Source organism: Pygocentrus nattereri, chromosome 27 (assembly GCF_015220715.1).
Source record: "Pygocentrus nattereri isolate fPygNat1 chromosome 27, fPygNat1.pri, whole genome shotgun sequence".
Lineage (NCBI taxonomy): Eukaryota > Metazoa > Chordata > Actinopteri > Characiformes > Serrasalmidae > Pygocentrus > Pygocentrus nattereri.
Window position 1 is genome coordinate 18,107,759 of NC_051237.1, and position 72,089 is coordinate 18,179,847.

General features: G+C 40.9%; 1 protein-coding gene across 1 annotated transcript; it reads right to left on the bottom strand.

Annotated features, from left to right (window-relative positions):
- Positions 1-20,458: 20,458 nt before the first annotated feature.
- Positions 20,459-52,310, bottom strand: tmem170b (transmembrane protein 170B). The gene is made up of 3 exons (XM_017693811.2): positions 51,746-52,310; positions 30,322-30,492; positions 20,459-26,051 (listed from the first exon to the last, which is right to left on the bottom strand). Exons 1-3 carry the CDS (start codon positions 51,915-51,917, stop codon positions 25,921-25,923), a joined length of 474 nt encoding a protein of 157 aa, XP_017549300.1. The 5' UTR covers positions 51,918-52,310; the 3' UTR covers positions 20,459-25,920.
- Positions 52,311-72,089: the final 19,779 nt, after the last annotated feature.

Sequence of the window (72,089 nt, forward strand, 5' to 3'; positions counted from 1 at the left end):
TGTTTCCTCTGCGGCTGATAGAAATGGCCAGAATGTGGAGGAGGAGTGTGTTAGGAGGAGTGTGTCAGTGGCTGCTGCTCCCCTGGTGGATTATACATTAGCTGATTTATGGTCTACACACGGTCCTTTATAATCCCCCTCGCTCAGCCACACATCTAGGGGCTCAGGGGACGAGTGCATCAGGGCATGCCTAGAGAGAGAGAGAGAGAGAGAGAGAGAGAGAGAGAGAGAGAGAGAGAGAGAGAGAGAGAGAGAGATGCCTAGCTAACAGCTTTCTCCCTGAGCTATAAGTAATTTTAGGGTTTCAGGTTAGAGTATTACGCAGCAATCATTGCAATAAAGGAAATAGAAAAACTAAATTGTACAGGATTCCAGTTTGTCACTGCTGTCACATCGACAAAAAAACTTGTATCTCAATTTTTTTTTTACCTCTTTACTAATTACCTCTTTACTCTTTACTACGTACTTTTACGTAATTTTTGAAAAACATTTAGCATTTTTTATTCTAGTTATTGTACCATTTTTTTTCTTTTTTAAAAGTTTTTTTTATCTTTTACACCATTTTAAAAACAGGCTTGTATCTTGTTTGTTATTTTAAAAACCATTTTGTATTATTTAAAAAATAATTTCCCACTATTTTAACTGGTTTATTCTTTTCAAAACCATTTTTCCATCATTTTTAAAGATGGTTTGTTACTTTTTTAAAATCATTGTTTTTTTTTACACCATTTATTAAGATGGATTTTTTAAATCATTGTTTATTTTTCACACTGTTGTTTAAGATGTTTTTTTTTTTTTACGCCATTTTTAAGATGGTTTGTTATTTTTTACACATTCACTACCACAATGTAAAGTTTCGGGGTCAATGTTATATCACAACGTTTTTCTTCATGTACACCCTCTGGAGATGCCGGATGATGAAATATCGCTTCATGATGCACATAAATGCTCCAAAATGACTTGAAACTAAATCATTGCATTGAATACATTACATTTCTGAGCTCTTTTCTGGTTGGTGGTCAGCAGGAAAGCAGCATTTCTTAACTCTACTTTGCCATTAAATGCTATGTGACAATACAATAGACTGCAGTTATATGAGGATAAAGCTGTACACAACTCTGCACACAAAGAAACCGTAACAAAATCAACGAGACCACAGGGCTGTAATCAGAGGTACAACATGTCAAAGGTATTAAAAGCCCTTGAAACGAATAATGATATGGAACTGAGCCCCTTAAAATCCCAGGCCTATTACAAACGGATACTTATTATACATGAGCTACAGTGCGAACTGGAAGGTTATAGAAGTGTGCAGTAAAACTTTGGACACATGTACACAGATGTGTGACTTCCCAGACTGCACTGCTGTGCTGCATGAGCTGCACAAATGACCATGAATTGTTTTAGGAAATGATAAATTTGTTAGAACAAAACTGGATGGATGGATAACAATCCGTTATGTTCACATTACGAGTTCATATCAGAAGTGAAACAGGCCTTAAAGTCACACACTGACTTTGGAGAGTTGTGCAGTGGTCTCAATCTTTCCCAAGTGAAAAGAGTAGCACTTTAGCGCCCCCTGTGGGTGACATGGAATAACAACATTGTTATGTGTCGGGCTTTCTGGTATTCATGTTCATAGTTAGGAGGATCCTGGCCTCAGATGTGAAGGGTGCTGGAGAGAGTTATGTAAGTTGCAGGAAAAAGTCTATCAATAATAATAATAATAATAAAAATAATAATAATAATAATAATAGTAACTAATAAATTAATATTTATAATAAGACTTTTTCCAAATGAATCGTTTCATATCAGGAACCAAACCTGCTAACTGTTTTCTTCTTTTTCTGTATTTGTGTTTATTTATTTTTATTCTAATGGTATGCAGTGTTTTAGGAGCAAAAACAATCTGACAGCTCAGACATATTGTCTTGGTTGCCAAGGAGATTTTCTCAAGAAAATTAGTTACTGTTTCTGTTTATTTGCTGGGTTGTGCTAGAAAATCTATAAAACATGCCATTTGACCAGGGGTGGCCGGATATTCTCCGAAAAGGTAACTTAATTCATGACGACATTCTCACCTACCATAAAGGGCAGCTGGTGTTTCCAAATGGTGTAAAGAAACCTGAAAAATATATCAGAGCTGCAGAGATTTGGTATGATATACACAGATATACACAGATACACAGATATACACAGACAAGCAACAAATTAAAGGAAATACCTAAATGAAGTGTTCTAGTAAGATGTTTGGCCACCATGAGCCACCAAAACAGCTCGAGAGCACCTTGGCTAAAAGTCTCAGGAACTGGGCTGGGGGGATGGAACACTGGTCTTCCAAAAGATATTCTCACCACACTGCCTGTTGGTCCAAAATCTCATATAGGTGTTCAAGTCGTGGGCTGGAGGTCAGGGAACTGGCCCTGTGACCGGAAGGTTGCTGGGTCGATCCCCAGCACCGACAGTCCATGACTGAGGTGTCCTTGAGCAAGACACCTAACCCCCAACTGCTCCCTGGGCGCTGCGGATAGGGCTGCCCACCGCTCCGGGCAAGTGTGCTCACTGCCCCCTGGTGTGTGTGTGTTCACTAGTGTGTATGTGGTGTTTCACTTCACGGATGGGATAAATGCGGAGGTGAAATTTCCCTGGTTGTGGGATTAAAAAAGTATCACTTTACCTAGTTAAGATCTGGTAAAGATAGAGGCCATATCATATAATCATATACAATATTTTTACATTCATCAAACTCTTTAGTAGCTCCTTGTGCCCTGGAAGAGACCACTCTCATAACTTATCTTTTGGAGTTTATGGAACGTGGGATGGTTCTATTCTAACTAAACCCAAAATATAGTTGTATAGTTTAGTCTAATTTAGTGTAGTATAATTTCTAGAGTTTTGATTGTTGACATATGCCGTAACACTTCCTTCCTTTTCCTTTTTCCTTCCCCACGTCCTTCCTTCCATCCTTCCTTTTTCTTTTTAATTCCAACCATATTTATCATTAATTGGATACTCATAACTGAATGCAGATCAGACCAAGAATTTTACAGACGCGGAATAGGCAACACAATCGAATCTCCACTCTGAATGTGTAAGATATTATTAGTCCCATCAATGGCGTCATTTGTTTTTTGTGTTTTAATGTTTCTTGTTTTAATATTGACATGCAAATCATGTGACATCTGATTTAATCAATTAGAAATGAAGCGCCACTGCATCTCAGTGCACTTTAAATGCTAACTGCTGATTCTGCTCGACAAACAGTTGCCTGGAGTGGTGGTACTCCGCCAGGCCAGCGAAATATCCCCCACAGTCTAACAGACCAGACCCCATCATTGTAGAGCACAAGCATTCAGTACTCCTGTACTCCTCTTTGATGTACCCAGCACATGCACTCGCCCACTTGTGGAGAACATGGTGAAGGATGACTCATCTCACTACATCACTTTTTTTCCACATCTCTGGTTTCGCACCACTGAACTCTCAAATGTGTATTCATTTTCTGCTTACGCCCTTCAAACCTACTATAATATGCATGAACACAGGCCTGTATCTTCAGCCCCTGGGCATAAATGTTTGGTGGGCCCCTACCTGGATAGATTTTTTGGGCCATTTTTTACAATATCACCACAACACCACAAAAGCAGCACACTATCTGCAGTCTTGGGTACATCTTTGCTATTAAATGTTTTGTTTTGTTTTTTTAATTGAGACAAAACAAACCCAACAAGCAATGCAACTTTTACTATAACCATTTACTGTTAAGGAATGCCATATTTTCTTTAATTCTAGTAGTTCCTGATATTTTATATTTGGCTTTGGAAAAGGGTGTCCTCTGCTCTCTGATCCCCCAGGCTTAAAATTCAAAGTACATTCAAAGTACAGAGGACCTAACAGCTTGGTGGAGGTAATGGCAAGGTGTCAGAATTTTAACACAATGGAAATTTTGAAATTAGTTCTTTTTTTCTTTTTTTTTGCTTTGCTGCTAGTCAATATCCAGATGTGAGTCAAAACAGCTCGTGATTGCTTGTGGGGGCTCTCTACCAGCTTGGGCCCCCTAAGCACACACCTATAAAGCCTTTGGATGATCTGGGTCTTCATTAATGGCAGCAGTGTACGCTGTAAAGGGGTGAAGGGGTATAATGAGGTACATGAGGGACGTGAAGGGGTGACACATTCTTGTTGAGCTCAGTCCCACATTGATGAATTAAACATGCCAACATATCCCACCACCCACGCCTCAGCTTATGTAATAACCCCTGTCTTTAAAAAGAATATGGGCCTTAATATAAGTTTGTGTGTGTGTGTGTGTGTGTTTGAGATGACTCATAGGCTTTGCACTTTGTTTTAACCCCCCCTCCCCCCATACACGCAAGAGCGAGGCTTTGAAGAACTGTTATGGTAGATATTTCCCCACTGAACTGATGTCGTCACACTGCTACTATCTTTAGCTAGGAGTAGTCCCACCACCAAAATGCATGAATAGTGATGTCCGCCTCCTTTAAGTGTTTCTAGCGTTCTCTGATGTACCATTCCTTTATTCTCCAAGGTCTCCGTGTCATGAAAAAGTGCTGTCTAAACAAAAAAGTATTACGAACATTATAATGATGGTCAAAAGGCGACGACTCAGAGACGAAACATGTCATGATAAATACAAAGCACTATTAGGAAAAGAATCCAAATTTCTTCCAATGATAAAGGCACATGTTGAGGCACATAAAGAAGAACTGTGTAGAGTTTAGTCCAGGAAACCTCCAGCATGATCTCACTATTCAGCATCTACTGCTATTATATAGAAATGCACCAGGCCAACAAGGTACGTCGAAATGATTACCAGGACTCTGATAAGACATTCATGCGTCATAGTAGCAAAATACAGAAATATAAATATATAGCAGTGGTGGTCAGTAACCGTGTAATACATTACTGTGTGTACATTGTTTTTATAAGTATCTGAGCTTTATTCATGTTAAAGACCTTTACTTTCACTCCAAAACATTTTACTGTCAATTACCCTACTTTTTAACTTCATTACTCTCTCCAAGGTACTGTGAAGTAAAACGATATTTTCCACAACATATTAATGAATATGACACTTTCACAAATAATTCAAGCCAATCACACTTTTCACTAAAAACCCCTCCCATATATATAAAACCTAATTTTTCTCCAGCCAACAATGCTAGGGGTCATTTTTGTCCATTTCCAGACCTTTCAGCAAAGGTCAGGGCAACAGAAGCAACTACTTGGAATGCCACGGCTGAAGACAGACTGATAGTGAATGCAAAGGCACAGAGGAGTTGCTCAGGCTGCCTGTTAGCGAAGCTCGAATGCCCAAACAAAATGGTGGAGCAGGAAGGCAGGGTCCAGACTGCAAGGCCTGCAGACACCTGATACAGTTGTCCATTGTTCAAGTGAATGGCCTTACAACCGGCAGAACAGTGTCATGGCATAGCCTGACATTTTCGCTTTTCCTCCAAATACCTGTAAAAAGTTGCATAATGAGGCCTATCGGAGGAGAAAGTGGTGCCTGGAAAAGAACTGAAGTTCTTGGCAGCACTTTGAACACAGACGAAGCTTCTGAGTTGTCGTACGTCAGTCTAAGGTCAGTCTCAGGTCAGCGAACAGCCTGTACCTTTCAGAAAGTTAAAGAATATGGAAGGCCTAGATTATTACAGTTGTTCCCAAACCTGATTCTGGACCCGTGCTCTAAACAGTCAAGTGCAGTGGTAGTCACCTATCCTGCTCCTGGACATCCACCTTCCTCCAGACTTTAGCTCCAACCCTAATCGACCCCACCTCATCCAGCTAAATGATGTGTGTTCACACTTGAGTTGGAGGTGATGCCTGGAGAAAGGGGGATCTCCCAAGATGAGGGTTGGTGACCACTGTTGGTTGGAGTTGGCTGGAACATACCAACTTTTACTCAGAGACGAAAATCTCAGTGGTTTTCTTTTTACACCGCACACCCTCTACATAATAATAAAAATGTTTATTTATGAAGTGCATTTTATAGAACCAAGAATGCTTTACATGAACAATGGATTCAAAATGCAACAGTAGTACAATAACATACAGCACACATGAGTGGCTGTAGCAGTGTATGAGCTCAAATAGCAATTAATCACTCATGTCACTCAATATATCAAAATTTGACAAAATTACAATGCCATTTTATGTACATCACGATTAAACGACCTTAGTGTAGCATAATAATAGGGTGGAAAGTAGTGGTGGTGGTAGATGTAGCCAATACCAATGAAATGGTAGTAAAATACTAACGCTAAAGGGTTACTGCAATGTGTAATAGCAGCACTTTACTGAGGTTCTCTTTATTTCTCCTGTCTCACTCTTTTAAAGTGTGAACTAGGCCTCCTGTAGTGCACGGGTAACAACTCAAAACTGCAGACTTAGGCGCCCCCTCGTGGACAGTGATGTCATTTTTCTTATTTTTTTCTGAGAAAAAAAAGAACATGTCTGAAACACTGCAAACTAACACCTTAAAATTCGTTGCACTGTAAATTAATTTTAAGTTGTAACATATAATGCTATTTTATATTATTACTAGTTTTGTAACATATGTACGTTATATGGGGGGGGGGGGGGGTGCTGGAGCCTATCTCAGCGGTCATCAAGGCAGGATACACCCTGGACAGGTCGCCAGTCCATCGCTGGGCAGACAGACAGACACGGTCACTCACACACACCACTCTCAAAGCAGTCTAGACCACTGAACTGTGCAGCTATTCTGAAAGGCTGGTGGGCTTCCCCTTTAGGACATATGTTTCAGGCATGGGTCTTAGTGCTGCCTCTGCTGGACGTCTGTGTGTGTGTGTGTGTGTGTGTGTGTGTGTGTGTGTGTCACAGGCGCCAAGAGGACCGGCGGTGTGGAGCTTCCTCGCACGCGACCGCCCGTGCTCGTGCCGACTGCATTCTCTCCTCCTGGGCGCATCAGACAAAAGGAGGACCCCTCTGCAGGCGCCGGTGGACGGGCGAGGGTCACACATTGTTCTCCTCCTGCAGGCACGGAGACGATAGGCCAGGCCTGCTCCAGACCCTCGCTAAAAATAAGCTGAGCCGAGCGACCAATCAGACATCGCGTTTCGACGCGGTGGGCGGGGCCTGTCTCCTATGCGTCTCTATGGGGTTTCGTCGTCGGTCGACCTTTAACACCCAGGGGACTGGAGAGATGCGGAGCTCTCACTGAGGTCGGTGATTTAAGATCCTTCGAAGGGTCTGAAGAGCTGGTGTGGTTCCAGACATTGTTGTTTTCCATCCCTCTCTCGGTTTTTTCAAGTTCAAGCATGCGAGTGACTCTTTGTCTGATCTCGCACTTCACTCAGGAGTGTTCCCCGGCCGGAAGCTATAAGACAATGGAGACGCCTGGACACAGTAAATAAAACAGGAGTGGGCTGTAACAGGAGCTGTTAATCACAATTAAACGGCAGGGTTGCCATATTAGTAGGTTTTACGAGTCCACATGCATGCGCTACGTGAAGGGGCAGTCTTTAAAGGCTTGTCCTGAAGAAAGAAAGAAGAAAATAAGGCTTTCCAGCTGTACATAATGTAGCAGCATAGCTGGTCACCAGCAAAACCAGCGTGTGTGTTTTGGATGCTGGTATGCTAAACCAGCACCAGAGCAGCTTAGACCAGCCAAATTCTGTGCTTGTCTGTGTTTTTTTCAGCAGAGAAATGGAAATAATTCTTCTCATTGACTTTAGTCTGGCCTTAATACCTCCCCCAAAATGTTTTTCACACTGCGCCTGAACTCTGTGTATACCCCAGTGACACTGCCTACATTCTTAGCAACAAGGGCTCTGTAGGACCAAAGCAGGACTTATGAGGCTTATGAGACTTGGACATCGACTTGACTTCCACTAAATCGTTTATTCAGACTAAATTACCTAAAAGTCCTGTAGTCCTAAGTCCTGTAGTGAAGCTACACCACATTAGCTGTAGCTATACCACATTCCAGGGTTGTCCACCTAGACATAATGAACAGAGTTTGTGTGAGTGCTGTACTCATTAGAAGACACTTTCTGTCTCAGTATGTGCTAATGTCCTAGTTTAGGCTAAAAAATATGAATGAAAATGCAGACTTACCGTGCTCTGCTTTAAGCTTTCGCTCAGCTACAGCCGCTTTTCTTGCATCTCCGGCAGGAAACGTTTCTGCAGAGCTGGATTAGTTTCTTGTAAAATGTCTCTCAGTATTGGATTTTTTGCAAGGCTGCAGTCAGTTTCTCATTCACCAGCTTCTTGTTCGAATTTTCCCATTCCACCTTAAATGGCACCTGAAGCACCAGAGTCTACCTGCTGTGCCATTTAAGGTAGAACAGGAAAATGTGAACATGAAGCAGGCGCATGAGAAGCTGGCGAATGAGAGGCTGGCGAATGAGAGGCTGGCGAATGAGAGGCTGGCGAATGAGAGGCTGGCGAATGAGAGGCTGGCGAATGAGAAGCTGGCGAATGAGAGGCTGGCGAATGAGAAGCTGACTGCTGCTTCGTAACTCTTTAATGTTAGTCCAAACAAGTCCACTCATCTCCAAATTATTGATGTTCACCTTAAATATTTCTCTTTGCCTTTTTGTTAGCCACTACCTTAGCAAGACTATTTTCTGCGTAGCTATGGTGACCAGCAGAGCTTTATTTTACTAAAAAGCAGGATCGTTATATTTTTACCTAAAAAGCTAATTCTGCTTTGGGGCCGCAACAGGCCAGCGAAAGAGCTGCATGTAGCTCTTATGTCCTAGCTGGGTAGCACTATATTAAAATTGGCAATGCAAAGCAATCTGCTCTTGACTCCAGATTTCATCACTGATTTTTGACTAAACTGGTGGTGTAGCTAATCATTTGGCCATCTAATGACAGTCATGCCAGTGATTACCAAATATAGAATCAGAAACTGGATTCAAGATCTAGAGTTGATATTTTCATGTAATGCTGACGTCAATACATTATCATTTATAAAATGTAGAACTTTCATCCAAATCTGGCTGGATTAGCATCACACACACGTACATTTACTTCTACAGGATTGCAGATGAAGCAACATGAATAAAATACAGACACTTTGGGTCAGTTATCAATATGATTTCCGATATCATTGTGCATTCCTACAAAATATTAATAGTTTTACCTAATTATAGTTTTGGCAAATAGCTTTTATTTATCTTACTGAAAATGTCTGTCCCTCCAGCTTTAATGACCCCCCCCCCCACCTTTTCAGGACATGACTTTGATTTGAGAGCCTCAAAACTTGACTTGGACTTGAAGGTAAGTGACTCGACTAGACACAGCGGTATGTTCTGATGTAGGCCTAATTACGTCAGAAGCTCATTATCATGTTGTTTTTTTTATGTTGTTTTTTTTCTGGAAGTTAATGGTGCCAGTTCAGTGCCCCAACTCATTTTAGTCTTTTTCCAATATGTTTGCTTTTAACAAACTAACAAAAAAAGGAACTAAACCCTGACTAAACATCTTGTTGTTTTCTTTTTGATTGATGGTAAAAACAAGTAGACTGCAGAGGAATCCCATCTAAACATATCTTCCATACAGACTGGTAATAAGTTCATGACAGCTGAATGTCCGTCTTCAACCTAGGTCCATAATTTCCATTTTCATGCTTATTTATAGAGAGCCTTACTCAGAAGCATTTAATAACATGTTTTGCCGTAAGAGATCCTAGGGGCATATCATGCTAATGGGAAGATCATATTAAGGTCACTCTCATCATTTCCAGGTCAGAATTCAAGAATGTTCAGATCACAGCTGCTGCCTGTTACGCTAGTGTTCAGTTTCTAATTACAGGAAAAATAACATGACACTGAATGAAAAAATAAACTTATTTTATGCTTGAAATAATGCCGAATTTTGACAAATGAATTTGTAAAGGAGCGATAACATTCTCAAGCATCCTGTGTTCCTGCTGAGGTCTTCTGAAACATTTCCTGCCATGCTCTCTGGATGTTTGATCCTGTTATGTTAACTTCTCATCTGTTTTGCTCCGACAAGTGTGCACTGCAGACAATGGTGGACAAAGTCCACAAACCCTGTACTTATAAAGGAAAGTATTTGCTTTGAAATGTACTTAAGTGTCAGAAGTACTGTAACATATTGGATTTCTTTCTTAAGGAGTCCTGTGTGGATCCAAACCCGAAAAGATGCCATAGAGGTCTGGTCGATTTGAAGTACTTATATACACACACACACACACACACACACACACACACACACACACACACACACACACATATATACACACACTATTTTGCCAAACGTATTCGCTTGTCCCTTCACATGCATATAAAAACTATAAATATAAAATATAAATAAATATACAATATTATATAAAAAAGAGCATGACATTGTCCAAAATCTCTTGGTGCTGAAGCTTTAAGAGTTCCTTTCACTGGAACTAAGGGGCCGAGCCCCACACCATGATGCCCCCTCCACCAAACTTTACACTTGGCACAATGCAGTCAGACAAGTACTGTCTCCTGGCAACTGCCAAACCCAGACTCATTCATCGGATTGCCAGACAGAGAAGCGTGATTCGTCACTCCAGAGAACACGTCTCCACTGCTCTAGAGTCCAGTCGTGGCGCTTTGCACCACTGCATTCCACGCTTTGCATTGCGCTTGGTGATGTAAAGCTTGGATGCAGCTGCTCAGCCATGGAAACCCATTCCATGAAGCTCTCTACACTGTTCTATTTTTTTTTTTTTTTACATGACCGACCACTTTGTGGCTGAGTTGCTGTCGTTCCCAATCGCTTCCACTTTGTTATAATCCCACTGACAGTTGACTGTGGAATATTTAGTAGTGAGGAAATTTCACGACTGGACTTGCTGCACAGGTGGCGTCTGATCATGGTACCACGCTGGAATTCACTGAGCTCCTGAGAGCGACCCATTCTTTCACTAATGCCTGTAGAAGCAGTCTGCAGGCCTAGGGGCTCGGCTTTATACACCTGTGGCCATGGAAGTGAATGGAACACCTGAATGAATGGGTCACTCTCAGGAGCTCAGTGAATTCCAGCATGGTACCGTGATAGGATGCCACCTATGCAAGTCAAGTCCTGAAATCCCCTCACTACTAAATATTCCACAGTCAACTGTCAGTGGTATAACAAAGTTGAAGTGATTGGGAATGACAGCAACTCAGCCACAAAGTAGTTGGCCACATAAAATGACAGAGTGGGGTCAGCGGATGCTGAGGCTCTTAGCGCGCAGAGGTCACCAACTTTCTGCAGAGTCAATCACTGCAGACCTCCAAACTTCATATGGCCTTCAGACTAACTCAAGAACAGTGTAGAGAAATTCACGAAATGAGTTTCCATGGCTGAGCAGCTGCATCCAAGCCTTACATCACCAAGCGCAATGCAAAGCGTTGAATGCAGTGGTGTAAAGCACCGCCACTGGACTCTAGAGCAGTGGAGACGCGTTCTCTGGAGTGACGAATCACGCTTCTCCGTCTGGCCATCCAATGGACGGGTTGGGTTTGGCGGTTAAATGGTGGGTTTGGCGGTTAAATTGGAGGTAAAAGGTACTTGTCTGACTGCATTGTGCCAAGTGTTAAGGGTTTGTTTTTCAGGAGTTGGGCTCAGCCCCTTAGTTCAGTTAAAGGAACTCTTAATGCTTCAGCAGACCAAGAGATTTTAGACAAAGTTGGGAACAGTTTGGGGACGGCCCCTTCCTGTTCAAACAAGACTGCTCACCAGTGCACAAAGCAGGTCCATAAAGACATGGATGAGCGAGTTTGGTGTGGAAGAACCTGACTGGCCTGCACAGAGTCCTGACCTCAACCTGATAGATCACCTTTGGGATGAATTAGAACGGAAACTGTGAGCCAGGCCTTCTCGTCCAACATCAGTGTCTGACCTCACAAATGCACTTCTGGAAGAACGGTCAAAAATTCCCATCAGCATACTCCTAAACCTTGTGGAAAGCCTTCCCAGAAGAGTTGAAGCTGTTATAGCTGCAAAGGCTGGGCTGACATCATATTAAAACCCTGTGGATTAAATGAAGGCAGAAGAGCGAATACTTTTGGCAATATAGTGTATATCATGTACATTGTGCGTGTGCAACTGTCTCTAGCAGGATATAAGAAGGGTCCTTATTTAGGAGGACTATGTGATTTATATATTATATAATCTCATGTGACTAGGTATAATGTAATTAATTAAATGATTAAGACATACAGTACTTTGTAGTCATACAGTTTGATTAGTTTGAAAGATTATTTTCAATATGTGCACAGAGAGGCTCACTCAACATGTTGCTGCTGTCTTAACAAACCTTGCATCTCCAAAATGGTGACTACATCTTTGGAACACTTTTATTGGTCCATTTGTTGTGATATTTTAACACAATGCAAAGATCGTCATCTACAAATTATGTCAAAAATTAAGGTTTTGTCCCAACACCGACGATATAAGCAAAATCTAGAGAAAGTTCAAATTTCACATATGGAAGTTAATCAGCTGAGCTGTGCATCAGTACATTTTTTAGACAATCCTATTTACTCCCACTTACTCCCCAGAATAATGAGTATCCTCACATACTGCTAGAAAATAAGTATATTTTAATTTTAATGGACTGAAGTAAAAAGTAAAAAAATGGAATAATAAAGCACCAACCCCCAAAAATATACTTAAATGCACAGTAACATATTACGTAGTTCCTGTTTACCACTGGTTGTAGATTATAAGACTTTACTGGGGGCAGTCGTGGGCTGGAGGTTAGGGATCTGGCCCTGTGACCGGAAGGTTGCCGGTTCGATCCCCAGGGCCGACAGTCCATGACTGAGGTGTCCTTGAGCAAGACACCTAACCCCCAACTGCTCCCCGGGCGCCTTGGATAGGGCTGCCCACCGCTCCGGACAGGTGTGCTCACTGCCCCCTAGTGTGTGTGTTCACTAGTGTGTATGTGGTGTTTCACTTCACGGTTGGGTTAAATGTGGAGGTGAAATTTGCCCAGTTGTGGGATCAAAAAAGTATCACTTAATCTTACTGAGAGGACCAGCTGACACCACATGCAGGGAGTGTTAACTCATGGAGTGTTTCAGTGTCCCAGCCTCGCTGATTAAATTCCTCCAATGTGTCTCTATTGTCCTGATCCATTAATCTCTGAAGGCTCCTGTTTAGACTAATGAACATTGTGCGCAGTGAAAGTCCTCAGTGTCCACTAAATGCAGCGGAGGCTTCAACACAGGATACTTTGTCCACAGTCTTTTGTTTTTAGGGCTCATTTTAATGAATGCTTTGATCAACCAAAGGGAGCCAAAACAGAGACGGAGTGACTCAGCTGCCTAAGCTGAATGCCCATTCATCTGACCATTCAAAACTGACTTTTGTTTCAAATCACAGCTCCAGGGTGTATCTGGGGACATTCCGACTCTGTCTGCCCCCACGGACCCAACCTGATTGGATGGAATCAGGCCCGGTAGCATGGCCTCACATCCTTTGACCAAGGCCCTGGCCAACACTTGACTATAATAAATGGCTCCTGCAGCATGCAGGCCACGTATTGAACCGGAAGCTGTATAAATAGCTCTCTATCTTTCTTTCTCTTACACAAGCTTTCCCTCCAGAAGGCTCCAGGGCTCCAGGGCTCCTCCCACAGGATTCAGTACAGGGCTGAGGGCGAAGCGGGCACACCGCAGCGCTGTCATTCTGCACGTCCACGCCACTGCAAAACGTGAAAAGTCATGTTTACACAAATGTCTGAAGGAAACTGCTCGCCTTAAGTCCTTAGGGGTGCTATAATTTATTCCTCTCGGATGAAGAAGTACATGTACAGTACTGCCCGTCACAGCTAATTCATTCATAGTAGCTTAAACAGTGTAGGTGTATGTATTGTATAAAAAGATAAACTAAACATGTAAAAGTATTTGTAGTCAGCTTATTCAGTGGTTTAACTGTTTTGTAAATATATACAAAGTTAATGAATATAATGTAATCGTTTTAGTTTCTTGATTGTTATTTGCCTCTAGATTTGTTCACCCTTTTCAGATATGAGTCATTCTGTATGGATCATTCCACTGAATTAGTTCAAAACACTTTTCAGACATTTAGCTGACCTATGTTAAAAATTATCTTTGTTTTATTTCAACAAACGAAACTGCATTTTGCCTCTGCTAATACAACATAACACTACCAAAACTTTAACAAATGTTTCAGTAGTGACTATTTCGTTATTGACAATTGCAGAAACTCAAAAACGCAGTCAGTACATGATTAGCAAACACAGCTTTGAACAGTTGCACACTCATAATATTTCTCATTAAAACACAAATTCCAGTTGTTTCCCAATAGTTCCCTGCAAAGAGGCCTGCAGAAGGTAATCGGGCATTTCAAGGGTGATTCCAAATGTTCCATTGGAAGGAAACTCTAAGCTGCATAGTAGTGTTTTATCACTTTGGAGGAAGCTGTAGAGAGTTTACCCCTCAGTCATTGGTTTTGTTTTTGATTACGACACTGTAGGACGTTCTCAGTGAAGGTATTTATCCACCGGACTTCCCTTAACCGACAAAATGGGTTTTGGCTAAAATAAGGCTCCCCCTATGGACTGATACACTTTGTGGTTTTTAATGGTGACATTAAAATGTGAAACAGCTGTTCAAAGAAATTCAAAAGATATTTGAAAAACATTTAAAAGTACAAGAAATGTAAGGAATCATGTTTGAAACCGAAGCGTCCCAATAGGAAGCACCCTATAAATGATGATTTTGTATATATTTAGCTTATTACTATCTCAGTATCTCAGTGCCTTGCGACTCATAGACCATATCATACTTCTTGTAAGGATCTAAGGTCTGAATACCTTATTGTTGTTTTTGTTTGTTTGTTTTTACTGTTGGACTGCAGTTTGAACTAATTCAGTTGAGTGGTCCATAAATATATACAGATGTTTGCAAAAGTTTGGGCCACCCTGGTCAAATGACATCTTTTGTTGATTTTCTATGTAAAAATAAGTTAATACATCCTGTACAGAGGACACACTTCCACACTTTTTAATGTAGAATTACTGGTTATTTGCTCAGTTTAACATATTGAAAAAAATGGCCAGTGCACTCATTTTCTATTTTATATCATGGCTGTCTGATCAAAAAATAATTTCTCCATTTTTATTGTTTTCCCCTTTTTGACCATTTTTAAAAATTGCCTGTTGCCCTTTACATTGTGTGTAAATTTCATTGTGAAAGAACCAAAAGAAATGACCCCAAATTCCTTGGAAAAAAGTCTGGTTACATTGACTTACATTAAAAGTAGAGCATGTTTTGTTCTTCTCCTGTAAAAGCAATATATTGTTTACCTGGAAAGCATGTGTGTAGATGTACCAATGAAGTTTGACCAGAGGCGTCTTGCGTCAGACTGTATATACAAAGTTATCAGTTGTTTTAGAAATCATCTACAGTGCTGGTCATCATTCTGCAAATCATAAATGACTTGAAATCTTGGAGGTTTCATAGATTTACAGTATGATATTAGAATCATTTTCTACATATATCTGCAACCAAACTGGTTTCACTGTTAAAAGCACTGATTCCAAGCTTTTTTTGAGCATATGCCGTTAAAAAATGGGAGTAAACTGAATTCTGAATTACTGTTCCCTGAAGCATGGCTGTCTGGCGGGGGCGCCGGTGAGGAGACGGTGAGTCTGATGTCTGCTGTTCACGGACTAATCAAGCAGCGGAGCAGTGAGAGAATGTCTGCTGATTTAGACTGATTTAGAATGAGCGGCGAGAGAGTCAGCGCCTGCTCACTTGCAGAGATGTGAATAGAACAGCGTATATTTTATTGTCTGTTAAAATATCATTAGAAATCTTCATTCATGGTTTATTTTCAGCCCAGCAGCAGCCGGGCCCTCCATTTCCTTCGAGTAATGGACTCAATAATGACTAATGGCTAAATGGAGCACTGATGCATAAATGACCACAGGATGGCGATGCTGGTTAAGTTTTAATGCAAAATGGTTTATTGTTTTGTCAATTGACAGCAGGTTATTTACAGAAGAGCTATTATACATAAATAGGCAAGTTATAAATTCCAGCTGTCTGCTGATACAAAATTAAAAAAGGAACGAAAATAAAGAACCATATTATACACTATCTACATGTGCCACTTTTGTACAGCGACGGTTAAGGAGGATTGTCCGGAATCCATTCTGTGTCGGAGAAGGAGATGTGTTCGGCATGCAGTCACTGAGCTTGTGGACATGTACAGCAACACTTGTCTGGTAAAACGTCTTTGACCGGTGTTTTGTCATATATGCATGCAGATAAGAGTGGATTCAACAATCGACTGCGCGTCCACTGGAGAAACACTCGCAGGCATTGAACGGGTTGGATTTTCAAGGGGAACATACACTGTATGACTTCCCTCTCAATATGGCAATATACTTAGTATTAAACCATTCTTATTCCTTAAGGGAATACTCCAGCATTTTGCAACCTGACCTCCATCTGACACATCTGTAGTGTATATCCAAGCGACTGCTGAGTGACTTTTATAAAAGTAAGCTTTTCAGTCTGTTATTTTCGAAGTACTTGGGAGAACGTTGAAATTCTTGTTGGTGGTAATTGACCATATGCTACAGATGCAGCAGATGATGATGAAGTTGGTGAAGATGGTGTTGAAAAATGCTGGAATGCTCCTTTACTGACCAGGCTCAATCAGAGCCCATTATTTCATCCAGTCGCACATCAGCCTCTCAACACAGCACGCCTCCATTCAGGGCACATGAAATCACATACAAATGCAAAAATGGGACTACCACTCTCAAACACATACAGTATGGATACTGTAGCACTAGGAACAGAAGTTATGTAGTTGAATGCATATTTAGATTCACCTCAGTGGAAACCGCTGTTCATACAGGGTCCCATTCACTGTGCAAACCAACACAAGCAAAAAAATTATTAAAAATCAAGAGCCATGATAAGGAATCGCAGCGAACCGACTGGCCCATCTTTGGTAGAGTTTTATACTTTATTCCTAATGCAACACTCCGCAACAAAAATAAAGGTGCCATAAAGGGTTCTTTGGAATAATACCACCATGAGGATGGATTTTGTAATCACTGATAGAAATGACATTCACCCATATCAGTTATTACAAAACCCAGGACCAGAAGCTGAATTCAAAGTCCAGAATCGAAGACTTCTGCAGACTTACACAGAGTTCAGTTCTACCCCGTAGACAACAAGTGTATAAACAATGTAAATGTAACCTCAAAAGGTACAATGGTTTTAACCCCATTTCCAAAAATGTTCAAAATGCAAATACAAATAGAATGCAAGGTCATTCAAACCATATATTTCATTGAAAACACTACAAAGACAACATATGTCAGAACTGAGAAAATGTATTGTTTTTGGAAAACTACATGTCTAGATGCCAACAACACGTTTCAAAAAAGTTGGGACAGGGGCAACAAAAGATTGAAAAAGTTGTGCGATGCAAAAAAAAAAAAAAAAAAAAACCTGTTGGTTCATCTGGCAACAGGTCAGTAACATGATTGGGTATAAAAAAGAGCATCCCACAGAAGCTGGTTTTTCAGAAGTAAACAGGTGGAAGACGATGTGGGCAAATAGTGCAACAATCTTAAGAATAATTCTTCTCCACATAAAACAGCACAGAACTTGGGGAGCTCATCATCTGCAGTACATAATATCATCACAAACTCTGAGAATCCAGAGAAATCTCTGCAAGGGACAAGGCTGAAAACTTATATTGGCTGGCCATGTTCTTTGGACCCTCAAGCAGCAATGCATTCAAAACAGACATGATTCTGCATTGGAAATCACTGCGTGGGCTCAGGAACACTTTTCAAAGCCATTGTGAATAAGTCCGTCCACAAATGCAAGTTAAAACTACTACGCCAAGCAGAAACTGTATATAAACAGGATCCAGAAACACCGCCGCATTCTCTGGGCCTGAGCTAGAGTAAGATGGACTCAGGGGAAGTGGAAAAGTGTCCTGTGGTCCAACAAAGTCAAAATTCGAAATTCTTTTTGGAAATCATGGACTCTGTGTCTGCCGGGCTAAAGACCACGCAGCTTGTTATCATCACAGTGTTCAAAAGCCAACATCTGTGATGGTACGGTGGGGGTGCATTAGTGCACATGGCATGAGTGACCTGCACATATGTGAAGGCACATTAACGCAAAATGATATATACAGGATTTGGCAACATATGCTGCCATCCAGATGACATCTTTTTCAGGGAAGGCATCACTTATTTCAGCAAGGCAATGTCAAACCACATTCTGCTTATATTACAACAACATAGTTCTAGTAAGAGTAAGGGTGCTAAAATGGCCTGTCTGCAGTCCAGACCCGTCACCCATTGAAAATATTTGGCGCATTATAAAATGAAAAATATGACAAAGGAGACTGTTCAGCAGCTGAAATCCTGTATCAAACAAAAACAGGAAAACATTTCACTTTCAAAACTAAAGCAATTGGTTTCCTCAGTTCCCAAACAGTTCCCAAACATACCCCTTTGCCAACTTTTTTGGAACAAGTTGATGGCAAATTCAAAATGGGCACATATTTTTCTATAAACAATAAAATAATAAATAAAAAGTTTCAACGTTTAATATGTTGTCTTTATACTATTTTCAATTAAACATAGGGCTTACATGATTTGCACATCATTGCATTGTTTTAATTTACATTTTGCACAGTTTTCCAACATTTGTGGAAACAGAAGTATATTTTTGAAACTTACATTTTTCATACATTTTACATAAAACATTTCAACTTTTTGAAACAGAACAAGAAAAAGATAAGACTGGGTGTATGAGGTCAACACAACTTAAAAATTAAGAATTAGAAATACAATGAAATGTGGTGCCAAGGTCAAAAGTAAGGATCGTTTTTGTTCAACACTGATCATTTTGAATATTCTCAGAAAAGCCATGTGATTAACGGTTGAAAAGCTTGAGAAGAGGCAGTGTGGCTGTCAGATTAGCCTGAAACATTTCACCACGTCACATTACCCTCCATCACAAAAAACTGAAAAAAACAAATCAGATTAAAACGTTCACTTGGCTTCAATGTCATGGACCGTCTAGGCGGCTCTCAGGCAGGTTTCAAAAGTGGCACCCTAAATAACTCAGCTGAGAGGTGGTGCTTCATTTGCATCCCTCCAAAGAACACTTTCTGGCACCTTTATTTTTAAGTGAACAACAAAAGAGTGCATCAAAAAGTGTTCTGATCATAGAGCAGCCGTTCTCTTTGTGCAAGTGTTCTCTATACAGTGGAACCATCTAAATGTTGCACATAAACTCAACATGGATCAGGGCAGCTTCTTGTCGGTGGCACTAGTTTGGCAATTCCTGATCAGGGGTTTAAAATTTAAAATAAATAATGAATAAATAACAATGAACATGATGTTGTGGGCTCACCCGTAGCTCATTTTAGTATAAAAGGCATTTGAAAACAGCTTTGATCACATTCCAAAATAAAAGAAACACAATTATTAATGGCAATCTTATGCAGACCACATTGAACACTGAACAATGACCTGCATGTACAAACATGGACGTCTGTTTATAACGTGCCAAAGAGAAAAAGCTATGACTGGTGAAGCATCTTCACATCCAACTTCAGACAATTCATCAGTCAGCATGTTATAATGCATTATAATATCCTACATACTTACTCTACCACACATACATACACATGAACACAGAAACCATGTCAAAACCGCCTCTTTCGTCAGCCGGGACACAGCAGGAAGGAAAATGCTAGCAGAATGTAAATACTTGGTCCCCAAACCAGAAACCCACAATATAACTTTTACTGTTATTTACTATTATTATAGATATGCTTAAAATATGCCAGGAATTCATCTCTTTTCCCTCGTTCCAATACACTACGAATTCACCTCATTCTTGTTTAAGCTGAGCCCTGCTTGTAACTACAGAACGTCAAAATGGTGATAGTTTTTCTATGTAGTCAATCATCTGCTAAAAAGATAGCAATGTTAAGCTTTTCTCTGCTCAGTACTCACTTTAGTTCTAGTTTGAGATGACTTTACTGGATAAATATATTAAAATAATTTAAATACGGTATTATAAAATGATTTACATGGAAATTCCACTGATCTTTCAAATTGTCGGCACAATTGACTCATTGATATATGTAACCCAGGGGTCTAGTCTACACAATAGTCAAAAAATATAGTCATTTTTAATATCAAAAACAACCAGTGTGCCTACATGTGTCTTCTGATCTTTTATATGTAATGGTGTGTATATTTAAATAGTAGTAAATCTAAAAAATGTTTTAGCCCAAAACTTTATCGCGAAATAATGTCTTAGGCATCAGGCAGCATAATCATAACCATTAAACATTTAGTTTTTTGTCTGTAAGGGAGCTTTAAGTGGTATTAGTGGCTTCTGATGTCTGGTTTCTATGGCAATGACATATTCAGCATATAGGAATATCCTTTATATTCCACTTATTTGTCTGAATTTGTCTGAATGTTTTTTTTTTTTAATTGGCCATTTCCAAAAATGATGGGACATATATTTCAGCTATATATGCATAGGCACATAAACATATTTTTAGCAACATATGATAGAAAATGTCACGCATATATAGATGGCATATAACACTCATACGTGATAGATTCACGTTACACAAGGTTCTTCCACATATTTCCTAATATAGTGAAAATTAGTAGAACTGCTACATAACTAAGCTCATTATAAACTATGCAATCAACTGTTTTCTGACATTAAATGATGTGACATTTAAAAGCAAACAGAAAAGATAGTAACAATTATAACCGTAGAGGGATGCATTTGGATATATGTATGATCCATATATTATGCTTATATGTCCAAATGTATATATGTACATATATTCTGACCCCTTATGACATAGGAACATATGTTCCATATATCAGATTTCCACATGGGAATGACCTTGTTTACATATTAACCATTTAAGTGTGCAGAAATTTTGAAACATTGGTGGAATTCCCCTTTAAGACATCTTTAGCTAGGTGGTACATGCAGCAGTGGCAAAGGCAAACAGCACCTGTCACCAGTGAAACTGAGGAAGCAAAAACAGCGTCACTGCTCTGTTGTCTTGCCAAATATGTTCACACTCTGTCCCTGACGCTTCTTTAAAACGAAGGCCTGGCTGGACCGAGAACTTTCGGTCACAAAATAAAGCTGATCTTCAGACGCCTGAATTCTGCAGTGACTGCACTTTGCCTTTGTATGGCAGCACTGGGTTACTGCTCAGGCAAAATCAAGACCCTCTTCATTGGAACATCTTCATGGATGAGAGGAAAATCATGTAGGACAATCAGGTCCGTCTGAAACTGCTTCCCAAGCACCGAGTCATGTAGCCATACTGTAACACGTGCTGAATTCAGAAACTACAATCATATCTCACTCTACCACTCAGCAAGCAGCCTGCTACTGCAACCTGGGATAGCTCCCTTCTCCTCTGTTTACAGCACACTGGCGCCCTCTCCTGGGCCCACGTGGTACTGAAGGTGAACAATGACAGTTACATAAGTTGGGAAATAAATAAATGGCAATGGCCTTCTAGTGCCTTCATAATGTACAAGGATCAGCATGAGATGTCTGAAAGTCTTTCACAGTATCCAAACTAATAAAGAGGGATGAAAAGTTGGAAATATTGTGCTAAAAAAAAATCAAACAAGCATCATTTTATATAAATAAGTTAGATCACAGCAACGATGAATCAATAAAACTGGCTAAAGCTGAAATTAGAGAATACTTTGGCTTAAAGAAACACTAATGCATGAACAGAGACTTCACATCTCTGGCTATGAATGTGTGACATGAGTCACTTGTGATTTCAGAAAAGTAAATCTTGTGTCAAGTTGCTTAAATAAAGTTAACAGTTCCATCTGTGTATATTCCGGCCAAAAGCTTGAGGTGCTATGACCATCATTGTGATGGCACAAGATACGACACTGACAGATTCAAGCATTACACAACTGAAGTAGATTTATATTCAAAACATATCTGCACAAAACCTGAATTTGAATACAGTTTTTAGTGCACATATGTATTTGAATACAATCAACAAACAATTGATACTTTAAATTAACTGTTAACTGTATACAATCCATTCAGTGAATCCTAAGCCATAATGTGTGTGTATATATATCTTCACTGCATATCTCAGATGTCCAGTTTAGGTGTTCTAGTGCTAATTTCCTCTGGTTTTGTCTATTGACTGTTCTCAGTAATGGTTTCTTGACAGCTACACATCCTTTCAGACTCATGGTGTTGTCTTCTCACAGTGGAAGGATGGACAGAAACATCTGTGGACTTTATCAGTTCTGAAGCAACAGTGGAGCTTGATTTTCTCCCCTCTCTTTCAAAGATTAAAGTTTTAAGGTGGTCTACCAGGTCTAGTTGTTCGGAGTCCTATTTTTTTTAATCCAGGTCATTAGTAACTTTCCAAAACTCATTTTTCCTCACTTATTTTCCTTTCGCTTTACAAAGGGAAGTGGGTTCCTTGTGCAAGTGGGTTATTGTATATCTAATCTAAGAAATATCTCCTTTAGCCATTTTAGATGCGCGTGAGAAAGAAATTAGCAAGGCAGATAAGGTGTGTTTGTGTAGCAGCTTGTGTGAATGTCTGTCTCTTTGAGGGGAACATAATGTGACTTTTGTTGGGAGAATGAAGCTGTAACTGGTCGGTTTTAAGATCGAACTGATGGAAGAGTTAATGTGGCAGTATGGTGAAAAAAAGTAAAGAGGAGGCAAATTAAATACTCAAAATGTTGATAGTTTACTTAGAGTTGGAGGCTTCTGTGTAATTCGGTTAAATATCTGTAAAATGTTTTACTTCTTTTTTTATGCTGAAAATGAATAAGTTTCACTTAATGGCCTTTGTGATTGAAAATGAAAAAAAATGCACAGTACTGTATATCATAAAAAAAAAAAAAAAAAAAACTTGTACTTCCTTAAATGTTCCAGTCAGGAATTGCTGAAAGTTCCTTCAGGACTAGCCAGTCGGTGGCACTACTGCAGCAATTTCTGGTTTGGGGCATTAAACACAATGTAAAATGTAAAAGCTGTTAACAACTGGCAATACATTTAACTGTCACAGTCATATTGGTAAATGATTAGGAACCTATAGAATATGCTTTATATAACAGTTTACAGTTAAAGTTATTACTGAAAATGACTCAAAACGTCTGAAAAATTTAATGGTTAAGAGGTAAAAAAAGTCATTAAGAGTAGTTTGATGTGAAATGTTCTGTTCTAGAGAAACTTTGTCAGAATTGTTCACAGTGGTAGTGATAGGAACCAGATCTCTGATCTGGGGTGCATACAGAGTGTGGTAAAGAGAAATAGGCAGATTTCAGATTTACCACTACTATTTTACCATCACACGCTGATCATTTTGGATAGTAAAGAAAATGATTATATCTGTGTTATAGACATTGCAACTCATGCTTCCCATCGCCACCACTGTAAGATATTTGAGTCAGTAAGTTTCTCCAGAATGTAGCCTATCACATTAACGAATAATCTGAATAATTTTGTTTACATCTCAGGCAATGAATCACAAAGAAATTCCCCTTTGGGTCTGTGGTTTCTTACTGGATATACGATAAACAGCCGTGGTTTAATGTAAAAAGGTTAATGTTGTCATTGCACATTGTCACATTCAAGTCTGTCCTTCCATTCAAACCAACACAGCAGTGCCAGTGTGCGATACTGCTTTCCTTCGAATCCCCTTTAAGAAAAGATTATAAATACAAAAAAACATAGAAACAACAACATAACAAACCTTCCTGATCCTTTAGGATGGTGCTATTCTTGCACAGTCCCAAACCCACGGGGGCCCAGTAAATGCCGAACACAGGGAAGGCAAAATCAGCAGTGCAATTTACAGGGTCGTACATCTAAACTGTACTGGCAAGGAGGCAGGCGGCCATTTACTTACTGACATTTCCAGAAGCGGGGTGCGAAAAGAATTCGAAAGTCACAACGTTCAGGTAAAGGGAGTGGAATCGCTTCACTGAGTGGAGATAAGGCGCACAATAGTCTACAAGGACCTCTTAAGCAGCAGTGCACCCTTCTGCAAGGAGACAGACCAAATTCACACTGGGTTCCACATAAAACAAAGGCTGTAGTCATGCCTTTAAGGCCTGAGGTAAAAAGGAAAGAGAGTCTGCATATGCAATCCAGCCTCTCAGAATTCATATGGACTATAGGGATATTCAAAACCTATAGCGACATGACTCAACACCAGATTTCATACAAATGTAATGACACTGCTTTTCAGACAGGGGCCACTAATAAACATGAGTTATCACCACATTCACTTGAGCAAATAATGAGCCTGAACTCCAAGCAAGCAATGCAATGCTGGTGATTCAGCAAGAACTGGAGAGAATGGTCTAGGATGTAGCTACATAGCTAATCATTTCTGGGAATTAGAACGGCTAATGGTTACTGTAAAGCTGCAATCAGGAATTGCTGTAGATGGCCCGCTGATTTTTGACCACAAAGCCAGTTACAGCTAAGCCTTAGCCAACACAGAATCCCTGATTCAGGCTTTAAACCTACCCAGCACCTCAGAAATAGCCCCTTCCACTGTTCCCTTATTGGCTAAAAACAATCAACCATTACTTTGAAATGTGTCAATTCTAGAATAAGCTGTCCTAAAGGAGGTGTACGCTGATCTGTTCTCTTACAGGAGTAATTTAGCCAAAATGATAACAGGGTTGACAATAAATGCAAGCTAGCGAGGCACAAAAGCCAGCAGTTAGCCCAGCTCTGCTAACTGTTGGTTTTCTGTCCTGTTAGCTTCCATTGCTTGCTAGCAATGCTACCATTTTTGACCAAACTATCAATTTCAAGGTGTTTTATGGCAGAGATTATTTGCATTTCTGGTTGTAAACCATATTGTCGTTGTTCACTACGGACATCATGACACAGGAACAACAGAAAATAATCTGAACGTTTAACTGCTGGAGAAAACGAAGGGATGTGATCAACCGCCCTTCACTTCTTAGGAAAGTTAATTACTATATATTTCAATATATTTCTATGATGAATCTGTCCTTTTGTTAAGAGCAGGTTCCGGTGTAATCTGGATTAATTGTGAGTGAGTCCTTATGGTAAAGAGTGACGGATTTTGTACAGTATCACAGCAGTACCCCAACATCATCCACAGATTACATGTCTTTTAGGTCCGGTAGAGTTACCAACATTTAGAAAGTGCAAAGCATAAGCCATTCGTTCTTAAGAAGATAAATATGCTGTAATTAGCGCGTATCCACACTGCTATACTGTAAAATGTAATCATACAACAAACAGGAATGATTAAGGATGTCCAGTTCGTTATATGTGGTAAGTGTAATTGGCGTTTGTAACCTCTCAGTAGTCCTCAAGTGCTAGCTCTGGCTCTACAGCTCTGGCTCAACAGTGGCTGAAGTTGAACAAGACCGTCCAATACAGTTTCGACAGAAAATACCTCCCCGAAGTGCAATGGAGAAACAAACGAATATGGACGAACTTCCAAAGACAATAACTTCAGCTTTCCGCTAACGGTTCCCTGTAAGTCGTCAAGGCAGTTGGCACATTGATTGAGTTTCTGTAATTGACCAGCGACCCACCACTGTGCTGCTTTTGATCCAGAGAGGCTTCAATCCTCTGAGAGCTGCCCGTTCGCAGGCCTGCATGGAGGTCCATTTCGCCATCCTGGTAGAGCACAAGACACCTCTCTTGGCATGTGACGTGGCCTGCACTATCTTCTCCATCAAGCCTAAAGCAGCTAAACCCTCACCTCCAGCATCTTAGCTACATCCACACATCTCATAGGCTCCACTTCACGTGTCTCGGCCCACCTCTTCTGCCAGCTGGCTGGCTGTTGGGTAACCCAGTCACTGAACATGTCCATTCAGAGAGTGGCCAGGATGCGGGAGAAGGAGATGATGATGGTGAGAGTGGTCTGGCCCACCCCAAACACCAGAGCTTCCAGAGGAGCCATGTCTTTTCCCGCCACTCGGTACACCCCCGCCACCGCCGCACCTGAGAAAAGCAACACACAATCAGACTGTAACATGAAAAGAAAAAATAAAAATGCCAAAACACACTTAATCTTCCAGAAGACCACTGCTCCGAATTCAGTTCTCAAAAGAGACAATTTGATTCCAATAATGCTTTACCCAGGTTAAAATGTGTCAGGTAAATCTGCTGGTCTGCAGCTACAGGCCTGCAGCCAAAAGAGAATGTGAAGTTGTGCCAATATCAACACTTTGTCTAAACTCTTCTCTGAAGCGCTGACACTTCCTAGACCACAAATCATAACGCAACTCAAGCAGGAACAAGCATTAGGCACTCAAGAACTGCATCCTTATATTCTTAATAATGTGAATAATAAAAACATTCTCTCTCTTATTCGCTTGCTAGACATACAGTTGTATGGTAAAGTTTGGGAGCTCCTGGCCAATTACATAAGAGGTAAATACAACTACATAAAGCTGCGTTCTAAGCCAGTGTAAAATCCACAATATACACACACACACACACACCTATGACTGCACCACAGCGACTGAACTCTGCATTACTGCGCTACAGCACGAAAAATCCTTGAGCTGATAATGGAATAATCTTTGACTCTTATGCTGCTTGTAGGAACCACTTGGTGTACTGATGAATTAAGAACCCATTTGTTGTTTAAACTGAGTGGCTGGTGCCTAATTTTCTTAGCTAGGACTAGGCTGGTCAGCAGGCCAAACAACTTAATCATTAATATCACAGGCTTGAGTTAGAGTACTTACGATATGATTCACTCTAAAAGGGCGATATAAAACTAAAGAATGTCACTTGAATTACTTCAAATGACTTCAGAAGTGGCGTCAAACCCAGGCTGAATCCCAAACGGCTCACCCACACAGTTAAATTAGATTTAAAAAGCGGAGAATATTAGATTTAAATAGTTTAATTGGGCATTATGTTCATATTGCTGGAGATGTAATTTCATAAATCCATGTACTGTTTCGAGGAGAAATCTAGAGTTTTGTCCTACTGCTTTTTGAAATTCTTGTTACGTTTTTGCTGTATTAAAGTGTATTTGTATTTATTCTAATGATTACACACCAAAAACACAACTACTGCCAAGATACATAGAAATGATGTTCTTAGGCTCCTAAAACATTTGCACATTAGTGTATCTAAATATACTGTATATTTATATTAGGGGTGAGTGTGTGTACGTATATTAGATTTGGTGTCTGTGTGGTTACGTTAGGTTCCATTAAATAGAGCTGGGTTAATCTAAGCTGCGACACAGAGACAGACACGCAACAGGGAGCGAGCGAGCGAGAGCGAGAGAGAGAGCGAGAGAGAGAGCGAGAGAGAGAGCGAGAGAGAGAGCGAGAGAGAGAGAGAGAGAGAGAGAGCGAGAGAGAGCGAGAGAGAGAGAGCGAGAGAGAGAGCGTGCGAGAGAGAGCGAGAGAGAGAGAGAGTGAATTGCTCATTGTCCGCCCAATCCATACTACTAATAAAGGAGAGTGAGGGGACGCGTGCTCTAATGCAGGGCCGCTTTTGGGCAGCTTTCATTAGTGATTGACTGAGACCAACAGCAGCTCCAATTCATTCACACCCTGCTGCTACATCCTCGCCACAACTCCAACTGCAGCTTTACTCTTCAATAAACCAAACGTCTCATCACTCAGCTGGACAGCGTTCTGTACGCACAGGCTCTGTAAGCACAACAGATGTTCTGACAGACGGATCTGCACTGGTGTTAGATGTAAGTGTGGGTGATGGATAATGGTTACAAATGTGCCTGCTATAATAAACATCTGAGTAAGAATAGATTAAACAGGTCCCTTTGTACTACAGCCTTTAAACACACACAGAGAGAGAGAGAGGGAGAGAGAGAGAGAGAGAGGGAGAGAGAGAGAGAGAGAGAGAGAGAGAGAGAGAGAGAGAGAGAGAGAGAGAGAGAGAGAGAGAGAGAGAGAGAATATCATTAATGGGCCTTCCATTAACAAAGGTTTGTAAAGAAGAGAGAGGAGGGATGGAGAAAGAATGAAGGAAAAGATTGTGATGCTTTACTTCACTTTGAGAAGGTCAAGAACAGAACAAGTGGAGGATAAAGGGGGAAGAAAAGAAGAATAAGTGGAATTTGCACAGGAGACTCAATCCCACTGGCCAGTGCTGGGCAATATTAAAGCCCTGTGCAAAAGTTCTGGTCAAATGACGTGAGCTAGTGATTTTCTAAGTGAAAACATGTTGTATAGGAAACATATTTCTGCAGTTTAATGCACTGTTACTGTTTATTTCCTGAATATAACACATTGGGGAAAAATAAAGATGTAGCAAAAGTGGCACAATTTATATTTTATCATTACATAAGAACATTGTTGTTAAACTAAACAAATAAACAGAAACTGTGCACCACACTTTCCTGGAAACACATGCCAAATTTACCACTTTCACTTAGAAACTCATCAAAACATGTAATTCAACCAGGGCTTGTCTAAACTTTTGCATGCAACTGCATGGTTAATAATGATATTTTGGTATTGGTGACATAATTGGCGTCATTACTCATGCTCACTTTTGTTTTATTGATAGATAACAGGCATTACATCCCTGATAACAACAATAATTAAGAATAAAAAATAATAATTAATTACACAGAACTAGATAATTACAAGACAATTGCAAGATTTGACAGTTAACTGTAATATACATGAGTTCTGACTTGGATTAAACAGTGCCACAGATATATAACAATTACTAAAAAGTGTTCCATTTTTGCTATCATATGCTTAAAGTAATTATATTTCCTTATTTCAGGTTATATAGTGACAGCACCACTCTGCTGCACCCTCTTCCCTTACATTTAAGGGAAGTGCTATTATAGGTTACTAAGGCCTTGGTTACTAAGGTTAGTATAGGCCTACTACAAACTGAACTAAACAAAACAAAAATAAAATGTATCTAAAACTATAAATGCTAACTGAAAACAAACAAACAAAACTGAAATCAAAACGAAAAACTAAAAATAAAAACTAATGGCTTTAGCTGGTAGGCTGCTTTCAACACACTGTACACTGTGCACCTTCACCAAAATAAACAGATTCATCTTTTTGGCTGCAGACATGAAAACAGAGACAGGCCTTGTTCAGACTGCCAGCCCAAATCCAGATTGTATCCAGATGGATTTGATGCTCTGGGCTTATATGAGTGTCTTTTGTCTCACTCGCAGCGTGACAATGACAGTGATGAGACAAGCACCAAAGATTCATCTTCATGTGAGAGACTTTTGATGAGCTTGGAGGGCGAGATGATGCACCTCTGTCTCTCCTGTATCCTCGTCTGAAATCCAAATCACTAGCGTAGCTACGCAGTTACTGATGCCTATGTGGTTACCATAGCAACCCATGCAGGTAGGCTGGTGATGTCTGGACACACAAATATGATCTGATCATTTGCAAATAACGGTGCGGACAGTCGCCTCAAAAGATCTGATTTGTTTAACAAATCCGATTGGCCTGCGGTCTGAACACAGCCATATTTGTTCATGCCTGCAGCCACACAGGCCTTCAAATGTCCATCACTGTATTTTAAAGGCCTTTGTGTCATTTTGATAGTCAGTTTGATCAATATTGCCCAGCACTGGAGCTGACCCTTCTCACGAGAGACATAAAGAGATAAAGAGGAAGAGGAGAACAGATAGAGAGACAGGTATAATAAAAAAAAAGAAAAAAAAAAGATCAGGAAGACAAAAGGTAGGAATGATCAGAGTTGACCCCTCTAGTGATGGAGAAAATGGACAGACGTAAAAGTGAAGAGAGAGATACGTACGGGCAGATACTCCCAGAGAGCCAGTCCCAGAGAAAAAATCTCTTACAGCTTAGCTGGTGGAAGAGTTTCTTACACATCTCCCAAACTTCAAAAGTTCCAGAGAATATTAGAGACAGTTTTGAAGCCTATCGGTCGCAAAGTTTAAATGAAAATGTAATATGTAAAATGACAACGTATGTGTATGTTTGCATTTAAATAGCCATTGAATATATATGTTCTTCATTCCAGTGTGCTTTTGAACAATACAGGACAGACCATCAGAACAGAGATCATTATCACTCATATATATAATTCTTAAAAGTACAGAAACAAAAACAAAGTGGTTAGAAAATGGTCAAAAAAGAAATACGGTTCTACTTTTTTTCTGAAAAGTCCACTTACAACATCTGTGTGGTTTTATGTACCAAAACCAAAAAGAGAAGGCTGGAAGAGCAGATGAGAGGAGAGTGGACTGAGGGCTGAAGGAGGAGTTACTCACTGGTGATGACCCCTCCAGTGAGCGAGGCAATGAAGCCGGCGCTGATCAGCACCAGCGTGATGAGGCGGCCGCGCTTGTGCCTCTGTAGCATCACACACATCAGCAGCCCCACGGCTCCGTGCACGAAGAGAGAGGAGAACAGACACCACAGGAACACCCAGTACCACATCTCTGCAACACAACACAACACAACACATCAGAGTTATGCTTTAATACTTACCAACTAAAATTATAACAAAAATAATAAAAATGTCACTCTCTGCTTCTCACACATTGCTCATTAAAACAAGAAAATAAATTATGTTAAAACTTTTATTGATTCTACATTTGTGTGTAAGTGGAAGACTATATACTATATGGCCAAAAGTATGTGGACAGCCGACCATCATATCCATATGATCTTGTTGGATGTTCCATTCAGGGCGGCACGGTGGCGTGGTGGGTAGCGCCGTCGCCTCACAGCGAGAAGGGCCTGGGTTCAATTCCCCGGCCGGGTGATCAGGGTTCTCCGGTTTCCTCCCACAGTCCAAAGACATGCAGTCAGGCCAATTGGAGATGCTACATTGCCCCTGGGTGTGAGTGACTGTCTCTGTCTCTCTGTCTGTCTGTCTGCCCTGCGATGGACTGGCGACCTGTCCAGGGTGTATCCTGCCTTCCGCCCGAAGACTGCTGGGATAGGCTCCAGCACCCCCCCGCGACCCTGATGGAGAAGCGGCTTAGAAAATGGATGGATGGATGTTCCATTCCAAAATCAAGGACATTGACATGGACTAACTGGTCCACTCAAATCGTTCAAAGCTCCAGACCATTATCCCTTCTCCACCAAACTTTACTGATGGTAATATTCCAGTTATCCTGGCATCCACCAAACCCAGATTCATCTATCAGATGATGAGATAATCATCTGCCAGATAATGAAGTTCATCGCTCCAGACAACGTTACCACTGATGCATGCCATCGCGCACAGTGATCTTAGGCTTGTGTGCAACTGCTTGTTGAAAACGAGTTCTTGCCCTAATGCTGTTTACATAGGTAGTTCAGAACTCTGTTCTTGGAGGACTCATTCTGCAGAAATTTTACAAACTGACGTGTCATCCTTGACAGTGCCACAGTTAAAGTCACCGAGTTGTTCAGTATGACCCATTCTACTGTCACTGTTGATCTATGAAGATTGCATGGCTGTACGCTGGATTTTACAAACTTGTTAGCAATGTGGTTAAAATACCTAAACTCAATAACAAGTGTCCACATATTGTCCACATAGTCTGTCCACACTATGATTTAGACAAAAAGCTATTGTTGAGTACACATAGACACTTAGGCCCAATCCCATTTCACCCCTTGCCCCTAATACTTAGCCCTACCCCTCCGTTCTGCGTGTTCACGTCTAGGGGTAGGTTGTCCTGACTGTTGCTGAGATGGAGGGGTGGGGTGAAGTGTTGGGGGTACATGGCCCTTCAAACGGAGGTTTTTCAGAGGCGCACTACAAACAGAGTGTTATGAGAAAATTCCCAGAACGCCCTGCGAATCATCGGCAAGACGGCTGCACAAGCGACCAAAGAGACGAATAAACGTCAGTATTTCTCTGTTAAAAATCGCTGTATTGTAAGAACCATTGAAACAGCGTTTTATGGTCATTTCCTTCACAACACGCATAAAAATCACTAGTAATACGCCGACGTCTCGGTCGCTACCTGGTGAACTTTCCCGTTCTACCTTAAATAGTGCAGCAGTTACGCCCTGGTATATGAGGTTGCCTCTCCATTTAAGGTGGTTCAGGAAATCAATCATGAAGTTCAGCTTCATATCACTGAAGAATTCTTGCTGGCGATAATAATTAATTGCCCCCCTCTTTGAAGGCGTATGATGCCCTAAAAGTATTTAAGCAGTGAGGAGCTGAACTTGCCCCTCTGCTGTCACTGCAGGCTGGCAGGGTCGCCTACAGGTCAGCGCCAGTAGCTGTTAATGAAGAGATGTCTTAGTTTGTGCTCTTTTATATTCGGTCACTCGTTTGATTGATTGATTGATTGATTGATTGACGCGTAAAACTGAAGTTGTGAATGAATCATGAGAGCCCGTGCTTTCCGGTCTCCTTTCAGATAAATGGCAAATGTCAGTATGTTCTACCATTACTACTGTAGTCTGGAGACACAGCACGAAAACACGTCCTGGTTATGTTCCACGCCACAGCTGGAGGCGGCATTTTGGAAATGGCCAAAAAACCTTGTTTCGTCTGTTTACGTAAAAGTCGCTGACTGATGACGTATCCGGTTCTTGAAGGGTCGTCCCATTTCGTAGGGGGAAGATTTCAACCACTACCCCTTATAACTCAGTTTCAAGAGGAGGATTACTCGAAAACAAGGGGAAGTGGTAAAAATAAGAAATGGGATTGGGCCTTTCTTTCTAGAAAGAAAAACATGCTTTTCATTTGTTTGTCAATGACACAGACATAAACAAAACAGTCAAAAGTGAAACTTGAACCTGAATGTAACTTGTAAATGAATGCAATTCAATACAAAACTCAACTATGCAATTAAATTGGTAATTTCTAAATTACATTTGAACAAGTATTTTATACTATATAGTACAGTATAATATGTAGTATGTAGTGTAGTACATATAGTGTATCTAAAAGTAGTCTCAAGGGTTAAAGGGGAATTCCGCCAACTGTAAAAACGAAATAAATGATAATTCAGCAGTTGAGATATGAAAGTCATTCAGAGCGGATTCAGATTTGTTTACGGTGGTGGTGACAGGAATGGTCACAATGTCTTTAATGCAAATATATTTTACATGTAATTTCACTAATGATAAAAGATTGTAAAATCTTATTTTAGCTATATTTTGCCTTAGAATGCCCAGTATGTATACTGTCACCATTAATGCATTTAAAAATCAATTTTTAAAAATCAAGCCAAAAGCTTTTTGCAAATCTACCATAAAACAATGTCTCAAGCATCAGACAATACATTTGAGACCATTTAGTGGAAACAGAGTAAAAGCTTAGTGTGATAGCTTTCTATGTGGGAGCTCTTAGAGGCATTAAACACCTTACACATCTGGTTCCCATCACTACCACTGTGAACAATTTTGACCCAGTGAGTTTCTCTATAATGGATCATTTCACACCAAACTACTCTGAATTAATTTTGCTTACATCTTAACCTTATATCATAAGAAAAACATGAGCGGTATTCCCCTTTTAACATTTCACTTGTAGAAGCAAACAATTAGATATTTTTTCTACGATTTGAATTAAATTAAGTGATACTTTTTTAATCCCACAAATGGGGAAATTCCACCTCCGCATTTAACCCATCCGTGAAGTGAAACACCACATACACTCTAGTGAACACACACTAGGGGGCAGTGAGCACACTTGCCCGGAGCGGTGGGCAGCAATATCCATGGCGCCCGGGGAGCAGTTGGGGTTTAGGTGTCTTGCTCAAGGACACCTCAGTCATGGACTGTCGGCACTGAGGATCGAACTGGCAACCTTCCAGTCACAGGGCCAGTTCCCTAACCTCCAGCCCACGACTGCCCCCCTAGATGAAAATTTGCCCAGTGCTGTTTTGCAGAAAAAAAGGTCCTTTAAATTTTTGCGTGAAAAGCAAAAAATAAACTTCCGACTTGAAAGTATTATAAATTATCAATACTATATTATTAGAAATGTAATTATGTAACTGCATTTGAATACTATAGCAAAATGAGGGTAATAACTTGACTTCTAAGGGTTAAAAAAGTCTGCAGCCTCTTATCTGATCAATCCAAGCTTGTTTAATAACAATGTAAAAAGACGATAAGAAATGCTTGAGAGCAGAGTTTTCATTAAGATTAAGTGATACTTTTTTGATCCCACAACTGGGGAAATTCCACCTCCGCATTTAATCCATCCGTGAAGTGAAACACCACATACACTCTAGTGAACACACACACACTAGGGGGCAGTGAGCACACTCGCCCAGAGCGGTGCGCAGCCCTATCCACCGCGCCCGGGGAGCAATTGGGGTTAGGTGTCTTGCTCAAGGACACCTCAGTCATGGACTGTCGGCCCTGGGGATCGAACCGGCAACCTTCCGGTCACAGGGCCAGTTCCCTGACCTCCAGCCCACGACTGCCCACAATTACTACCATTGAGTAGTAAGAACATTTTAAAGATATTGTTTTACTGGCTAAAGCATTCTAGGAAAACTGAAACACACACACACACACACACACACACAACAGCATTGATTTTACGTCTCATGGAGAAAGAGAATGTTGTTATATATGAGACAGTAAGAGTTCTAAGTGAGACTCTCTCGCTCCCTTAACTCTCTCTCTCTCTCTCTCTCTCTCTCTCTCTCTCTCTCTCTCTCTCTCTCTCTCTCTCTCTCTCTCTCTCTCTCTCTCTCTCTCTCTCTCTCTCTCTCTCTCTCTCTCTCTCTCTCTCTCTCTGACAGACATGCTTCAGCAGTCCTGAGCTTAGTGGACTCAGCTCAGCCTCTGGGAGACGAAGAAGAGTCATACCTGCTGTAAGCTAAAGAAACAGTGGTCCAGCTTTGACACTCCTTAATAATACGGGTTCAGAACCTCACAAGGAACATGTTTTTTTTTACACTCTTAAAGAGGATTTTTTGCATAATTAAACTGTTAAGATGTGAAAAAAGTTATTAAGAGTGATTTGATGTGAAATGCTTCATTCTAGACAAGACTTACTAAGTTAGAATTGTTCACAGCGGTGATGATGGAAGAGTTTACTGCATCTAAAAGCTCCCTTACAGAATGCTATGACATAAAATGGTTACGAATACACTGCCTGATGTCTGAGCCATTGTTTTAGAAACGTATTGTCAAATTGTATTCAAGTAAAAAATATAGTCGGGAAAAAAAAAACCCACTTACCTCTATTTTAACATCAGAAGAAAATGCACGTTCACTGGTTATTTAGATAGCAAATAAAATGTCTATATATGTTTTATGGCTATACTGGATGTTGCAACCCCTGGGTCCCATCACCACCACCATTATAAAGAAACAAGCTCCAATGGCCATTTATTTACTATTCAAAAAGGCCAGTGAACCTACATATATTTGATATATTCATTTTGATAATGGTAACAGAGTGCTAAATACACACACATCATCTAAACCACTCATCCTTCTGGGTCACAGGGGGGTGCTGGAGCTAGAGCTGAGCAATATGCCCAAAAATGTTATCACGATAAACAAAATTCATATCATTCGACATCGATACATATCACAATGTCAAATCATTACTCCTTTAAGTTTGAAGGCTGGTTGTTGCTCCTGGTGGTAAATTGAGGTATTAAACTATCCTTTATGATCAGAACATGAAAAACACTTACCAAGCAGATTTGTAATGGTCATAAATTAAGAAATAAAACTTATTTTAATTTTAGCTGTCTGGTGACGAGTGCTCGGCTATCCTGTTTCAAATGCTAAACAACTGGTCAACAGCAGTGCTACACTGTTTAGTTTTTCAACAACGTCAACTTAGTACGAACAGCAAATATTAGCTGGCTCGGTACATCATTGATGGATCACACCGTCTTACTGGCATCAGTCCTGCTATATCACAGTATTCAGACACCGGCTAGCAGATGACTGGATTTCTCTGTTTTACTGTTTAAGGGGTAGTTTAAGGAGTGAACTGCAACAAAGGGAGTCCTCGTTTTAGGTATGTTTAAACTGAAAACAGTGCTTTCGTGTCTTGTTTGATCTACAGTAACATCAATTTGCTGTGTTGTGCGAGTGACTGAGCGGTGCTACAAGTTAGTCAGCTACTAAAAACAGCTAGCCTGGAAAAATAGCGCTCTCCCGCTTTCCAATGCCTCAGAGCTTCCTCTGTTTATTTCAGTTTAAAAGAGGGCTGTAACTTGCATGGCCCCTTCTTTCTTTCACTTTCGTTGCTTGGGATTGCACTGACACTTAAATATGCCTTTCTGAACGCTTTAACAGGGCTTTAGTTGTGAGGAGCAGACATGATTTATTGCTGCTATAGGTTATTAATATGTACAGAGAGATGTGAGTTCACTTTAGGACAGCATAGCTTAACTTCGTTTACATTTCCAGAACTTCTTTTTTAAACATCAGTGGAATTTCTTTCTAACAAAACTAACATATATGGACACAGAAATCTGGATAAACTCAGGGCCTCCTGAGAGGTGCGACCATCTAAATATTCACCCCAACATCAGGAGACTGTAAAGGTCACCCCACACCAGATGGGCAGTGTCGCAGAGAGCCATGTTAGCATTTGTCTGTTTTTCTAAAAGACTGACTGTCTTTCTGTGTGTAAATTTCACACTACATGTGATGTACTGTGGCTTAGGCCTGGGCAATGACTGGACAATAGACTAATTAAGCCAAATGGCAATGTGTAAACGGATTTTGGGAAAGAGCTGAGATTGTTGGATTTATATGTTGGATTTACGTTAAAAGAAGTGTGTGGGCATGCAGAGCGCACAGATGTTTCTGTGAGAGGAAGAGAGACCTTTGTTAAGAAGCTTCACCTTCTATTTATTTTACTTTATGTTATTTTACATAAGTTTAGCTTGGATATCAGCATCATCCCAATATTGGTGCATCCCTGCACATAATTCAGTAACTACAGACTAACACTGCATAGCTGGTGAAGTTACAGGACAGAGTTAAGCCTGGAATCTTTTTCTGATACTGCCAACGCAGGAAAAATGTAGCCGATGAAACAATTACGGCACCATTTATGTGTTTTTCTCCAGTATATTAAACGCAGCAAATAAACACAAACTGTGCACTTAAATTTGCAGGAAAATGCCAAAAAAGGTGCTCCATGTAGAGGATGTGTTAGTTTAAATGTGGGTGTTCAAATGTTTGCCATGAAATGCCACGACTTAATCACTTTTCACACTTAATCACTTCAATTCCTTCATACTTCAATTTCTCTCTCACATAAATAAATAACTTGTATAGGAGTTCCATAGTAATTGCTGAATAATTCAATGTAGTCACTGAATAATGTGAGTGTGTAATAACTAAATAATAATCTCAAATCCTGAGGGCTTAAAAATAATCCGCTTTAGTTGGATGATGAACTTGGCGCACCTTACACTCCATGATCCTGTAGTTCCCTTTATGTCTCAGCAACAGTCCAGCCGCGTCGATTTACTGTCAATGCTTTTACCTACAGTGAGTGCTCCAGACTTGTTACTGTAACTAAACAGGTGCATCAGGCAGCCGACATTACGCTCAGTTTTAGTGTCCAGTCTAGTGTAACACACACACACACACACACACACACACACACACACACACACACAGTATTGATCTGATCCAGGCATCAGCTGCCACTCACACAGTAAGAGAGCTGTAATGAGTGGACACAAAGGCCTTTGTGCAGCAAGGCGTATAAACATTGGAGTACACACAGTCTGGTATAAACAATAGGTGAGAGAGAGAAACAGAAAGAGTCTCATCTAGGACTGATACGATTGCTAGATATGTGCATGGATACATTGGTTAACCAGCAGTTAACCTGCATGTACCAGCAGAGCCAGTTTAAGGCAAGCCAGGCCACTTTCTATTTCTTTATAGAAATAAAATCATGATGTTAAAAAAAAAAAAAGACAACCAAAGAGTCCTCAATAAATACGGAAGAATGGAGCTAGACGTGTCAACACAAAATTTGTTTCTAACCATTTCTGCAGGAATCCCTCTAATTTTGGAAAGTAGACAGATGTATCCCATTAAAAAAAAGAAATAAAACTGTATTTTTCCATTTTTGTACAGCAAACTGATTGTGCGCAGCAAGTGGGCAGCATTACTGCAATTGACCATTGACTGGTTATAACGCCGGAGCGAGGAGGTGGACGCATACTGTAACGAGGAGCGAGGTAGCGGACGTATGTGTGGAGGTAAGCGACTTTCATTGAGGGCAAATCCAAAATCAGGGTCATAACGGTCCAGGTTCATGTAGCCAACACGGAGAGATTCAGATACAGACATGATGAGAAACACTAACAACCAAACAGTTCTGACAACAACAAAGACCAATACAAAGACCAGCACTAGACTAGGGAGAAAACAGGGCTTAAATACAACAGGGATAACGAGGGACAGGCGGAAAACAGGTGGAGACAATCAGGGGTGGAGCCATGAAACAAGAGGGCAGGACTGAAAACCAAAACAGAAGCACATGGACAGGACTGGGAGGGGCCAAGCGTGACACTGGTTGGCGAGCTAGCAGCTCACTGGTTGAGCGAAGTGGTTCACACTCACTGATGTCTGTCTCTTGGCTATTTCTGAATATTAAAACATGTTTTGAAATGTATTCCTTTGTGTGCTGCTGATTGTTTGTGAAACATCAGTGCTGCCCCTTAAAATGTAAGCCTATGGCAGAAGTACATGCTTTGCTGCTGCTTTTGCCTTATACAAGGTTGATTACCCTTTTATTAACCCTCACGGACACTCAAATATCAAAATCGGTCATAGTGCACATCCCTAATGATTCCTCAAACTCAAATTTAAAAAAAAATCTGAAATTACTAAAATGTACCCTCTCAGTGAATCAGCAATGAGTAGTTGGAAGTTTACCTGATAATGCATACTTTAAGTTCTCTTGCTAAGCGGGGTGTTTAGGCACTGGAGATCGCAAGTTCATCCCTTGGTGATACCACAGCCAGTTGTGGCCGGAAATCAGACAGCATAACTGGCTTTGCCATCTCTTGGAGGGTACAATGCCTTCCTTCCTCCACTTTCAGGGAGTACTTCTCAGCCATGGTAACTTATTGTTAATGCACTGGCTAACAACAGGCTTGATGCCTGTCAAACAAAGCTGACACACTCCACCTTTACAAGGCATTGGATCGGCTTTAAATGTTTACATTCACTTTGTTCCCACCCAAATAATTCAGCATTCCCACTCACATTTAGCCGAAAATTTCTCATTTTCCCCCCAAATATTTTCATTACAAGATCATGTTTTGGCCTGCAAGGCTAAGGGCCGTCGTGTGATTTGGACAGAATTACCAACTCCCAGCAGGTGCAAACTGGCTAAGAGAAAACTGGGTAAAAATATATAAAAATACATGGTCTCTCTTACACAATAAAGCATCACAGTGCTTTCATTTTTCAATTCAGTATAGGCTTACAAACTCATCTTTCTCCAATAAAGTATTCTGGAATCTTTGAAAGGCTAAGCATGGCTTGATATTGCTCCGTTAAGCTGATTTTTACTGTTTGGCCTTTTCCAAAAACTCTGATTACTCCGACTGTCAAAGTAATCGGTATATAACTCACTAATATAATTGTCTGTGACAGTTGTAGTTTCATCACAGAGAGAGGTACAGACGTCTCAGCAAACAGGGACATCAGCAGAATGAGACGATACAGTGTGCTCTCTCAGTGCCAGCCTGTTCTAGTACAATTACCATCAACACTGGTACCACGTGCAACTGTCTGCTGTCTGTGATGCCTTGCTCAGACCAGAGAGGACCCCCGCCATGTCCAGTCACTCATACAAGAAGAGAAATGAGAGACCAGAGTACAAAAACACTGTTTCAATATCTGAGTTTATATAGTCAGCATGAATCAAGAAACAGATTTTCCTTTCATACTGTGAAATATTTCTGAGTGAAAATTTAGTGGTTTGATATTTTTGGTGTTCAAAGTTTGTTACATTAGTTTTGCATGGGAGCTGTGAGGCTAATGCAGCCTGAATCTGAATAATGCACCTCAAATGCACCTATAACAAGAATGTCTGGGGGACAACCATGAGAAATGTTGGGCTGAATGTTGGTGGGAAAACAAACTTGTTAGGGTGGGAACAAACTGAGTGCGAAGCTTCTAAACCAGGGGTCCTGGAGGGCCGGTGTCCATCACAGTTTCGTGGTTCCTCAAATACGTCCACTTAACCCGGTGACTGACAGACGAGTTGAATGAGTTGTGTGTGAGCAGTGTGTTGGACACTGCGCATCAAGGACCGGAGTTACACACTCCGGATGATGTCAACTCGTCCTAGAGGAAACTGGGACAGTGGGAATTTTGTCACAGTCCAGCACCAAAAGCTTGATATGTTGACCCCAGATATGTATTCTCATTACAGGATCACACCTGTCAATCTCTGCCACTGTATGACACTGTTATTGTGTCTTCCCTGCTTTAGAGACGGCATGCATGCTTCGTTACTGGAAAGCTAACATTTACACTGATGCTTGTAGTTTCCTTATCACTCAAATCTGGGCAAAATAATCTATATTAAAATTCAAAGATGCACTAACACCCTTCAGGACCTCCTGAAAACCATTCCACCACATTTTGGGGAGAACATAAAATGAAACTTTACAGTGCTATGATATCTATAAGCCCTACAGAGCTTCTGAAGCTTATAGCAGCACTGCTTGAGGGAGCGCGCTGGTGGCTTCTGCTGCACCTCCTGCTAGCCAGCTTGTTAGACAACTCCTCCAGGGAAAAAGAGGAAGGTGAGGTAGCAGTTGGTGTTTGCCCTGTTCCTGACAGTGCAGGTGTGACAGTAGAACAGCTTCAGAATGGAAAAGGGAGGGAGGTTTAGAGGTTCGGTTTGCAGAGAAGCGAAAACATTACTGCTTTCAAAACACCGGTTCGTTCATTCATGTGTGAGGTCATGCTGAAGACTGCTTTTGTAGCTCTGACTGGATTATGCTACTGCTACTGTAGCCCTTTGCACAACGTGATGGGTAGCATCCAGTGCTCACATTTCATGGACTTGCGTGTGATGCTGGTAAGGTGGGATAGACTGTGTTTGCAGATTAAGTAGCATTTTCATTGCATGATTTATCTGGTCACGTTATGCTAAAGTAAATGAAAGGATTGCATTAAAAAAAACTGTAATCTGAGAAAGCAGGTGTGGTGGCTTTATCTTTGTTATGCTCCTGAAAAGTGAAAAATAAAGGAAGTGAAACTAAAGTGCGATGTCATCATTTTCTTCTAACTATTATCTATAGTGATGTTTTATACTGTGATCTGGCAGGAAAAGAAGAGATTTTTGAAGTGACTTTTTCTTCCGTTTTCTTCAGTTCGATTTTATTTGGGTCCAATTTGGCGTAAATGACGTCAGATGTGCCAAAGTGCCAAAGTTAGGTTAGTTTTGCATTTGTTAACACTCCCTATATGAAGCGTTAGGGTCAATTCAGAGGAGTGAAGAGGTACATTTTCCTGCAAGGAAGCTCTTTTGCCCTCAAATTAAAACGTGCAGGTCAGTTCCTACCTGCTACGTGTACCATCTCCAGCATCGTTAACGGTATAGCCCTCCACTGATGTTTACACTGCAAGGCTTATGCTCCTGTCAGTCATTATGTGCTCTGACAAGCGCACATAGTTATGAGCAGGTAGGCATCGGAATATTTGGAGCATTTATCTACTATTAAATTTTATTCATTTATAAATAGGTCTTAGTTTCTTATGGCCATGCTCTGTAATGCTAGCTGTTTCTACCATACAGCTCTGCCCATGTGCTTATTTTACTTTGCCTCCATATTTTGGAACTTCAGTTTGTTACAGTGGTTCTCGCTTACGTAAAACAGCCAGACTAAAGTGTCTGGGTTTACCCTACAGCAGCCAGCTTAGCCCTGGAACTTTTCAGAATGACAAGGTTCCTCTGATCCCCGTCTACAGCCAGGAAACAGGATCAGAAAAAGGTAGCAAATAATTTTAAATAATACACATGCATCATTTTTTATCTACATCTACTATTAATAGACTGGTGTTATTATGGGGCAGTTAGGCTGTAAAGTCCCCACTGTGTACTCATTCCCGGAGTGTTATTTACAGTTTTTGCAGTATTTTGCATACAGCTTAAGTGTCCTGGTGCTTCAAATGTAATTGGTAATTGAGAATTGGTAAAGAAACTACTGACAGTATTCTTATATTTTCAACAGAAAAATATGCTAATTATGATTTGACCCAATATGAACAGTAAAGCACTGTCATACAATAACTTGACTGAATACAATGTATTATGAGAACGTGTAACGCATGCATAGTGCATATTAAACATAAATCTGCATGACAATACAACTCCAGCCTCCTGGTGACTGTGACACATTTACCACTCAGCCTGAAAAACGATCCGTTTTGAAATGAAGCACAGTCTGTTGACATGAACCAAAGTGTGCTGCGCAGCTGAAACCAGCTAAGTTTCATTCTTTGCCTATCGCTTTAAGATGAGTCTGTGAAAATTAAAAATAGAGTTGTTCCTTTTAAAAGTCACAGACAAAGGACGCAAGCTCTCCACACTGTCTTCTTCAGAGCCAAACAGAGACTTAATAATGAGACCTACAGCAGGCAGAACCATTCAGACAAAAAACATTACATACAATAATAAACACTGTAACCAGGTTTCAGATTAGACAGCAAAGATGAACATAAACATCATAAGAGTCCTTATATCTTCACATTACTGTAAACAGTTCACAGACTTTAAAAAGACCATGCAAGAGACTCCTTCACAGATACAGGAGCAAAGAAGAATAACAGCTAGGCCCAGAGGCACAGGCAGGCCAGGGAATAGGACTACAAAGCCCAGAATGAGGACTGTATTTCTGAGGTGGAGTGCTACTGTAGTGCACTGGGGCGCAGGTGCTGCTGGAACCACATGGCCGCGAGCAGGAGTGTTTCAGGGCCAGCGCTAATGCTTGATAATCCGCCAGCACCAACCTGCCACTGGCACACCCTGGAACACAGAGCAAAATCTCCTCACAAACCGCTCTGCACGCAGCTCCTATTCACATGTCAGACACACAAGGCGTATGAGTGGTGAACATTCGGTCTCCTGACGCCTCTACCTCCTCTCACCTCTCAAAGACAAAAACAGTGCGATTCGACAGCAGAGCCAAGCCATCAGACAGAAGGGCTCTCTGAGCATTAAACTTGCTGAATTTTTGGGGATTAGCGCAGCGCGCAGCTGTGGGGCAGAGATATTAAACCAGCAGGTCTCTGACCATCAGCTTCATTTGTTTGGTGAATTCTAAAAGGCATGTACACCTGTTATCACATATGAAGGTTTTTGCCTGTTCTTATGACTTCCATGCTGCTGTGGTTCTTTCAATACATCCTAAATAAACTTCAGGATTTAGGTAGTAAAATCACTAACAGAAATTAATTAATGAGGCCTTTAAGGCAAATTTACACAACTTGTAAAAAATGGACTAAAATACATATAAAGTTAAAAGTACAAGCTAGTATGTTTTTAGAAATGTGCAAAAAATTATGCAACATTCTTGGGTTGCTTCCTAGCAGTAACATTAGCTATTTGCTATCAGCTAATCCAAAAATCCAGTTTTTTAAAAATTCCTCCCGCTTTCAAGCTACATCATCAGAATGAGCTTTTTGCTATAGGCAGCTAGGAGGCTGCTGGAGTGTTCCTTGAACAACAAGCGTATGATGCTAATTGCCAAGGCATAAACGTCCATTACTTTTTAGCTATATTAGGCTTGTAGATTCTGTCCAAACTAAAGAGGCAAACTACAGTGGTTGTTGGTGCCAGACGGGCTGGTCTGAGAGGAGAATGGGCAGACTGGTTCCAGATGATAGAAAGGCACCAGGAACTCAAATAACCAACCAGAATCTCTGAGGAACTTTTCCAACACCTTGTTGAAAGTCTGACACGAAGAATTAAGACAGTTCTGAAGGCAAAAGGGGGTCCAGCCTTTTACTAGCAAGGTGTACCTAATAAAGTGGCCGGTGCGTGTAGATTCCCTGATTGAGTGGAGCAACTGGCGATCTGTTCTCTGTGATCAAGTGTGACTGATAAGATCAGTGGTGTTACTATACTGGCTTAGAGTCAACTCACCTCTTTCTGTACATCCTAACAAGCTTAAATCACAATCCTCACAACCAAAGCGCAGCTACAGCACTCAGAAAGTCATATTTTAGTATTAGTGCATTCCCAAGCAACGAAAGTGAAAGAAAGCAGTGGGTTCATCTCAGTTACAGCCCCGATTTAAAGGAAAGTAAACGGAGGAAGCTGTGAGGCAGGAGAACGATATCTTTCCAGGTTAGCTGTTTTTAACTGGCTAACTAGAAGCAGCTCCGTCACTCACACAACACAGCGACTGATGATACTGTAGATCACGCAAGACACAAAAGCACCGTTTTCAGTGTAAACATACCTGAAAGGAGGAGTCGGTATGTCTGGTGTTGATATATTGTGGTTCACCCCTCAAACTACTAGTATAGAGAAACCCAGGTGTCTGCTAGCTGGCGTCTGAATACAGTGATGTGCTCTGACATGGACGGGACTGATGGCACTAAGACAGTGTGAGCCAGCTATACTTGCTGTTCATACCAAGTTGACGTTGTTGAGAAACTAAACAGTTTTGTAATGGGATAGCCAAGCACTCGTCACCAGACAGCTAAAAATAATCTGTGTTCTTTCTTAAATTATGAGTATTAAAAAAGCTGCAGCCATGCTTTTCCAGCTTTTCCAGCACGTAAAATGTGATTTAACAGCACTTTCTTCTTTGCCACCAGAAACATGAAAACACCTCTGTGACATTTCTTACTTGTGAGTTTTGACTGGAGTTAAAATAAAACCTTTACAGAAATGTTCTGCTTCGTCGGTCATGTGGCATGATCTGCTTTAAAAACAGATCCAGCAGTAACAGCACATTTAAAGGGGAGTGCTTTCGAGTAATATGAAATCATATTATATTCAAAAATCTGGTTATTTCATATATAAAAAGCCCACAAGTACCCAAAGGATATCCGTTAAGAATGGGGGTATGCAACTTTTCTGCAGCACATAAAATTAAACAGTAGCCAAATCGGATCTGTTCATCAAATCAGATGGCAAATCAATATGAGTTACTATTAAATTGCCATTATTAAAATCCAGAGTGCTTTAAGCACATACAAAACATGTCAAGTTTGTATCATTAATTTTCAGATCTGATCTTAATTATGTGCCTGTATTATGTATGAAAACACAATTATCATATCCTTTTTGGCTAATATACACCATTAAAGGACTTGAGTCAGTTCAGGGGCAAAAAAACTAGACCTGGACATCCCTAATAAAACCTTTAGGTCTACGTAGACTGTGCCTGTCGTTCGTTCAGTTGGCAGACTGTCATGCCGCTACAGAAGATACACGCAATTACAGGAAATCACCTCTCTTCTGTCTAGCTAAGTTTCCCTGTTGTTAATCAGCATGGGACCTCTGGGTTGTCTGTCAGGAAAACTTCTGGGCAGGAGCACATTGTACATGTCCATGAATGCCACGTGTAAACAACACGGGCTCTTGTAAAGTCAACAAAGTCTTTTCACAGAAGCCCTGTCATTGTGTGTGGCGTGCGCGTAACACGCTACAGCACTGGCCTACATTCACACTGAATAGTGGCACACATTGTGACCAGTGCCTCAGGGCTGTAACACTAACAACATCTAAACAATGGAAATAAACGATCTAGTCAAAGGAACGCTGTCTCCGCCTCATCTGAATTCAGGATGAAGCGTAGTCGGAATGACAGGTGATAAATAAATAAAGGAACACCTCTACAAACACAGAAAGAAGTGCTGAGCTAGCCCTCTCAATCTCCACGTCACTCTTACACTTGTACCACTTCGCTGATATCAGTAAAGTGTGTCTGACAGCATTTCACAGAGCACCATTTCTCAGTTAGCCAAACAGCTTCACCTCTAGAAAGCACAGCCCTGGCCAGTAATAACAAAAGCATGCTGGAAACTGTGGAGGCGACTGAAGTAGCCTGAAGTCTTACTCAAATTAATCATCATCACTAACTATCTATAAAACGCATCTGATTGGCTGTGCCAGGTTCAAAGTTCTTGTAAAATATTCAACATACTCACATCTAAGATCACCTCACAACAACCGAGTCGTTAGAAATCCTTGTGCTGATGGAATAATCTGACTGTAATTCAGTGTGCATGGATCCCCGAGTGCACTGATGACGTAAGAACCCAGTTTTCTTTAAAATGTGGAGCTGACAACCAGAACAATGATGACCGATGATGAACAGTTTAAAGGATAGCTAACAATCTCCTCCATTAACATCCCAGGCTTTAAAGAACTCCAAGTACTTACTATATGATTCATTGGAAAGCATTGCACAGAGGTGCTAATTAGGACTGCTGTTGGGGTGGTAATTGGATAAGGTTTTTTATCTTAGGATATTTCATTTTATACAATAAAAAGTTAGAAAATACATGAATGAACTGCTCTTTAAGTAGTCCAAGATTAATACTCTAAAGCAGGGGTGTCCGATCTTTTCCACCAAGGGTCAGTGTGGCTACAGGTTTTACAGTTAGCCTCGGTCTTCAAACATTTCATCAGGTGACCTCTTCAGGTGCTTTGTTGGAGTGAAACCCTGCAGCCACACTGGCCCTATGCGATAAGACTGGGAACCCCTGCTCTAAAGGAACCATGTTTCTGGGTGGAATAACTGCTAATCTTGATTATTGGTAATAATAAATTAGTGTAAATTGTGTATTCAATAATGTAAAAAACACAATGACTGAGGTAGAAGTAAAAAGGCTTCTTTGGAGCAGCACAGAAAAGATGCACTTTTGGACTATAAAGTGGACTATAAAGACTATCAGGAGAGTAAGGTTTGGTTGGGGCTATTCTTCTCCTTTTGATTCACTCTTTATCTGAAATAAAACGCTAAACTGCAAAAGCCAGAGTTGTGACCAGCTGCAAAGCAGCACAGATGTTATCAGCAATGTTAACAACAGGAAATTAAACAGAAAAAGGAACGGAGCCACTAAACGCTAATGGCTAAAATGAATCCTACCTCAGAACATGTAACTCAGTAAATGAAAGTAGTTATGACCCATCTCCTGAGTAATTTTATAATTATTTCTAACTCTATTTTTACCTCTACCTAATTGAAAAAGCTGCAGCGCAGATTCTAACCTTCTAACCACTCGATCCCACATTGTGTTCAAAATAGAAGCAAATATTTCTTCATGATTTAAATCTGATGGTTTAATTCAACGTTCACATACTGCACTGCACTAAACTCAAACAAAACATTATGCTCTTTTTGTGGACATGTTCTCCACAACATCCTCAGAAGAGCAGAATGTGATGTCATTTACCATGATAGCCATAAATACCATCATACTGCTCAGTCCAAAACAGTCCGACTTGAACTTGTCAGTATGGAATGTAAATGTAGAAGTAAACGTAGTTCATGATGTAACTAACTATGCAATAATTCTATTATTACGTGATTACAGTTGAATGGTACAGCCAAACAGGAGAAACACTGCGAGCCAGTCCTACTGGACAGTGCTAATTTTTGACAAAAGTTAACTAAACTAAGACTTTCTGCTCTGTGAAGCGCTCCCACAGCAGCAGCATTGTCTCAGAGTGGGCCAACTGCAGCCAAGTGGTGGTTTGCAGGAGGGCTGCTCAACTGACAGCTTCACTATGAGAAAAAAAAGGTCTACTGCAGTTCTCAAAACATCCCAATGGTCAGTACATTACCACAATGTGAAGCTGAACAAGCTGAAAAGCATTAAGAAATCTAGCCACGTTTCTAAGGACAGATTCTGGAAGCAGAAGAAATGGAACTTTGCAGAAACAGAAAAAGACAAAACAGAAGGAAGTCAATTTGCTATGCGAGCTTGTTTCACAGAGCAAAAACAGGAAATGTCATTTGTTTTGAGTCCTCAACAGGGGCCTGTCATTTGGCAGTGCTTTGTACATTATGCAGCTTCACAGCGCAGATACATCCAGAGTCAGGAGTCCTGCAACCACTTCTGTCTGGTGGCGTATGATAATTTGATGCTATAATTATCATCCATATTTTCTGATCGCAGTACCAAGATTAATATTTCTTACATTTAAACCTCGATATGATCGATAGTTGGTTATAATAAACAGCTAAAAGTAATGGTTAGCTTACTGTAATCACAGGGACAGTGTGCATCTATGCACCCAAGACTGCCCAAACATCTGTAGGCTAGGGTTCGTATCAGGCTGGTTCAGGAAGCTGCTGTCACAAAACAACAATTTTAGCCTCACCCACATTTCTACTTCCCTCAACATCTCAGCTCAGAGCCAACTTTCAGGAAACTGCCACTTCCGTATACAGTATCTAGCCTGAAACACCACTGTGGGTTTCATCATTCCCTATGCACGGGCATTTGCATCAAATATGAGTTCGGAACTCCCTCCATCAGGTCTACTCCTATTAGACCATCTTCCTAGTTGTTTGGAGTGTCGTAACAGCAACCTGTTCACGTGCACCACTGCAATGGTTTCATTTGTCCTGAAGTAACATCCACCCACCTGCTTCAGTCTTAACTGTAGATCAACTCGGCTGCTCCTGGGTCTTTAGGTACGAATCACTGCGGCAGTGATTATGTGAGACTGAAACTTGAGAAATGTAACACATATGAACGGTCTAAAAACCAAAACAGGTGGGAGAGTACGTGAAACGCAAATACAAACAGAAAACAGGTTTGTAAACCCTGTTGACCCATCTTTAAACAAACAAATCCCACATAAAAATCTTCTTGAAAACTATGTAAGTGGGTTTGAAGAAGAAATTCCTTCGAGAACTGTTGGTGAATGAGGGACACTGGTCCATAATGATTAAGGATTTTAGGATCAAGGATTTTAGGTACTTTCAACCTCTACGGTGCGTAAAATCATCGAAAGATTCAAATAACCCAGAGAAATCTCTGCGTAATGGGCAAGGAAAACTACGACTGAAATCCTGTGATCTTTAACAACACCATACTAAACACCGGGATTCTTAAATGATGGATATCACAACATGGGCTTGGGAATATCTGGATAAAACCTTGTCAATGAATACCATTCATCACTGCATTCACAGATGTAAGTAAATATGTCGCCAACGTTCAGTAATCATGCTGACTTCTTTGGGCTCGACCTCAAACGGACTGATGCAAAGTCAATCAGAACAATTTATCCAGATTGTTCCCAGCATAAAGTTCAAATGCCAGGGTCTTTCATGGTGGGGGGGGGGTGGGGGGGGGGGGGGGGGGGGGGGGGGTGTTAATGCCCGTGGCACGTCTTTCAAAGTACTAATGCTGAAACAAGACGTGCATGTTTTGGGGAAACATATGCTGCCTTCCAAGCTACGACTATTTCAGGGGCATGCAAGTCACATTCTGCATGTGTTACAATGCCATGGCTACATATTCAGTGTGCAGGTGCCAGCTCAATGAAAACATATGGTGTGCTGTAAAGCACAAAATTCGGAGGGTCAGTACAGTTACGCAGCTGAAGATGTGTATAAGGGAAAAACGCCAAAACATTTGCATACCGTCCCAACTTTTTTTGGAACTGGAGTTAAAATAATGAGCAAGATGTGAATGAAACGTATATACAGCACAGTCCATTATTAATGAGCATCACTGACGACTTTTGCTGTGTCAGCTCGATAATCTTGACACACTGAGCTCGACACAATAACTGTCAGGTTAAATTTCGATGGGGTTTCAGGAATTAGGCTGGATGCTTCTGCAAAGCTCAGAACTGATCCGAATTACACAGAATTCATTTCCACAAGAAATCATCAGAAAAGACAAAGAATGCAGTTCCACCATCGGTCCTACACGCCCATGCCACCATGGTTCATCGACAGAGTGCTTTGCTGTGCATCATGAGTGCTTCCTCTCCTCTGCATACGTTCCTCATTTCTTCACTTTTGTGCTTTTATTTTTAAGTTAATCGTCATCACTCAGCCTTTCCCCTGCTCGAGGACGCTTAATCTTTTATCTCCTCTGTCCAAGACGAAGTTCCAAAAAAGTTTTTTTTTATTTTATTTATTTATTTGACTTTTTAGCACAACTGTAATCTGGCCTCTGTTACTGATACCTCTCTCTGACATATCTATGACCACATCTCCAACACTGTTTTGGTCTGTACAGCAGTCCTGAACGTTGACTGAAAGTACTCATCAGTCATCCACCACTCATGTCTTGACCGTGGTTGTTTACTAGCGCCAAGCTCACAAGTGTGATCTCGCTTCTTTAACAATGTACCCAACAGTACACTTTGACACGTCTCACGTTTCGGCCGTGTCTTAGATCACGTTATTCTGATTCGGCCTCACGATGGAACGCTTTCCTGGCATTGACATTTCTTTGGTCCTCATGCTGAAAGACAAAAGCAGCAGACTCCAAATGCCACGTTTCAGATCCGCTCTAAACATTTTCTAGCTCTGTTGTACGTGAACGAATGATGCAACTACGCTGTTGGGCTGGAAACAACACAATTTGGGGCTTCATAAATAACTGGACAATAGGGCCACATTTAAGTGTCCCATTATCCAACTACTTATAATCCACTGGAATGGGAGCCCTGTTGATTTAGAAGGTTGATCCAGTACAGATACAATCACCCTCTAATTGTAGCTGACGTTTTACGCTTTCACTTCAAAGTCATTCTTCCATTTACAGTCCAATCCATCCAAGTTTTAGGCTTGATGTTTTTTGGGGGTCATTTTCATTGTTGGGGTGACTGGCACTGAAAAACGTCTCAGAAAATGCTGAAAATCTAACCAAATTTCCACCTTACAATCAAAAATAGGATCAAATCTGGAAATGTTTGTCATTGCACGTACACTAAGATACGGCTCACCCAGTAATCCGACGTACACAAGTTTCCACAGTCTGTGTTCTTTTTAGTTGACATGGATTTACACTACATTAGCCTCGAAACTTCAGCGTCAAGCCAAATCTTCCACCTCCCTCATCTCAGCTGATGTATCTGACCTGTGTAACATCATATTCTTGCTTCAGTGGGCTAAACATCCCACCACTCCACTGTAGGCTGAGAACACCGGCATCTCTATTTCAGCACATCAGACCAAACACTAGCCTCATATGCTCGCTTATCCAATAAAGAGTGCCCCTGGTCCCTGAAGCGACCGTGAGGAGATCAGGCGATTCACGGTGAGGAATAACAGTCATTACTACCCCCATGCTCGACCACACGGGCACAGAGCAGCAGCCCATCTGGCCAGAACAGCGGCTAGCACTTTGTAATTGGGATGCTGGTCCGAGCCGAGGTACCTATCCATATAAAAGCCATGAGGATGCAGCTGGCTTCCCGTTCACCAGCTCCCGTTCCACCTTAAATGCCTCAGGCGCCAGAATGTAACTGCTGCACCATTTAAGGTGGAACGGGGAAACTGGAACAAGCCTCGTATGAAGCCACTGAAGCCGCGCAGGCAGGCGGGTGTGCAGCTGCTGCTTGTCCGTTTAAAAATGGAAGCTGGCAGCCGGTTTGTCGCCCATCCCGTCCTGTAGCTCACACTGGACTAGCCGGTGGGCTCTGACAGGCCGGCCCGTGCTCCGACACCCCGGCAGTGACGGTAACAAGCCGGCGCGACTCGTGTACGGATGGATGGACTGGCGAAAGGATGGACAGAGGGAGGCTCCCCGTCAGTTAACGCCACGTACCTGTGAAGTGCTGCAGCGTTGGGACGGTGCCCTGCACCCATAGGCTCAGCACCTGCTGCACGGACAGATTAACGGAGTAATCCTTGCTCATGTTTCCGCCGCCGCCGCCGCCGCCGCCCGGGCTCGCACCCCTCTTTGTCAAATGGATGAACGAGGCTTTGGGCGAAGGCATGGAGGAGACCGGGGTGGCATGAGGAGGCTTCTTCTTTCCCTCCCCCTCCGCCCCTCTTCTTTACCGGTGCCTCTGCTTCGGCTTCACGCTCTCTGGCCGGGGCAGGGAAGCGCCGCCGCTTCGTTTCTCCACAGCTGAGAGCAGCGGCGGCTGCTTGGGGGCCATCATGGCTACAGCAAGGCAGGCGAGCTCGGCGCGCGCGCGCGCACACACACACACACACACACGCAAACACGCGCACGCACGGTCGCCCTACATTGCCTGGTTCTGTCTACATAACGCTTAAAGGCGCCGTCCCCCTTAAAGGCGAGGGCACGCGGTAAACACAGCGGCGGTTTATGAATGAAAACTGAAAATGAGTTTTAACCGAAAAGCCGCTCAGTTCGCAAACCGCGCCTCTCACAACCGCCAGCACGGCCAGAGACGGTCCCGGGCTCTCAGGCGAGTAGCCAGCCGCAGAACATTTGACTTTAGCAGGATGTTTAAGGCCCGTTTCGGTCATTTTGTCTTTCACTGTAAAGAACTGGAGTTCAGACTCCTCACTCTCAGATACAGGGCACTTAGCCGCGCTATCCCTGGGGTGGTACCTTCAGGAGTACCTCTGGCTGGGGAACATAATTGACCAGTTGCAAGGTCATGATTGACGCGCCTCTCGGCCAATCAGAGCCTCTGATCTCTGAATTGCCGTTAATGTGTTCCATAATGACATTGACACTAGAGGGCGCTCCCGAGTCCAAAATGAGTGGGTTAATACGGAGCTTTTGAGCAAAATCATCGTTTTTATATAGAAGAACGCGTTTATTTGCAGAATTTTAACTGAATTCGAGTTACAGGAGTTTTAATGGTGACTCGTGCGTCCCTCATAGCAAGAGAGCAGTGGGCCGCTGGTGGCACGCTGTTGGCAAAGCTGGCGGTCTACTGGCGTTTTGCTCAGCGATTTCTAGGCGGCCCGCTGGTGTTTAAGCAGAATAACAGACACAGTTCCACTTATCGTCACTTATTTTCCTCTCACTTTCCAATTTAGCTATTTTTCCATCCTTCCTTTTTTAGTTATACTTTGTAAGTTAGTTTAGTAAATCATTTTAATGTGGTGCTGTCAGCAACAACATTTTCTATAAAATCATTTTATATTAGGCCTAGTTATTAGTTTTTTCTCTCAGTTTATTTTCTGAAATAAAAGTCTGTGTGCGTTTAAAATCTGTTTGGGGAGATCAAAAACTAGTCAGAGCTTGTATGCAGGACAGTAACCTGGGTGGTCTGGAGGTGGGGCAGTCGTGGGCTGGAGGTTAGGGAAACAGCCCTTTGACCAGAGGGTCGCTGGTTCAATCGCCTTGGCTGAAAGTCCATGACTGAGGTGTCCTTGAGCAAGACACCTAACCCCCAACTGCTCCCCGGGTGCTGTGGATAGGGCTACTCACCGCTCCGGGCAAGTGTGCTCACTGCCCCCTAGTGTGTGTGTGTGTGTGTGTGTGTGTGTGTGTGTGTGTGTGTGTGTGTGTGTTCACTAGCATGTATGTCTGTGGGTGTTTCACTGCACGGATGGGTTAAATGCAGAGGTCTAATTTCACAGTGTGCAAACACACACAGTGAGTAATGGTTGTAAATTCTAATCTTCTGAGTTTGGCTCAGGCAAACTGTCAGTAGGGTGCCAGCCTTATCGAGCCAGTAGACTGATATGCTCGCTGTCTGTAATGTTCATGACATCAGTGAGCAAGAACTGCTTCACTTAGCCAATGAGCTGATCAACTCGCCAGCCAAAAAATAAGCTACCCTTAAAGAGAGGTCCTGGACAAGCGATTAGAAGCTACTTTAACTTTTCATTTTTAGCTATTTAGCTCCATATGCGTTCATTTAGGGCTCGCTTGTTCATGTTTATAACTGGAGGAACAGGGGACCAGGCTCTGTTTAAACTGGCTCTGAGAAAACTCCTTACAACATCTGCTGCATTCAAGTCCTCCTCCAAAGTTCTTACTACCTAGATAGAAAATCCAACATAGACCAGCCTGGCTGGCTGCCAGCAAAACCAGTATATGTTGATGTTGATATGATGACCAACTCCAAGTTTCAATACAAAGTGAGCATAATTAAGCCCGCTCGACTGGATTTAGTGCAAAGCAGTTTGTAAAACATTGAATAAAAATCATTGTAGCTGTAGGTTTATTATTATCATTATTATTATTATTGTTATTATTATTATTATTATTAATAAAGTATTTTTGTGTGCGTCACTTCTGTTTTGTCTGTTCCAACTTATTAAATCACAGACAAATGAAATACTGTGTTGTCTTGTGATTTTTTCGTCGTCTTGCCTACCTCTAATTGTAATTCAGACACACTGTTTATATTTCATTCCTGAAGCTGCAAATGTTTTGGGTAAACCCAAACGTACAGCTCGGTGTCAAACCTGTGAGCAGACAGACTGAGCACTGTATTTGCTCATTTCTAGCAATAATATCATATAATAATGTTGAGTTAGCTAGCTAAGTTAGTTTTCTTTATTTAGCCACTGACCGCTTGATAAACCACTCAGATCCATTATTACTGGGTAATATGATTTTTCTGGTCAAGCATTCTGTGTAAACATAAATATTAACACACTCACCTGTTTACCACTGTGTTGTTTCAAAGACTTCGGGTACAAGACGAGGAGTTCTGCTCAACATGTAAAGCTGTACTGACTAACCCCAGGGTTATCTTAGCATGAGCTAATCTGAAGGTGTAATCCGAAGATGTCATCGTTCAAACCTCATTCCTGCTGGACATGAAAACCTGCTGCTTTAACAACCAGTAGCAGCTCTCAGTCTCTAGTAAAGTTCAGTTTTCAAATAATGATGAATGTACTGCTCTGGATGCTTTAAATGGTGGTTGGTTAGTGTAGTGTAACTACACACCTCTGCCTTCTACACTGTAGACTGGGGTTCAATCCCCCACCAGGGCAGCACCCTACACTATACCAATAGGAGTCCTTGGGCAAGACTCCTAACACCACCTTGGCCTACCTGTATAAAATGACCAAATTGTAAGTCGCTCTGGATAAGAGCATCAGCCAAATGCTGTAAATGTTCGTTTGTGCTGCTGAGGTTTTTAGTTTGTTAGCACAAATGTTACAGGTTCATCCAGGTGGCCTCAGCTGAATATTTGACACTCAGAGCAACAATAGGCATGCAAACTAGGCAGGACTTTCCCAGAGCTTTGAAATGGTCAAGATACTTGGTGTGTAGTATATAGTTTGCTACTAGGCTACAAGTAGCATAGAGATGTGTTATATTAAAGGGTCCGTATCCTACATTTTTCCTGCTGAGGTAAACTTGTAGCGCTTGTGTGGTTTTATGTACCAAAGTAATCATAACTCTTTTTTGCATGTCCATTTTCTGCCTTCTTTTAGAAATATGCATTATATCATTACAGGACAAAGATAAACTGCTGCAGGCTAAATTTGACCAATATACTTAATGGTATAGCTTTTGTGACATCACAAAAGCAATGATTTGAAAAGATTATAATTATTTTAGTTTTTACTTATGGACCGTATCAACTGAAAAGTATGTTTTAGAACTTTAACAATGTGTACATACTACCTCAAACTCTTATTTTGGAAAATTCATTCTTAATGCTATGGGTCCTTAGAGAAAAGACAGCTGCGGTAATTAGTAGAATGCTAGCCTTGATCAACTTTACCACTTTATGTGGGAAAAAAAAACAACCCATGACTTTAAGGGAAGAGTTTTTGGAAGTTTTAATATCTCAAGCCTGGGGGAAATGTAGCAAGTAGTTACTTATAAGCTCATTATTACATCCCATGAAATGTGTAAATGTGTCAGGCCTGTCACATTTGGCAGGCCTCAAGGAAACCCTAACACAGTGAAGAACCACATAATAATTAAGACTGAGCATGAAAATGGTCCTCAGCAGTTCACGCTAGCATTATCACGCTCCAGCAGTTTTCTTGGACACTCTGACACTTATAATAAATGCCAATGTAAGTATTTTGTCAGCTCTTTCTCCATTCTTGCAGTCAGATGACTGTCTCCTGGGCTGCAAGACAGAGCGTTATGTGATTAAACACTCAGACCGTTCCGGAAAGTTCCCGCTGGATGATATATAGCCTAGTCTACCTTCCAGTCTGGCTTGGCTGGAGATGCTGGTGTCTTCTGTTAAATGTCTCGCTAAATGAGACTTAATAGATTTAACAAGAGGAAGTGTAAAGCACAAACATCTTACACATTTTAATGAAAAGACAAAAGTGATGTTTGAGACATTAGTGTCGGTTTTATTATTTGATGATAAGTCTAAAATAACTAAGCTATGTTGTGAATGAACAGGGAGCTAGAACCACATGTGAAGTTACACATATACATTATACGTGTGTGTGTGTGTGTGTGTGTGTATGTATGTATACTTTTTTTTACTTATAAACAATCTCCTATAAACAAACTACTACTTAGAAACAGTCTAAGATGTTATTTTAAATTCCTTTAATTGCATAATTAATTGGCTTATTTTCCATAAATTAGGCAAAATCGTCCATAAAACACAAACTTCTCCATTTTTGATGGGAATGTCTACACATTTATATCAGTTTAATTAAAGTCTGCTTGACAAAAGAATAAATGAATAAATAACAATACACATGGTCCACAGTAAACATTAACTTATTATAAACTTACAAACTGAAAAACGCTGCAGATTTTATGTAACCACAAGGTCGATTTACATAATAATTTAAGAAATGTAAACTGTACAGTTGGTCGACAGGCTTTAAACATTATCTAGCGTACAGAGGATGTAACACTAATCTACTTATAAATAACTAATTCAATAAATATCTTACTCACGCTGAGTAAATACATGATGCCAGGAAACAGAAGAAGCAGGCTTATGGCAACTTAATTTCACAGCGTTAGTGATGCACCTCAATGAACCCTAATGAAGGAGCATTGTGGAGTTTCTCTTCAAACTCTTCTATAACTCTCACACCCACAAAGCAGCATGATGATGCCATATCTTTCCATTCAATCAAGCAGAGCTGGCCTTTGATCAGTGTCATATCAAAACCTCTTTACATCATTTGAAAACAGCAGGCGCTCTTTCTGTTTGCATTCCCTTGATGAATTCACTAATAGACATGGTAATCGAATCTTTTTAGTAATATTGCAGTCTCGTTGGCTACATTAAAGCATATTCAAGCTCCAGAACCCTTTTATCGTCACCTGTAAAGTTACCATTTTAGAGATAGGAGATATACAAAGTCTGTTATCTCAACATAAAACACAATTGCAATTAATATTCCTACTCACTTGCGCTCCAGACCACAGTGGACCTTCCTGCGTGTTCATTCACCCTCCTGCTGTGCAGAAAGCTTCACCTGAATGCCTGTCAAATCTGATTCTTCATTCATATTGCTCTACTATGGTATTGTTTTGCTATCTGGTGTCACTGAGTGGAGAACTGGTTCCATTTTTGAGTCTTTGCCCTGCCATTACCATCCTTGGCCTGCTCACTTCAGGCTTGGACCTGGATTTCTGTAAAGCTGCTTATATACAGAAAATGCCTGTTAAATAACAGCAGTGTGGAAAAACTATGCAAATCTCTCTACAATCTAGCTGCTTTGTGACAATGACCATCATAAAAAGTGCTATACAAATTAATCGGAACTTGATTTAATAATAACTTATTTTAGCTTCTACGTCAAACAGTCGCACTGGTTCATTATTTGAGTGAACCACCCGAGGCTGTGAATCATCAGTGTTCTCCGTTGCGTGCAGTATCACCTCCCAACCCCAGGCCCCACGGTCTCCAGTTTCTCCATTCTATTTGCCCCATTGTCCCTGCTGTGTCAAACACCCACAAAGCCATACTATCACGTGAAAGGCCTGATGGGTATGGACGTGAAAGGGCGTCAGATCAGGTCAGGTCCATGCAGGTACCTGTAGGCTGAACTGAGAGGTGTTGTGGGTCCCGGAGCTGGAGAAGGGTTGCTGATGTACAGCAGACATGCGGGGGAGGGGGGAGGGGGGGGGGGGGCGTTGACCTGAAGGTCCATTCATGCGCAAGGTCGACTCATTCTTTATGTCTGAAGGGTGTGTGTAGGCCAAAGCAGGCAGATAAAAGAGCTTCCCAAAGTCCACGGTGGCTTTGAAGCTCCATGAGTCTGTTTGTGTGCAGGCTGGTGTAGAAGGCCCATTTTAGTCAAAGGACACACAATCTGATTGATCTCTCCTCCATAATACCATATTGTCAAGAGTACAATAGTGCCACTTTCCTTTTGAACACGGTATAGACACTAGAACTAAGAACCAACATCAAGGTAGGTTCATATCAAGAGCAAGCTACATTCAAATGTCCATATCATTTTGATGAAACGGTTCAAATACTTTTATTTTAGGCTGAAAAAGAACCCATTACTGGCATCAAATATTCATCACTGATTTAATTTTGGCCACAGTAATTATATCTAGCTGAAGTTGAGGGGGGGGGGGGGGGGGGGGGAGGTTATGAAGCCCACCAGAGTTATTTGAATATTACACACATCTTCCTCATTCAGATTCTGTGACCTTGGGTTTAATGAAGCAGCCTTAGTTTTAGACAAATAAATAAACATTTTTTTAACAAACAATCTTTTGATACAAACAAACTTTTTGACACATATGACCTGATTGCTTTACAATGCTATTCTATGGCATTATGCATTTCACAAACAGGACACATTTAAATGGAAATTTCCATCCACTAACACTAAACAGCTGAATGGTGGTTCTTTTCTTTAGCCACACGGTGGAGCTGTTGGTCTACATCACAGACCTAGATCCACATACACGAAACATCCCAGAGTACAAGTGTAATTTTGTTTATTAAGATACAAAAGAAAAAAAAAACAAAGCCTTATTATTCTGAATATAATACATAATAATAAGATAATAAGTTTCAGAACTAACATTTCAAAATGCATTCAATAAAAATGACCATGCTTTCTTTGTTGGTGTGGAGTTTATTTTGTGAGGACAACAATATTACGCATCTACTCTTTAGAACAACGAAGAACATGAAGCTGAGTTTTGCAAAACACTCTCTATATTCAAAAGTATCTAGACACATTTTCTAATTACCTCCATTGTTTATTAGGTGAACCCATTGCACGAACATGCAACAGCACACAAAGCTTGTACAATGGAGCAGTTGAGCTGTGTTCTCTGCAGTGGAGCTCATTCCAACTGATTTGAGATTGGAGTTGAAGTGACGTTTGTGATCCAAAACATCCAGCAATAGTACCTGACCTCACTAATGTTCTTGAGGCTGAATGCAATCAAATCCTCACAGCAATGTTGCAACATCTAGTGTCAAGCATTCCCAGAAGAGCAGAAGCTGTTACTGCAGTAAAGGACGGGCTAACACCTTCATTAATACTCTTACACACACGTAACCACGCACAACACCAAATACACAAATACACCTCTCCACGCACAATTTACACCCAAACACACACACACACACACACACACACACACACACACTCTTAGCCGCTTATTTTGCCATTTTCTAGTGTTTTCTCTGTGGTTAGGTATCAGTCACAGGAGTCGTGTATGGTAATAAGGGAAATTCTACCGTAACGTGAGAGCCTTCTGTATGACTAATGGCTCTATCCTCACACTATTATTGTGTGGACAGCCATCTGAATGCTGCTAGAGGGCTATGTGTTGAGTGCGTGTTTACCTGAAGCCATGTGATTCTGTCTTGGCTCTTTTTTGCTCTCTTTTTAATGTGTCACCTTCGTTTCAATGTGCAGCTGAATAGAAGAGGGTGTGATTTCACTGAGAGCACGCCTATACTCTACACTTTGTGCTTTGTCTTTTCCATCACACTCTCTTTCTGGGCTCACACAAATATACACAAACATGCCCTTTTTCTTTGTAATAGGCTTTTGGGAATGTGATCTCGTGATGCAGTGTTGAATTTGCAGCATGTATATATATATCAGTAACCAAAAAGAATGTGTTTGTCAGCTTTGAGCAATGAACCAAGTAGTTTTTGTATAAAGCACTTTACCACATCAAGCCTATTGTTGATCTTACACTGTAGGTTAGCCATGTTTTCCTCTCTTGTTCCAGGACATTTTTTAAGGAAAACAAGTAAAACAAGGAAAACAAACACTCATACAGTAGCACTCGTCCTCATTTGTGACTCATCGTGAGCTTTTCTAGCCACTATCATGTCTACAGCCATGAGCTGTTTTACAGGAATGAACGGACTTCAGCATGAGTCAGATACACGGATCTCCTCCGGAACAATTCAGCCACAAGGTTAAATCCCTTTCTTCATGCTGGTCCAGTTTTCCATGTGTTAATAACACGGCTAAGGGTTTAGTGTCATCATTAGGGCCCATCAAATCAAGAGTAATAGCAGGACACGTGGGGACTTCAAAGAGATGCGGCTGTGCTTGGGACTATCCAGGGTTGGCAATGGGAACAGGTACAAAAGATCACATGAAGCAGTTCAAACAGAGAAAAGCTCTCTCAGTGCAGCCACTGTGCTTCACACAGGCCTACAACAGTTTCCCCAGGCTTCCCATAGAAGAACACCTGCGTGCTACCTGTCCGTACCTGCCCCACCTGCTTTAAAGAAAATCCACCCTGGGGTAACCTTATTCCAACCGTCTGTGTGCTTCAGTATGCTTTGTTTTCTGCTTGATGTTCTACTCAATAAGCAAATAAAACTTTTCAATGCCATAACGTAAATTTGTAATGTGTGGTCTGTCAAGTCTCTGGGTTTGTCTGAGCCCATTTATGTCCACACTGGAATTTTTACATTTTCTTTTCTACAGCAGCTGTTAGAGCTTCATTGAGCAAATCTCAAAAAGAAAAGGACATTAAACTTGGTCAAATTTTCCAAAGGCTCCCACACAAAAACCACAATCGGTGGAATAGATGCAGGACATGGACGAAAAAATGGTACCACATGATTCAGATGAAGTCAAACTACAATAATATTTAATAATCTAATACATAAGTTGCAGATATCTGTGAGATTTTGGAGATCAGTTATTGTCTGAGGTTTGTTTTGTGAGTTTTTTGTTGATTTTCCAAAATTTTGACTTCTATTAATATTAGAGGTGTGAAAAATAATTGTCATTAAAAATTCGAATATTGGTTGAATGGGCAGTGCCATAAAGTGTCTTGACACCAAATTTGAACTATTTTATTAAAAAAATCAGTGACTATTTTCCTTATTCTACCTTTTTAGGTCATTGGGTTTAAATGGATGACAAAGTGACTATTTTTGAGGGCACATGACCAAAGCCACTTCAAACAGTACCTCCTGACCTTGAAACACACTCGACCCTGCTCTGGGCACTTCTGAAATGGGTCCCTGTGATTATTCTTCTTTAGCGTTGCTTAGCTTGAGCACAGCCAGGCTCTGTCTTGTTTCAGGATGACTGTGCCTGACTCACCGGGACTATTACCCTTTGACGGATTTGTGTTCTTTAGAAATGTGCACATTTCTAAGGTCTAGCTAACAAGATGAAGGCTGTACTTATGGACACGATGAACGTGGGTGTACAGTAGTTTGCTTTGTGAAGAAACGCCCGCGTTTCATTTTGAGATAATTACTTCGATTTAAATGAGAAACTAAAAGCAACGGAAACCTCAAGGCAACATCTGACACATACTCCACATGATGGAGTTAAATCTTCTGCATTCCTGAGGATCGGCCTCATTGTTGACAGCCACATTTGCTGCCGTAAATCATACACTGCCTATCTTTGTCTGGCATCAAGTGGAGAGTCAGTGACTTGCCTCTTATCAGGGTTTCTATCATTCTCTGTCCAGTCAACTGCTCCGCCAGTACACAGATACCATCGGTACTGGGATTACACAGCTGACTGAGCTGTATACACACCTTTCTCTTTCAGGAGAGTCGGTTGAGTCTAACAGTGTTCATACAGTTTTAAACAGTGTGGAATTCCAGGACTTTTCCATGACATAGAATGAAACTTAGCATAGCACCAGGCGATATATCATCTATTCCAGCCATGAGGATAATGAGTAAAGGAAAATGGACACAGAAGTTTTGTACAGGTTTATTAATGATGAATAAAAGATAGTAGGGGCCTGTTAGCGTTATTATATCCATATGCACATTTAGTGCACAATTACTGATTATTTGCTTAATTTACCTCATTAATATCCACAGGCTTATTACATTATTACAAAGGCTTATTATTCAGTAAATAAAGGGACTTCAGTGCAAACTGGTTGAGCTATTGTTAGGTTATAGAAGTGTATAATAAAACCTTGGGCCTCTAGGCAGGCCCATTGCATGTTAAGGGGTTAACACACAAAAAAACGCAAAAACAAAAACACAAAATGGGAGCCATACAAAGCTTTATTATTATTTTTTTTCCAAATTTCAAATTCAGCCATACGTATGAGTTTTAGTGCCCCTGGTGAAATGATATATTTTGTTGGTTCTCTAAGTAAAACTAACACATCCTCTACAGGGAACACACTTAAATATGTCATTCTCCTGCTCATTTGAGTGTGAATGATATAAAACCCAAACAGCATCAGTAAAAGTATCCCAGCATGTTCTGAGCTCTGAGTGTGAAAAGGGCACATGTTTTGACCCAGCATGCTTCAATGGGCTCAGCTCAGCTGGGAAGCATCAAGTCTAAAACCCTATTTGAACTGGATTAGTTGCACAAGATGAGGTTCAGTAATATAATTTGTGCATGATTTGACAGGCCAATTTGTACACGGTAAACGATTTGTGTGATATCCTCAGCCCCAAAAATAATTTTGTAAATGTTTACATCAGCATTATGCCACAGGCGCCACACTTGTGGACAATAACAACACATTTTGCGGCTAATTGGCTTCTATACTAGCATTAGGCTATTAAAGTGGGCTCATTCAACTTACTAAATGCTGTCCAATAGGACAGAAAACACACTGCTACACTTCTCCTCGTAATTCAGCCATCGCCAAAAAAGTTGAGGATTTCAGTATTGTTGTCATGAGCTTGAGGATTAACCCTCTTTCAACCCTTTTAACCCTTTTTCAATCTTTTCATTTTCTTCTTAAATTCACCTTTAAAGGCATTTGCATATAACATGATACGCACATCTTTCATTTCAGAATTCTCTGTTATCTTCATCGCTACTTTACAAAACTGGCCACATGCCGTACAATAAGCAAGGCCTAACAGTCTAACAGCTAGCTCTACACTCAGCTCATGTCTCGCTTCCTCTCACAATCTCTCGCTTCCAAGCTGCAAAGGAGCATTTCTTTCTTTTGTAATCCATAAACCCAGTAAAGAAAGGCTAGGCCCGCCTTCACAATAAGAGTCTTTGTCAGAGTAAAGCCAGAGAATAACTGCTAGAGAACAATAACACAGAATTAACATGCAGAACTTTTTTGAACAAGCTACCCTGCTAACCAATAATATCATGTTTCACCTCTCCCTCCCACCACCTTCTCTGATCCAGCACAGAGAATGCAGAGAGTTCAGCTCACTCCCTGACCCAATCAAACATACCGGTTATCAATTTATTTATCATAAATGTTCTTTTCATGAAGCATTGTTTCTCCGTGGCATGGTATCATTTTTAGGTATTTTTAGGTATATATATGCAAAAGTTTGGGCACCCCTTTCCAAATGACATATTTTGTTCATTTTCTAAGTGAAAATAAGTTAACAATTCCAAATAGAGATCACACTTCTGCACATTTAATGCACAATTATTGTTTATTTAATATGCTGTGAATTTATGATGCATTTTATATTTTAAGTTTTTTTTATAGAAACTGTGCACTAAAACTTGCATTAAAAATGCTATATTTAAGCATTAATATTAACATTAATCCATTTTTCATGGATTAAATGCATAAAAAGACAGAAGGAGAATAGCTCCTCCTAACAAGTTCATTCACCTCTTTTGTAAGAAATTCAGTGTAAAACACTTGTGACAGCAGTGCAAAGCCACCAGTTCCAGTTTACGATAAAATTGTTTCAGTTTACAGAATGAAAAACACTCTTGTGGAGATAAATGGCCCAGAAGGTGTGGACAGCAAACACAGCACCAGAACAGGAAGGATATCCTGTGTGAAGACACTCAAGCTCCAATGATGATTGTCAGTATGAATTACTGCCTTGCTGAAGTTCACTAGCTGGGGGTCTGGCATGTGCAGGGTTCACAAGTTTATCTCGAAGATGACTTTAAACCATTGTGCTCTGCCAGCCACTGCAAGGTGATCAAACGTGACAAACTCAGCGATGTCTGATAAATACAAGCACTAGCTTACAAACTCTAATGCTCTACAGTGCTTGAATCGGAAAGAGGCAGCAATGTCAGCTTTCATGAGGTTCACCACATGTGTCACTCAGAGTTCATATGACAGTGGTCAGCGTCCAATATCATGATCATGAGTCAATCACCTCATGAATAAGACCCAGTCCTCAAGTTACTGTACTGATGTAATATAATTTTCTAACTGTGTTGGTGTAATGTTGTAATAGGTTTTTTGTTTCAGGAGGAAATGAGCTACACATTTGAATCATGTTTAATTCATCATTACTGTTTTTTCAGTACAGATGGAACCTGTTGACGCGATGCAACTTTAAAGCAAGGGCATTTGTGGTAACACACGATCATTCTGATATGTGTTAAGACTGAGGTGTATCTCAAAGGCTGCCCAACCAACAAACCCATCAGAGACTACTAGGAGTGTAGAATTAATGCCCACTGACTGTATCACCAGACTTGTGTAAACTGAAACAACAACAGAATTGGCTACAGAAATACTCCATAAAAAATGCATGACAATCACACGTACAGTCATACTGTGCCTGAGTGTACGTGAACCCACAAGCACACCACTCTGGTTAACCACCCAGTTCCACTGTGAGCATACACAGACACAATAGTACTTAATGTAATTCTATGGCTCATTATCAGAGGGGCAATAAAGGCCAAAAATTCTGTTTTCTTTTTAAGAGAAACCCATAAAACCAACCGACAGTTCTTTGGTATTGGCAAATGTGTGTGTGTGGGTGTTATTTGCTCATTGGTGGTCTTTGACTTGTTAAGAAGAACGTTTGTGCCGTCTTTTTTAAGTGTAGGCCTCACCCAAAGCCCATATGAAGTGCCACTCTAGCCAGATTTCCACAAGATAAAGGCCCGATTCCCACTTCACCTTTTGCCACTGCCACTTAGCCCTCAGCACTCTGTTTTGCGCGTTCGTGTCTAGGGGTAGGGTGGGCCGATTTTTGTTGAGATAGAAGGGTAGGGTGAAGTGTTAGGGTTACACGGCCCTCCAAACAGAGTGATATGAGGAAAAAAAGAAAAGCCGGTGAGATGGCTGTGCAAGTGACCAAACAAACCCACAAATGAAATATTTTCTCTATTAAATATACGATGAGAATTGTATAATCTTAATTTAATTATCAAGCATAAAAATTGCTACTAGTGTGCTAATGTCTTGGTAGCTAGCTAGCTAAATTCCCTGTTCCACCTTAAATAAACCAGCAGTGCCAAAACCTGAAGCACCACAGAGTAACTGCTGGTCCATTTAAGGTGGAACAGGAAAATTCGAATGAGAAGCCGGAGAATAACTGGCTTCAGCATCATATCACTGAAGAATTAGAGGTGGGCAATAATGAATAATTATCTTCAATAATTATTGGCCCTGAACAGACTGTCCAACCTCAATTTGCCCCACCTGTACCAGCTAATCAGTCTCTTCCCAAGTCTCTGATTGGCTGGATCAGATGTATTAAGGTTAAGTAAAGGGCAGGGCAGCTTTTTGGATACAGGTTGGAATTACACTAAGGTACAAACACTTTTTAAATATGAAGCTTCACTGACCCAAGAGGCTAGGCTGCAATTCATTCTTGATCCTTGAGGGCTGTAATAGTTATCATTTACCAGGGATTGGTAAATTTCATTGCTCAATCATTTTGACATGCAAAATAAACAATCACAGGCCATGTAGTGGCAGCTGATTGTTAAAACTATAACAACAGATCCATGTGAAACAGTAGTTGGCAATGGGTCACCACCCTACATTGACATCAGCGAACGTTCCTCAGTTTGTTACTTAATGAGAAGAGACTGGCAATGAAGTTGATAGATCAACTGAAATGGTGATTTACAGTGTTTGCTAGAAATGATGAGCTCATGCTGGAAATCGTGGTCCCTCAAAATGACTTGAATGGATTAAAATTTGGACAGAAATGGCCTAAATATATAACAATGCCCTAAAACACATGAAGGTTTATTATATACATGTAATCAGTCACAGACATACCTCACACTCAGCCATAGTTATTATATTAGCATGGCTTTAATGCAAACAGGACTGCCATTTCTGAGGTTCTGCTCAGTTAATAACAGAAGGTAATTCACTGGCATTTCAGATTTGCTCCGGATTCAAATCCTGGCTCTCATTGATCAATTAAATGATAGAATCTCTCTAGGTAAAGCTTATTTAACTGTAAAAGGGCTTTAGCATTGAAATATCGTGTGGTCTTGTATTGTACATTCAGTAGCTCTCAGTCATGCGAACCCTATGACTCCTTTCATGCTATATTCAGTTCACACACATATATGCACTGTACCTGCTCATACATGTTAAACACACCCCCGTATTATATATGGCTCAGAGTCTCAGAGGTTGGAGAGTAAATGTGGTTTGAGGTTTTCAAAGGGTGACGTCATCAATGACTCCATTCATGCTTCAGCCACAAAACAGCTCGCTTCACTCACTACCTCCCTCTGAAAATCTGCAGCAGGAGCAGAGGCCAGAGTGATGTCATGTCATGTCTTCAGACGGATGAAAGGACATTAGTAGGGGGTGAATAGAAAAGCACTGATGTAGTGTGATGCCACAATCTGAAAGTGGAGATTTAAAGCTGCTTTGGAAATTTTTTGTATTAAAATGGAAAGAAGTAGCACTACTGAGTCAGGAAAAAAATATGACGTGTGTGTGTGTGTGTGTGTGTGTGTGTGTGTGTGTGTGTGTGTGTGTGTGTGCACTGCTGTGAATGCCCAAAATAATAATTCAACGTCAGAAATGACAGGTCAAAATATGATTTCTCATATAACAGAAGCAAATCTTAATTTAGAAAGCTTATCTAACAGCATCTTATCTCAGGTTAGGAAACCTTACTCGATCGAAGTCAACAATCAACTGTCAAATCTGTTACCTAGAAACCAACCATGCATACGCAGCTGAACCGTAAATATCTAATCAAAATAATTACGTTAGCCAGGCAGCTAGTGCTCTCGAGTGGTGCAACTGTCTAACTGTTGACACTATCAACTGGAAATCACAAATTCAAGCACTGGTAACGCTACTTAATAAAGATAAATGCAGTAATAAGGACAGGCTTATGAGCATATTTCGTATTGTTTAGCGTCTAACTGAGAAACCTGAATAGAAAGCATGCGGAAAAGGAAAATACTAAAATATAAAAAATTTACACAGAAGCCAACAACAGCTGAATTTAATAATAAATATTATTTACAGTATTTAATGATTCCACTGTTTGCCTCTATTACAGTTTCAGTTTCCATTCTTTTCAGGATACTTGCTTTCAATTTTGGAGGAATATACAGAAATATTTTTTCACAAGAGTTTGGTCTTATGATGATTTGCACTATTTATTTAGTTATTTATGTATTTATTTGTTGTTGTTATTTATTTTTTATTCACAAAGAAAGAAAGAAAGAAAGAAAGAAAGAAAGAAAGAAAGAAAGAAAGACAGAAAGAAAGAAAAGAAAGGAAGAAAGAGTAAATAATGTTTTGAAAAACATTAGTTCCCACAAAACTAGTCAAGAAAGCTGTTTTTTGTCATAATTGATCACAATTGTTAGTGACTTGGGCCTTGGGCACCTGGCCATAAACCCCATGAGATGAACAAGGCCTGTGTTCAGGTCTGAGCTCTGGGGTGGTCAGTACAGTGTTCACCGAACACCAGCAGCTTCTTTGCTTGATTAACAAGTTTTCTTATTTTTTGACCATTTTATTTTCTCAGTAAGGGCTTCTTGACAGCTGCACATCCTTTCAGACTCATAGTGTTGAGTTGTCTCCTCACAGTGGGAGGATAGAAAGAAACAAGTGTGATACAACTCAGATCTGTACTAAGACTGGAGCTTGATTTTGGCCTCTCTGTCAAAGATGAAAGTTTTAAGTACGGTTCATCTGATGGTGAAGGTTTTGATGGTGAATGTCTGAGATCTTGTACAGTTATTAGGCGTTTCATTTTTTGTCTATAGCTTTTAATGTATTTCGTTTTCTTGTTTTATCTCCAGTTTTGGAAATTCTTAAGCAAGTGGTTTATACTAAGCTTCTGAGATTTCAAAATGAGTAACTCCTGCTTAAAGGCTGTTAAGATGATCAAATAAAATGCCATCCATCCATTTTCTAAGCCACTTCTCCCTCAGGGTCATGGGGTGGGGGTGCCGGAGCCTATCCCTTCATAGGGCGGAAGGCAGGATACACCCCGGACATGTCGCCAGTCCATCACACCCAGGGGAAATTTAACATGTCCTATTGGCTTGATTGCATCTTTGGACTGTTGGAGGAAACCGGAGAACACCCACAAAGACAACATGCAAACGCGGGTTACCCGGCTGGGGAATCGAGCCCAGGCCCTCCTCGCTGTGAGAAGACAGCACTACCCACTGTGCCACCGTGCTGCCCAATCAAATAAAATGAAAAAATAAAATTAAACAAAATGAAAGGTGATCTCTGACTTTTGCAGAGTACTGTTGGTGTCGTGTTTACAGGGTCATGCCTCTGTTGTGGATTATGATGTGTTCATGAATCTCAATCTACTTTTAAACAAAAGCTTAACATGTTATCTGTATATCTACGCAAGTATTTTAGTCTTGAAGTTGTAAATAGTTGTAAAGTAGATTAAAAAAAAAAAGAAAAATATTTTTCAAATATCTTTAAAAAAATGTGAGCAAGAGTCTATCATCCTCTCACATGCCCCCAAACAAATAGAGCCCTGAAAACTGAATACTGTTCCTTGCCTGTGAATACCTGAGTCTAAGCAGAGTGTTCTGCATTGGCATCTTTGGCTTAGAGTGGGTTTCAACATTTGCAGGGCTGCAAATTATAGGGCAACCTGATCACCACGCAAATGAGCACTTTCTCAAACTGCGTCACGCAGACATCCTCAGTGAGCAGTGATTATGCATTGGCTGTGAGTGTGAGAGAAATCAACACACTTTATTAAAGGCAGATTCAAAAGTACAGGTCTACATCTACACGTAATGAAAGTTGCATTGGTGGCTATCTTTAATGGCCTGTGTTGCTGACCGCATCGGTCAGAAACCTTGATGTTGTCTAAACAGACTTGATGCCATAATCCACGATAATCCTTGTTGTTCACAACACTCTGTTATTCTAAGCAGGTAGCAGGGTGCAGGGCATTTTGATAGAGCCTGCTCTGTGACCTTAATCAGGACCATAGCCATGAACTTAGATAACATACACTACATGTACAAAAGTGTCTGGACACCCCTGAATTCAGCTACTTTAATAGGCCTGCGTCCTGCATTTTCTTGTATTATTTTTTTCACTGAGGTCCATCTATTTAGATGACCATTTCACAGCCTTTCTGCATGCATTCAATTTAAACAGGCTGAATTCGTTGCTGTGCCTAAGAAGAGTAGATGCTGTCATTACAGCAAACTCCCTATTACTACCCTCAATGACAGAAAAAACACTGGACGAGCAGGTGTCCACAAACTTGTGGACGCTTTGTGAACAAGTGTACAGGCACACTTGTCATCTATTCATAAAATGACATGAGGCACCTGACCTCATGTTTCTCTTTCACATGCAATAAATAGGTTAGGGTCCATCTTATATCTCTTATATCTCATATATATCCTTATATCTCTAAGCTCAGTAGCTCTAACTGAGTGTTCATTCCATTAAACAGTAGGAAAAGACGTTAAATGTGTTCTCAGGGAAATTTGAAGCTCACCGTATGCAGACAGGTACATCTGGATGCTTCTTGAAAGTGACACTAAGACTTTCCTGCATATCTTAATGCTGTTTTTCTCCTTTCAGCATGTCGTCCTTCTTTTCACGTCAGACTCACTGCGTTCTCTTGGCTGCATTATTACGATGATTTATGTTCGCACATTGGAAATTCAGTTTGGAAAGTGTCTGCATGCACTTTTTATGAAAAAGGGCACAATTTTATTTTTTTTGTGCCAAATTTTAAACGACATCCTTTAACTCCTGCAGAGATTTAACTGTGTTGGTGTAAATTCAACTCCGCAGGAGATGCATTTAATACCGCTCCTTTTACTGAGGACTACGTTTAACTCTCTCTCTCCCCTCCAGACTCTCACTCTCCACTCCTCACTCCTTCTTTCACACAGGCTCAGGGTTGTGGGTGTAGATATGAAAGCATTTCTTTAACCAAAAGTCTCTTTCTTTCACTCTCTCTTTTCACCACCCATCTCTCTCTCTCTCCCTTTTTCCCCTTCCAGTCTTTCTTTCTCTCTCATTCACTCTCATGTTTTAACTTCTTTCTCCTATTTCTATCTCTCCCTCTCGTCTTTCTTTCTCTCTCCCTCTCCTTCACATGCGCTCTTCTTTCTCCTGTTCTGTTCTTCTCGCTCTCTCCTTCCCTTGCATCTTCTTTAACTTTCTCGTTCTCCCTTTCTTCTCTCCCCGCCCCTCAGTTGCTTTCTCTCCTTCTCTGTTTTTTTTTCCTCCTTTCTCTCTCCCTCGTGCTCTCATGCTCTCTCGTTTCTCCTCCTTGATCACTTTCTTTCCTTCTCTGTCCTCTTCATTCTTTTTCTCTTTGATTCTCATGCTCTCCTCCTCTTTCTCCCTCTGTCTCTTTCTTCTTTTTTCCTTTGTGTATTTCTGTCTCACCTTACCTCGTCTTCTTTCATTCTCTCTTCTGTCTCTCCTCCTTTTCCCCTTCCATTCCTTTCTTTCTTCTTTCTTTTAGGTGTCACTCTGTCCTTCTGAAATCCCATTTTTCTTTCATTCTGTGCTCTCTCCCTCTCTCTCTCTCTCTCTCTCTCTCTGGTTCAGCCTGTTCTCAGGTTTGTCTCCTGGGGCTCGTGCTCAGAGATTTGCCAGTGGTGTGTTAGCAGATTCTGAAGTTGCCCTTACCTGCACCTCACTGACCCACACTGTCCTCTTAAGCACCCCCCCCCCTTCTTAGGGAGAATAACCTAAAAATAGCTCTGCCAGTTAAAGTGGATCTCAGGGGTGCACACTTACTCACATTCATTTCTCATTACACCTTTAACTTTCTTTACCCCCACAAGATTCTCTTTCTCTCTCTCTCTCTCTCTCTCTCTCTCTCTCTCTCTCTATCTATCTGTTCTTGGTTGTAAGGATACAATGCAGTACTAGAATTGGGTGTGTGTGTGTGTGTGTGTGTGTGTGTGTGTGTGTGTGTCTGTGTTTGTTGGAAAAGTTCTCAGTATGTGTTTTGGAACAGAAGCTCTCCCCAATATGAAACTTCCTTTTCTCCCTCTGCTGTGCTGTGTGATTGGTTTAGCAGTGGTGTTGGGCTCTGTGCCTGCAGAATGTGGGCTCTGCTCCGGTACAGAGCCTGAGCTCAGGGAGAAAATGACCAGCCTTTAGCTACATTAACCAGGCTTGTCTGAATCACCGTCACACATTTCTTCATTTTAACTTGATTTGGGATTCTCGCCTTGAACTGAGCTATTCCAGCGTGTCTTGTTTGTGGTCGTCTTTCTCAGCACTGGTTCCTCTCACTATAGGGTCTTGTAATGTGTTTAACCGGTGTGCTGTCTCTGTTGTAAGAAAATGTCTTGTCTCTTGAAATAGTAACTATAGGTGAAAAAAGGTGTGCTACTGAAAGGGGAACAAATCCAGGGCCAGAGAGCATTTAGATTTTAATATGCCAAAACATCAACAGCAAATATAGCCACTTGTGGTGGACCTTCAAATATTCCATCTAAATACTTGGTATATTTAGGCTACATTAGCTATAGATAACTGTTAAATCCTGTTAAATGTACATCTTTCAATCCCACATGTGTGCTTGATGTCAACACCTGACACTTTTTCGTTTCTGAGCTGCTGAGTTTTGATAGTGTTTATGTTGGTTGAACTGAAGCTGAAACACAGCTGGGGTGTTTGGTGATATGACAACTAGGTAGAC

Bases quoted from the DNA above. Each gene is read 5' to 3' on its own strand.
- tmem170b (XM_017693811.2), bottom strand. From the start codon at position 51,917: ATGCCTTCGCCCAAAGCCTCGTTCATCCATTTGACAAAGAGGGGTGCG. The intron at 30,493-51,745 runs GTACGTGGCGTT...GTTGTGTTGCAG, and splicing joins AACGCTGCAGCACTTCACAG to AGATGTGGTACTGGGTGTTC. The intron at 26,052-30,321 runs GTGAGTAACTCC...TGCTTTTCTCAG, and splicing joins CACTGGAGGGGTCATCACCA to GTGCGGCGGTGGCGGGGGTG.